Source organism: Elephas maximus, chromosome 15 (assembly GCF_024166365.1).
Source record: "Elephas maximus indicus isolate mEleMax1 chromosome 15, mEleMax1 primary haplotype, whole genome shotgun sequence".
Lineage (NCBI taxonomy): Eukaryota > Metazoa > Chordata > Mammalia > Proboscidea > Elephantidae > Elephas > Elephas maximus.
The window spans coordinates 19,459,591-19,522,885 of NC_064833.1; the positions used below are offsets into that span (position 1 = coordinate 19,459,591).

The 63,295-nt window shown below is 38.5% G+C and overlaps 1 protein-coding gene across 2 annotated transcripts; it reads left to right on the forward strand.

The window, feature by feature from the left end:
* The first annotated feature begins 3,818 nt into the window (after positions 1 to 3,818).
* On the forward strand, positions 3,819 to 55,524 carry ATAD2 (ATPase family AAA domain containing 2). Of its 2 annotated transcripts, none has more exons than XM_049853920.1 (28): positions 3,819 to 4,306; positions 13,838 to 13,986; positions 18,904 to 18,953; positions 21,451 to 21,616; positions 21,932 to 22,034; positions 22,237 to 22,324; positions 23,368 to 23,517; positions 24,135 to 24,252; positions 27,129 to 27,236; positions 29,504 to 29,612; positions 29,886 to 30,001; positions 30,510 to 30,684; positions 31,969 to 32,057; positions 37,576 to 37,735; positions 38,478 to 38,568; positions 39,388 to 39,702; positions 40,053 to 40,185; positions 40,546 to 40,732; positions 41,573 to 41,758; positions 43,322 to 43,457; positions 44,304 to 44,500; positions 45,094 to 45,253; positions 47,427 to 47,549; positions 47,680 to 47,823; positions 48,540 to 48,935; positions 50,915 to 51,048; positions 53,085 to 53,213; positions 54,275 to 55,524. In XM_049853920.1, the coding sequence occupies exons 1-28, from the start codon at positions 4,139 to 4,141 to the stop codon at positions 54,317 to 54,319; spliced, it is 4,125 nt and encodes a 1,374-aa protein (XP_049709877.1). In that variant the 5' UTR covers positions 3,819 to 4,138; the 3' UTR covers positions 54,320 to 55,524. The 2 variants fall into 2 exon arrangements, with proteins under 2 accessions (XP_049709877.1, XP_049709876.1); XM_049853919.1 differs by having other exon boundaries at positions 3,820 to 4,306; positions 23,356 to 23,517.
* The last annotated feature ends 7,771 nt before the right edge of the window (positions 55,525 to 63,295 follow it).

Below are 63,295 nucleotides of genomic sequence, written 5' to 3' on the forward strand. Positions count from 1 at the left end.
CAAAGGGCCAAAAGAACATAAAAAGTTGTTTGTCATTTGACATTGGAAAAAAAAAAAATTGCTGTCAAGTCGATTCTGACTCATAGCAACCCTCTAGGACAGAGTAGAACTGCCCCATAGGGTTTCCAAGGAGTGGCTGGTGGATTCAAACTGCCAACCTTTGGTTAGCAGCTGTCATGGATTGAATTATGTCCCCCCAAAAATGTGTATATCAACTTAGCTAGGCCATGATTCCCAGTATTGTATGGTTTTCCTCCATTTTGTGATTGTAATTTTAAGTTGAGAGGATTAGGGTGGGATTGTAACATCACCCTCACTCAGGACACTGGAGTTTCCCTGGGGTGTGGCCTGATAAAAGGAAAGTGAAGCAAGCAGAGAGTTGTGGACTTCATACCACCAAGAAAGCAGAACCGGGTGCAGAGCGTGTCCTTTGGACCAGGGGACCCTGATTCTGAGAAGGTCCTTGACCAGTGGAAGATCGAGGACAAGGACCTTCCTCCAGAGCCGACAGAGAGAGAGAGCCTTCCCCTGGAGCTGACGCCCTGAAGCTGGACTTTAAGCCTACTTTACTGTGAGGAAATAAATTTCTCTTTGTTAAAGCTATCCACTTATAGTAGTATTTCTGTTATAGCAGCACTAGATGACTAAGACAGCAGCCGAGCTGTTTACTTTTTTACCACTGCGCCACCAGAGCTCCCATTCCACACTCCAGAAAAAAAAAAACCATTGCCGTCGAGTCGATTCCGACTTATATTGACCCTATAAGACAGAGTAGGACTGCCCCATAGCGTTTCCAGGGAGTACCTGGTGGGCTCAAACTGCTGACCTTTTGGTTAGCAGCCATAGCACTCAACAACCAGGGTTTCCCATTCAGCATTAAAAAGGTGCAAATCAAAGCTATCATGAGATACCACCTCACCCTCACTAGAATAGTTATAATTTTTTAAAAAATGGAAAGTAACAAGTGTTGGCAAGAGCAACAACGTGGAGAAACTGGAACCCTCATCTATTACTGGCAGGAATGCAAAATAGCATGGCTGGTGTGGAATACTGTTTGGCAGTTCCTCAAAAATAATGTGTCTCAGTGTGGCTCTCCTTGGGTTCATCCTACTTGGAGTTCATTGAGCTTCTTAGATCCGTAGATTCATATCTTGCACAAAATGTGTGAGTTTTTCAGCCATTAATTCTTTAAATATTCTTTCTGCCCCTCTCTCTCATCTCCTTCTGGGATCAGGGCTTTGAACCAGTTCATTCTAATTTGAACCTCTGCTGAGAACTTGCATTTCCGCCCCAGATATATGGAATCCCCAGGTATACATAACAATAGGGATCCTGTTAAAATGTAGATTCTGATTCCATACATCTGGGGTGGAAATGCAAGTTCTCAACGGGGGTTCAAACTGGAAGAAACCACTTCAAAGCTCTGTCTGGAGCTTCCATAATGTGTATACTTGTCCCACAATTCCCTTAAACTCTATTCACTTTTCTTCACTCTTTTTGTTTCTCAATTGCCCTATCTTCCAGTTTGTTGATTATTTCTTCTGCCAATTCAAATTTGCTGTTGAGTTACTTTAGTGAATTTTTCATTTCTATTATTGTACGTTTTAGCTCCAGTACGTGTTTGGTTCTTTTTAAAAATTTCCATCCCTTTACTGAAATTCTCATTTGTCCCTGTATTTTTTCCTGGTTTCCCTTAGTTCTTTGCCCATGTTTTCCTTTTGCTCTTTCAGCATAGTTAGTACTGTTGTTTTAATGTCTTTGTCTAGTAAGTCTTATTCTCAGGGATAGTTTCTGTCACTTTATTTTAGTGTTTTGCATTGACCATCCCTTTCTACTTCTTCATCTGCCTTCTCATTTTTTTTTTGCTGAAACTAGCACTTTTATCTATTATACTGTGGTAACTCTGGAAATCTGCTTCTTCCCCTTCCCTAGGGTTTGCTCTTCTTTTGTTATTATTATTTTAATTATTGAAGCCTGAAGTCCACTCCAACACCAGGATATATTGCCTGGATATATTGGCTGTAGCCTCTCTAACACCAGAACTCCCTACCTGGATGCGTTGTCTGCTGTAGCAACCCCTAGATGATGACACTGAACTGGAAAGGTCCAGAACCAATCCTTTCCTGTCATTTATATGTTGCCTTTTTCTTGATTCAGTGTTTTATAATATACTGTAGTCTTTTGACTGGTTTCCAGAGTTCTGAGACCATTTATTCTATCAATTTCTGCCTTTTTGTTGTTGTTCATTTGTTTTTTTGGTTTGGTCGTGAGGGGATGGGAGCATGCCACTGCGTACACCACTCTCTCTCTCTAAGCCCATTTATTATCTTTTAACAAACATATATTTATTTTGTTTATGGTCTTTCTCCTTCCTCTACAATTTAAGTTCCATAAGGTCATTTTTGTTCTTTTTTGTTGTTGTTGTTGTTCACTGATGCATCCCGAGTGCTTAGAACAGTGCTCAGTACATAATAATAGATGCTCAATATTTAATAAGTGTTAAATTAATGAAATGCAGTTATCCAAATCAATAGTTTTTGTTTCTGTTTCACTAGAACTCTTTCTCACATTCTGATCATTCAGCATGTTTTCAGTTTCAAAGTATCAGCAACTGCTACAATGTTAGAGGAACAATTTTCATCCTGTAACAGTAGCAGAAGGAGCCCTGGTGGTAGAACTTTAAGTGCTCAGCTGCTAACTGAAAGATTGGCATTTCAAACCCACCCAGCAGCTCAGCAGGGGAAAGACCTGGCAATCTGCTTTGGTAAAGGTCACCCACTGCCATGGAGTCCATTCTGACTCATACGACCCCACAGGGTTTCCAAGGCTGTAAATCTTTATGGAGCAGACTGCCAAATTTTTTTCGGTGGAGTGGCTGGTGAGTTCGAACTGCCGACCTTTCGGTTCGCAGCTGAGCGCTTTAACCAATGTACCACCAGGGCTTCTCTCTGTAAAGATTACAGCCTAGGATAGGAAACACTATGGGGCATCTGTACTGTGTCACATTGGGTTGCTGAGTCGAAAATCAACTCAGCGGCACCTAACACCACCACAATAGTAAACCTGTTGCCACCTGACTCATAGCGACCCTATAGGACAGAGCAGAACTGCCGCATAGGGTTTCAAAGGAGCGGCTGGTGGATTTGACCGGCCCACCTTTTTGGTTAGCATCCGAAGCTTTCAACCACTGCGCCACCAGGGCTCCCAACACACAAAAAAAAAAAATTTTATTTTTTACACAACATAGTACCTACCCAAAAAGAAAAAACCCAGTGACGTTGAAAATTTACTATGTGCAGGCATTGTTCTAAGGTGTAGTCACAACAGTGGTTTAGAACTACTGTTAGGTATTATTATTAGTTATTTTCTAGATGAGGAAATTAAGTCCCAGAGAGGTGAAGTAATTTGCTCCAGGTCGTATAGGCGAGATATGGCAGAGCTGGGTACAAAGCCTGTCTCCTTAGCTGTTGCACTCTGCTGGGTAGCTTTTAGCTTGGTCCTGTTTTCTTTTTTGTAACTAACTTGTTTTGGTGAAGCCGTCAGTAAAAAGCTCTATGGCTCAAAGTCAAAACCTGTCAAAGACCCAGAGCTTTTTCGGGCCGGTCACGGACTCGGCGTTTTGCATTTGAATTCTAGTTGGCGGGAAGAGGCGGGCAGGTGTGGGGCGGGGCGGGAGGAGGCGCCGGGCCCGTGCCAGCCAATCAGAGCGGGCAGAAACTTCCCTTCCCCCGACGTCCACGCGCCAAAATTCCAAACGGACTCAGCACCGCTTCCCGCCGTCTCCCTCCGCCGAGTCCGCGAGCCGGGACTATCTAAGGAAAAGAAGTCAGCGTTCTCCCCCGACGGTCCTCTCAAGTCCTCGACCCCGTCGGCGCATGTTCCCTTCAACTTCAGCCGGGCCCTCCTCGTCCTATTTACCGGAAGAAAGGAAAAGGCGGGCGTCCCCGGCGAGACCGCGATCCGGGGCCCGGGCGGCGCGTGGGCGGGCCGGGCGGCGGAGGGATCTCGGGCGAGCGTGCCGCGGCTGCTGGCGCGGAGCTTGTGGCGCCAGAATTCGGAGCGCGGAAGAGGCCGAGCAGCTGCCGCCCGAGAGCCGCCCCGTCGCCCGTCTCGGCCGCTCGGAGGCGAGGCGGCGAAGATGGTGGTCCTCCGCAGCAGCCTGGAGCTGCACAGTCCCTCCGCCGCCTCGGCCAGAGACGCCCTGGACCTGTCCAGCGAGTTCCTCAGCCTGGAGCAGATGGGTCGCAGGCGGCTCCGCTCGGCCGGCGCGGCTGAGAAGTCGGCCGTCACCGCGGCAGCCGCGGGCGTGAGTAGCGGCCTGGGGCGGGCCCTTCGGGCAGCGCCTGTGGGGCCCGGGTAGCGGGCGGTGGCGCAGGACCCGTGACAGTTGGGGGGCGGCGGGAGGGGAGGAGTGCGTCCCCTGAAACAGTGAAATAGAAGCCTGCTTACCAGGGGAGCCCCCGGGGGTGCGGGTCAGGTCCCGGAGAGCCAGCTGGCTGCAAGAGGGCGAAGCAGCTCTTTCCCCCCTCCTTTTACGGAAGAGGAAACCGGCGCCCGCCAGAGCTGACGTGCACTCAGGGACCGATCCCTGGTTCTTTGGGCTGCTTCCTTCACCCATGCTCTCCGATTGCTCGGCCTCCCGCCCTAGGTTCGCATCAGTCAGTTGAAAACAACACACGTTGGCTGCTTGTCGTTGTTATGTGCCCTAGAGTGGACTCCCTCATAGCCACCCTATGAGACAGAGTCGAGCAGCCCCACGGGGTTTTCTAGGCTGTGACCTTTGCGGGAGCAGGTCGCCAGGTCTTTCTCCCGCAGAGCCACTGGTAGGTTTGAATCCCGACCTTTCCGTTAGCAGCCGAGCGCTTAACCATTGCGCCACCAGGGCGCCCAACTGACTGCTTACTGTATGCATTATAAACGTTTTAGGGGCTGCGGGGATAGAAAGATTGTAATTCAGGTTCCCTGACCTCCATTTACAATCCAGGCGGGTTCGGTTATCAGCTCCGTGAATAATACCCGGTTGCATAATGTGGAGGGATGGAAACCATCGTTTCCTGTACGCTCTCTTTCGTTAATCCCCGTAACAACCCTAGGAGAGCAGTTATAGTATCTGTTTTACCGAGGCAGACACGGACTCAAAGGTAACCAGTTAGAGGTAAATCTAAAATTGGAACCCAGATTCCCTGCCTCCAAAATCTTTTCCTTTCTGTCATGCGACAGTTACAAACAACGTCTGTAGGGGAAGTGTGCAGGAGGTGGAGCAGTAAGATCCTCCTGAAAGAGGTGGTCCTTTTTCTAGGTCTGAAGGACAGATAGGATTTTTGACTGGCAGAATCAAGGGTGAGGAAGAGTTTCTTTCCCCAACCCTTCCCAGCTGCTAAAAGAGGCAGAGGTGAAGGGCACAGCGTTAGCGAAAGGTTAGGGAGGTTGAGAAAGCAGCACTGTTGGAAGTTAGCACAGCAGGGAGTAGGAGTTAGGGTAGACTGGGGAGTAGGAAAAACAGGACCAGAGAGAGGGTTAGGAACTCGGAAGGCAATGAGAGGTCAACGGGAGGCATTGTGGTGGGAAAGGGTGACAAAGCACAGTCCTCTTTTTTAGTTCAGTCTTGTGTTGCTAAGGGAGTGGTCACTACATGAAATTAATAACCAGTATCTTTTGTGGATGCCTTATACTGGTTGCTTCTGTACTGAGAGGTTTGAGTTAAGAGAGACTTTGTAGTTTCTTAACTCTCTAATATTTTGATTCTGAGTTGAAAAGACATACTTTCCTGACTTTGAGGATTTGTTTCTCAATCACAAGTGCAGAAATTGGCAGAGATCTGGGAAAACCAGATACTTCTTTAACTGACCTATTAACCTGTGTTCAGAAAAGCTAATTATTTCAGCAAATATTTGTTGACTGTTTATTATGTTTAGGATAATGCTAGATCTTGTAACTACAATGATATGTTGAACACTGGTTAAGTACATAGGCTCTTAAGATAACTGAGTTTTGACTCCGAGCTTACCAGTAATCAGGACTTCTTTATGCTTGTTAAATTGCAGTAATACCCACCACATGGGTTGTCGATTCCCACTCATAGCAACCCTAAAGGACAGAGTAGAACTGCCCCATAGGAAATCTTTACAGGAGCAGATCACCAGGTGTTTTCTCTCACAGAGCTGCTGGTAGGAGAATCTGACCACCTCTCAAATCCTCCTGTCTTGCCATGCTGGTTCAAGCATTATCTCGTGCCTGGATTATTAAAATAGTCTTTTGATTGGCCTTTTTGCCCTGATATGTATGTATTTCTATCAGGAGCAGATTATCTAGTAAGTAAGATAAGCAAGGACTTGTGTTTACTAACCTGTAGTGTACAATTTCACATGGGTTTCACTTTGATGTGGTGTGGTGAAACCTACGTGAAATTGTTGACTACAGATTCAGTAAGCACAGCCCCTGCTTACCTTGCATGTTGGATAATCCGCCCCGTCTGTATATGCGTATATATCCTGTTCTAAGAGTCAGTTCTCAGTATAGCTCACAGTAATCCATTTAAAAAGTCAAAATACTTTATCACTTTTCTCTCAAAAACCCTGTAGTGGCCCCTTGAGAGTAACAATTTAAAAAATTGGGGACAGGTCTAGGCCCTCTGCCCTCCTGTCGTTTATCTCTTTGATGACATCCTTTTTTTATTCTTCCTTTTGCAAAACGTGCTCTGCTCCAGCCATACTGGCCTAGCTTTTTGAATATCAAGACCTTTACACTTGCTGTTCCCTTTGCCTGGAATACTCTCCCCCTGTAAATCTGCCTGGCTGGTTTCTTTATCTCCTTTTACTGTACTTATGTATGTATATACCAAACCCACTGCCGTCTAGTCGATTCCGACTCATAGCAACCCTACAGGACAGAGTAGAACTGCCCCATAGAGTTTCCAAGGAGCGCCTGGCGGATTCGAACTGCCAGCCTTTTGGTTAGCAGCCATAGCACTTAACCACTACGCCACCAGGGTTTCCATGTATGTATATATATATACATATATATATTTTTTTAATTACAAAAACACTCAGAGCTCCTATAGTACTTACCTTATGAGGTGTGATTATCCTTGTTTTCCAAATGAGAAAATTGAGTCACAGAGACTTAAATAACTTGCCTAAATTCACCCGTATAGTAAGTGGTAGAGCCGAGATTCAAATCAAAGAATCTGGCTCCTTCAAGTCTTTGGTAAAATTTCATCTTTTCAGTGATGCTTACCCTTAGCACCCTACTTAAAGTTAGAAACCATTCCTCTTGACGTTCTTAGTGCCCCTTACTCTGCTTTATGTTCTCCTACAACTTATCACCTTCTAACATATTCTATAATTTTGTAATTTATTATATTTTTGTTGTTGTTGGGTGCCATCAAGTCAGTTCCGACTCATAACGACCCTGTGTACAATAGAATGAAACACTGCCTGTTCCTGCACCATCCTCACAGTCATTATGCTTGAGCCCATTATTGCAGCCACTGTGTTGATCCATCTTGAGGAGGGTCTTCCTCTTTTTTACTGACCCTCTACTTTACCAAGCATGATGTCCTTCTCCAGGGACTGGTCCCTCCTGATAACATGTCCAAAGTACAGGAGACAAAGTGTCACTATCCTCACTTCTAAGGAGCATTCTGGCTGTACTTCTTCCAAGACAGATTTGTTCATTCTTCTGGATACTTCTCCAATACCGTAATTCAGAGGCATTGATTCTTCTCCGGTCTTCCTTATTCATTGTTCAGCTTTCCCATGCATATGAGGTGATTGAGAATACCATGGCTTGGGTCAGGCATCTCTTAGTCCTCAAAGTGACATATTTGCTCCTTAACACTTTAAAGAGGCATTTTGCGGAAGATTTGCCCAACGCAATACATCATCTGATTTCTTGACTGCTGCTTCCATGGGCATTGATTGTGGATTTGTAAAATGAAAATTGTATTTTTATATCTCCCCTAATCAAAACGTAACTCCATAGGAGCTTGGATTTTGTCTTTTTGTTTGGTGATGTCAAATTGCCAATGCCTAGATCAGAATGTAGCATGTAGTAGGTGCACAATAAACATTTTTTGTTGTCTTTTTGATCTAAAAGAGCTTAGTCTAGCAGAGAAGACTTAAACAGTAATATACAGAGATTATATGCAATAAACACCATACCAGTGATGTAGGGTGGCTAAGCAATGACAGCTGGAAAGGACCCCCACCCCCCACCCCAGGCCAGAATTTCCGGTAAAGAGTATATCTTTTTGAGAAGAAATGCCCTTCCCCTCTATAAATCAGAGGGCCTGTGTAGATCAAATTATAATCAGAGTTGTCTAGTGAGAGTTCTTGAGGATTGGATCAAAAGAAATGGGTAGTCCTGAGGGATAATATATTCATAGCTGACAAAAGCCCACCAATACCAAAAATGAAATATACTTTTGTGACTGGAATATTTTCTAATTTGGAGACTTTACACTCAATATATTTGATTTAGTTACAGCTTTTTACGTTAATCATGCATTTCAGAGGCTAACTCCCTGGTCACTCTGGTTGTTTTTGTGTATTTCCTAGTCTCCTCATCCACATTTATTGACAGCATTTCTCAGGGTAGGTTACTTTTACGTGTGGTTAAATTTATTCATTAACTTGCATTTTTCTTAGTTTAATCTCAGAGACTGACCTCATCTTCCGGTTCTGAAGGTACTTATAGTCATCTATTAATTAACCGCATTTTACTTTTTTTTTTTTCTTCACATTTTACTTTTATGTTTTGAATATCATCTCATTCAGCTGGGCTTAAGAATTTGTTGTCTTTTAACTGGCATTTGTTAATGGATTCCCTGATTATTTCGTTGTTGTTTAAGTTTGTTTTTTAAATTTTTTTTTTTTTTTACTTTTATTTTCATCGTACCAGCCTCATGGGTTTGGATGCCCCTTCTGTGGTTTCTTTTTCCTCTTGAGTCAGACGAGTCATTGTTTATTTCCATACTCTCACAGGCCTGAGGCTCTTTGATTCCTGTAAATTCAGGGTTGTTTCTTATGCTGGAGAGTCACTTAAGGATGGATAGCAAGATTTTTTTGTGATGGTTGGACATTACTTTTAGGTTTGTTTACCTACATTTTTATTCCTCCCATATATCGTTAGGTAAAACAAAATAAAACATGCTACAGTATGCAGAAGGTACTATTGTCATTTTTTAATTGTATGTTTATTATAAGCCTGGAAAGATATTTAGATTCAACACTGATTGTACATATATAGAAGATTTTTTAAAACTTGAAGCATAACACAACACAGGGAAAAAAAGCTCAATGAAGCATCACAAAGAATGGGTAGGGAGATTTTGACATGTGGCAATGAATGTTGCTCCCTGGAGTTGGATGACATGACAGCTCTGTGTTCTAGAGATTTGGGCTTGGTCTGGGGCAAAGATAGATGAGTAGTCCATTTTTTCTAGGCAGTTTATGTTAGCCTGTAGCATAAGACAGAAAGAGCCCTTGATTTTAGGCTTAGAAGTTGCAACTTTTCTTGGGAAACAGTGAGGAGCCAGGAACAGGGACCTGATGAGATAGGGAATAGAATGTATTACAGTCAACAAAGCTGGAGCTTGACAGTCTAGTTAAAAGATTATAATAGTAATAGCTGCCACTTAAATAGTACTTGCTATGTGCCAGGCAAGTTACCTAATACACACATACACATTACCGTATAAAGTAACTTCTTATCCTCATTACAGATAGGAAAAGTGAGGCACAGAGACTTTGCATAACTTGTCCAGGATCACACAGCCCTAAGTTACAGGGCCAAGAGTCAATCCTAGGCAATCTATCTCTAGAGTGTGGGCTCTCAGTTAGTACATTGTTATCACAGTAGTCCAAGGAGAGAAAACTGGAGTCTAAACTAAGGTGGTAGTAGTAGGAATGGAGAGGAAAATGCCAACTACCACTGCAGGAGGTCTGAGAGTTGTTCAAATACAAGAAGGGAGGACAGTGTTGGTTCCAGCAGAAGAGGAGAGCAGTAGACAGTTGGGATTATGATGCCAGAGTTTGGTGAGAGGTTACCCATTGCTGTCCAGTCCATTACGACTCATAGTGACCCTATAGGACAGAGTAGAACTGCCTCATAGAGTTTCCAAGGAGCAGCTGATGGATTCGAACTGCCAACCTTTTGGTTAGCAACCGAGCTCTTAACCACTGCACCACCAGGGCTCTTTTGGACTGCATATCTTTTGGAGTAACATATAGTATAGTGATTGTTGAATCCTAAAGGTGGTTGAAAAGCATTGCAAATCACAAAAAGACTAAGGAGAAGATCTTGAATAATGGTTACATTTTAAGGATGGGAAGAGGATGAATCATGTATGTAACCAAGGATATCATGTAGATCAAGAGATCAAAGCATTTAAAAAAGGCACTGATCAACTCCATCGATGTTAATGAGGTAGAGCAAACACCATTGGATTTAGCTGTTGGGAGATAGCTTTGAATCTGCTAAAGGAGCTAAAGAGATAGAAACTAAGTTGCTGGAGCTTGTGGAACAGGTAGATGGTGAAGAACTAACTACTCTTATGTTTAAAGACAAAGCTAAGAAGGGATATCACACCTGTACTGGGTGTAGCACATATACCATTGTGCATGCTGTTTATGCTGCTATTCAAACTTTCAGAGAGTCTTAAGTCTGGGCAAATGCATTTTATAGGTCAGTATTACAACTGTAAGGAGCCCTGATGGCGCAGTGGTTAAACGCTCAGCTGCCAACCAAAAGATTGGTGATTCGAACCCACCAGCCACTCTGGGAAAAAGATGTGGCAATCTGCTTCCATTAAAGTTACAGCCTTGGAAACCCTGTGGGGCAGCTCTACTCTGTCCTATACGGTCACTATGGGTCCGAATCAACTTTACAGCAATGGGTTTGATTTTGGTTTTTTATGCCATATGTAAAGCAGCATAGAAACTAGTAGATTTCAAATGAGTAAATTGGCAGCCTTAGGCTTAGCTTGTTAATAGACAGTATCTCAATGAAGTATATACTATCTTGTGTTTTTCATCAGCTCAATTAAATCATAAAATTGTAGCTTTGGAAAGGTCTTTTTTTCCTAGGTTATCTAAGGCAGTGACTCCTAAACTTTTTTGCTCACATACTTCCTAAATTGTTTTTAACTGTGTATTCCTTTGTATATTTTTATGTTGCCATCTAAGGTTTTTTGTCTCTCACTTTGTTTAAATAGTTACGAAGAATAATTTCTGCCATCCTTTACCGTTAACATTAAACATAATGAAACTTACATCAGAAGTATATATGTATCCACCAGGAATCTAGCAGTTACAGTTATTCAATATCTGTCCTGAACATGAAAAAGCAATACACTAACAAGCTCTTTTAGCAGGCAGATATTTTACATTGATGCTCTTTTTTTTTCCTCTCAATTTGTATTTCCAATTCACTTAACCCACAGTATGTTAATATATTTTTATGCTTGAAAGTCATTTATTAATCTTTTCTGTGACTTAAAGTGTTCAGGAGATAAATTATTCTGCATTGAATTATCATAATTACTGATAAGCAAAACAACAGTACATATACTTTTATTAAAAATGATTCAATAAAAAGTGTGATTTTATTAGGATCTAATATAGTTGTTGTAAGGAGCCCTGGTGGTACAATAGTTAAGCACTTGGATGCTAACTGAAAGGGGACAGTTTGAACCCACCAGCCGCTCCGCGGGAGAAAAGACCTGGTGTTCTTCTCCTGTAAAGATTACAGGTAGGTCACCCTATGGGGCAGCTCTTCTCTGTCCTATAGGGCCTGTATGAGTTGGAACAACATGCATGATCACAACGATATGGTTGAAGTCCGCCACTCACCCAATTAGTTTGGATGTCTGTGGATAAATCTTACTTATTGCTTAAATTACTAAAAGCCAGTTTGGCATCAATCTCTCTTTTTTTCCTTTTTTTATAAATATAAGCACTGAGAAACATTGTTCACATCAATAAGTGGATAAAATGAAAGGAGTTTTTTCGAGGAGGGCCACTCAGTTTTTCTGGCTTCTATACAGAATATCACTTGCCAGAAGTCATTTTTAAAGCTCTTAGCTTGATTAGGTTCCTCTCAATTTTGTTGAAAGTGAAGAATTGGAAACCACCTAATAAGGGAAGGGATTTGTTACCTTGCTCAGTCATTCATTTTCTTAACACCTACAGGGATGTTTTTCTTTGCTTGGCTTTATAGAGATTTAATGCCTTGAGGCAGTCCACAATAGTAAGTCCACAGAATGGGTGAGAAATAGGACTTCCTTTTTGTAAAATGGGAGAAAGGCAAATGAAAGAGGACGCCTTGTGTTAAGGAAGGCACCTTCTCAGGCAGATCAGTTTTAAGAAAAAGTACTTATGGAGGTTGAGAATCTGGAAATAGATTCCCTTAAAATTACCTTGGACAGTCTTGTTACACTACTCCTATTTAAGCTGTAGGGATTCTGTTTTCAAACATCCTTAAATACAGTTACACTGACAGGTGGTGATAAGTCATATACATTACTTAATATTTTATGAAGCACATAATTCTTACATAAATCTTTGTGGTATGAATGTTCTTATTTGTGAATCAATCAGGTAGTCAGCATAAAGTCACAGAGGTGGCAGGACAGGAATTAAAAATTTCTTTCTACCTCCTAGTTGCTGGTACCTGATAAAACTAGGTGACAGAGTAAAGGCAGACTAAAAAGGGAGGAAGAGGAACAATGTTTTGTTTTTTCTCTAAAGCATTACCTGTTTTTCTAAAATTATCAGTTTCATAGTGGTAAGGCATAGAATTTTAGAGCTGTCAGAGACTTTTGACTTCTCTCCTAATGTAGAGATTCTTTATACGATTTCAGTCAGGTTCTTAATGAACTTTTTTACTACTTCGTGACATCCTCTGTACTCTTAAAGCAGCCCACTAACTTAGCTTCTGGAGTCCCTGAGTGGTGCATACGGTAACATGCTCAGCTGCTAAGGACAGATTAGAGGTTTGAGTCCACCTAGGGGCACCTCTGGCCTGGCCATTGAAAACCTACAGTGGCACACATGGTTGCTAGGAGTTGGAATAGACTTAATGGCAACTGGTTAACTTAGTCTCTAGTTTATTTTTCTTATTATTATTGCATGTGTGTTATTCTTTTTAGTCTAGTTTGTTGAGCAAGCCTTTTGAGAAATTATTGGTGGGGGCTATTGTATGACAACATCCTGCAGAAGAAGGGCCTACTTTGTGTGCTTTTCTGTAGCATGGTAGGGTTGGCTTAAATTAAGTTACATAGAGCTCTGTGATTTTTACAACAGAGTAACATACCTAAAGAGTCTGAATTCGGTTGCATTATCTGAGTGAAACTGGTTGAAACAGATAGTTGATAAGAACTCCTTTTTCAACAAGGCCAAAATTACAATTATGATGGCCAGTTATTTTAAGGTTGCTACCAGTGGCTGGGATAGCAAACAATGTTATGTATGTGTCTTTTTTAGGTATTTCTGATTTCTGGAACCTTAAAATAAATGAGTACTTACAGTAATGAACTATTATAATTTTTTGTCAGTGGTGGAGAAGTTCACTTTCTAGACTACTTGTTATGAAATAGAACTATAAACCCTCTATACATCTTATGTTAGTCATGAAATGCTAAGTTTGCTGAATGTGTTGATCATAAAATGATTATTTATTCTAGATAATTGTAGTCTGATGTCTTGGCGAGATGCAGAATGATATTTCACAGAAAGCAGTTGTTTCAAACTTGTAATTAGAGAAAACTTTTAGGAGGAATTTAACTTAGGGGTTTTAACTAAAAAAACTTAGATGTCTTTCTTAATTTTTTTTAAAGGATGGGTCTTCGGTTAAGGAAGTGAAAACCTACCACCAGACGCGTACTTTAAAGCCTTTGAGAAAAAATGCACAGAATTCTTCAGATTCTAGTTTTGATAAGAATATGGAAATAATGGAGAAACATGCTAATGGCAGGCATTTTACAAGGTAATACAAGACGATTGACCAGTAATTCAAAATAATTTTAAAGTAGCAATTTAGGATTTGCATTTAATTTTTAAAGTGTATTCTTGACCAGTTATCAAGATTCCTGGTGTTTTAAATGTAATTTATTTGACATAAGTTTGCCACAAATGAAAGTTATTGAATTAAAAATTAATATGTACACAATCTGGTTTGTTTTTATTTTCATGTTCAGAAACAATATTTGAGCTAAGGTTGGTACTTAAGTATCCAAAGAGTCTTCTTGCAACTACCTTGCTTGTGATATGTAGCTCTACTTTAATTTTTTACAAAACCTTTGTTCAAGACAGTAATCCTATTCCCGAATGCTTGTTACCAGTTTTTCGTCAATTCTGAGTCATTTATGAACTTCTCTGTGTTGGCATGCTCCAAAGCAGTCTTCACAAAGGAGGCCGAACGTGATTTCTTTTTTCAACTAGTTTTATGTGTGTCTACTAGATGCCGCATACGTATCTTATTTTGCTTTCTCAAAAACACTGAGGTAGGTGCCATGAATCCCATTTTAACACACAAGGAATAAGTAGTTTGGCTAAATTCATGGAACTGAGATTTGGTTAAGAGCAGGATTTAAATCTAAGCTAAGTTTAATTAACTCAAAACCTTCACTTTTTTTCCTTCTTGATAGGACTTAATAGAAATGAGGGGAAAGCCCCAATTAGAGAAAATTTGTTTGATGAAATAATTGTTTTTACGTTAATTCTTTTCTAAAGAAACTATTGGTAATGATACAGAAGTTTAGACCCCTCCTGCTCTTAAATAAAATTATGATTCTTAGTTTGTATAGCAAATTTTCCAGGTAAGTGAGGGTAAGCCCTTTTTAGTTTCTGAATTTTTGTTCCTGTTATTTTTTACTAGTTAAGTAGTCTTTTATTCTATATTTTTAAAGTTACATCTCATCCATTATTTATGGAGTCCAAGATACTAGCAATTTAAGCACACATTGTTTGAAACATTAAATATGAAAAAACACAGACTGTTAAGCTGTGACATGCCATCAATGCTAAGATATATCCCAATTTCAGAGATTTTAAAATAGGGGGGAAATGTACAGCTTTTATAATCAATGCAATCAATTATAAGCTAGCCTGGTCTTTCTGAAACTTGAAGTCTTCAGGTTTATTTTTGGGGTCCATGAATTCTGTGTGACAATTTTTAAGTTATGTTTCATAATATGAGGAAAAAAATAAGCATGTTCTGGATAATCTAAATTACCAGTTTATAGAGACTTGTCATAAAATTTTAGGCCCTGCGTTTGCGCTTACAGTTGAATTGACATCAAGTAGTATTTACTTATGTCAGGTTCATGAGATAAGAACAGAATCTGACTTAATACGTGGATGGCACACGCACTGCCAGAAGAAGGCCATGTGATGTGATGTCGTGACATACTGTTGATGTGAATATTTGGAGCACTTCAAATAAAGAAAAACAGTGGGTGAATTGACTCATCATGATAGATAGTGGTATAGATGCCAAACTCAAGAGAAACTGTTAGCAAATCAGTATCATATTCACACAGCAAATAGCTATTTTGTTTCAACAAAACCTCATATTGTTAATACTTTTTGTTATTGTTGGTGGTTTTATAGTTTCATTTGTATAAAACTTGTAAATGGATTTAGATCAGTTTGGTTTGTAAATATTCATACAAAACATTAATATTGGAGGCCCTCAAAGTTTTTACCTTTGAAAGGATCTATGTTATTCAAATGAGAAGTAATAGAAAAGTATTAAGGGAGCATATTAAAATATGTACTTTTTGATCTGGATTTACAGGTGAATACCTTGGTATTTTTAAGTTGGAGTCCTTCTAAAACATATTGAATTCCTACCTTTTTCATTAATTACTTTTTATGAACTGCTTACTAGAAACCCTGGTGGCGTAGTGGTTAAGTGCTATGGCTGCTAACCAAAAGGTCAGCAGTTTGAATCTGCCAGGCGCTCCTTGGAAACTCTGTGGGGCAGTTCTACTCTGCCCTGTAGGGTCGCTATGAGTCAGAATCAGCTCGACGGCAGCAGGTTTGGTTTTGTTTTTTTTTTTAACTGCTTAACTGAGATATAATTCACATTCCATAGAATTCACGATTTTAAGTATATAATTCTGTGGTTTTTGTAGATTTACAATGTTGTGCAACTACCACCACTATCTAATTTTCAGAACATTTTCATCACCTATTAGCAATCACTTTCCATTCTACCCCCAGCCCCTGGCACCATCAGTCTGCTTTCCGTCTCTATAAATTAGCCTATTCTGGACATTTCACATAAATGGAATCATACAATTTGTGGCCTTTTGTGTCTGGCTTTTTTCACTTGGCATGTTTTCGGAGTTCATCCTTGTTATAGTATGTATCAATACTTTGCTTTATTCCTTTTGATTGCCAAATAATATTCCATCGTATGGATATACCACATTTTATTTATCCATTCATCAGTTGATGGACATTTGGGTTGTTTCTGCTTTTTGACTATTATAAATAATACTCTGTGAACATTTGTAGACAAATTTTTGTGTAGACATGTTTTCATTTCTTTAGGGTGTATACATACCTAGAAATGGAATTATTGGGTCAATTGGTCACTGTGTTTATGTTTTGAGGAACTGCCAGAGTGTTTTCTAAAGGAGCTGTACCATTTTGCCAATCCCACAACAGTGTATGAGAGTTCAGTTTCTTGACATCCTTACCACCATTTGTCCAAAAAAGTGTTTTTTTATTTGAGCCATTTTAATGTGTATGAAGTATCTCATTGTGATTTTGATTTCTCTGATGGCTAATAATGTGGAGTATCTCTTCATGTGCTTAGTGGTCACTTCTGTGGAGAAGAAATCCTGTCTTCTTAAATAAAAAATATATTACTTTGTTCAAATCGTCATTACAAATACTGTTTATTATATTACGTGGTAGAATACTGAGAACATCGGGATATATTTGTATGTCGCTTATAAAAATTAGCCTGCAGTGTTTTCGAGTTCTGCTTTATGTAGTTTTTGTTTCTTAACTGGCTGACCCCTTCACTGCTGTCATTTTGCCTAGCTGTGGTAATCTAATTACTTCCTTCCTTTCGGATTTTTTTTTTTTCCTTAGTTTTCAACCTATTTGGGGCTAAAAGTCTAGATGATCATGAATGTTAGGATAATAAACAAAGGTACACAAAATAACACAGGAGGTAACTGCCTTGATGGCAGGATCTACATTTCTTTGATCCTGGGGTTCTTAAGCTAGTGTCCTAGGATTGTGGACGATCTTCAGGTTCGTGAGCCCTTTGAAGCAGTATTTAAACGTGTGTGTGTGCGTGTGCGTGCGCATGTGTGCGTGCATGCGTCTGTGTGTGTGTGTGTGTGATTTTCTGGGAGGGCAGGGGGAAGATCTATAGCTTTCATCAGATGCACAAGGCTTGGCAAACTTCTCGCTGTCTGTTTTTGTAAATACCACTTCACTGAAACACAGCCGTGCCTACTCATTTCACCTGTGACTGCTCTCACACTATAGTGGCAGGGTTGAGTAACTGCATATGAGTCGGAATCGACTTCTCGGCAGTGGCTTTGTTTGTTTGTTTATAACTCACAAGCCTAAAATATTTACTATCTAGCCCTTTAAAAGAAAAGTTTACCAACCCTGTAAGGGTAAAGCACCCTCTTTCCCCACCTAGCAAAAAAAAAGGAAGAAAAACAATGCTTTAATCATTGTGTCTCTAGTACCTATTAGGTCCTCATTTATTTAAAGTGTAGACCAACATGATGTGGAGGGCCTCTTCATGAGAAGTCTACGAGACAGTGGACAAACTAGACCCTGACCTGTGGATGAGTTGTTCCAAGACTTCTATTTTGTTCTTGGCTCTTACCTGTCTTCCAAGACAGGTAAGGAGTTAATAATGACATATTGTTATGAGAATACACAAATCAAATCTTTGGATAAGATGGTTTTATTTTCTTTTTAAAGTGTAATAATTTGAAATTCCATATATATGCCAGCTCGCTTGCAAATAGCTTGATATATAGGTTGATTAACAGATACCACTTATCCAAGTATAGAAAATTGAGTTCCTAAAAATAAGTTAATGAGATACACTGTTTTGTTTGCCGAATGGATTTTTGAAAAAAGATGAGAGGAGGATCTTTTTTTCTTTTTTTTTAAGCCTTGGAAAGTATTCTTTCAATTCAGTAGACTCTGCCTGCCAGTTGGGTATCAGATTTACGAATGGTTTTGTTTCCATACATGAATGATAATAATGCCTGTCACATAAAGATTGTAGCCTACAGATGTTCTTAGAATGTAGTTAACATGTTGCCAAGGGGCATTAGTTCTATTTATACTTAAAAATTCCTTGAGGGTGAGAGACTGTTATATCCCTTTGGAGTAAAACACTGTCTTTTTGTTCAATGCTTAGTTGAAGTATACTTAAAATGCTTAAGTAAGCTTTTCATTTCTTGTTTCACATAAGATGCTTTGATTTGATTAATTCTATTTAGCTAAGAGTTAATGCATATATCCTTGAATTTCACCCAAGTGTTCTCAGATTTTGTTTAGTCAAAACTTACATTAAACATGGAGACCCTGGTGGTATAGTGGTTAAGTGCTGTGGCTGCTAACCAAAAGGTCAGCAGTTTGAATCCACCAGGCACTCCTTAGAAACTCTATAGGGCAGTTCTACTCCTTCCTATAGGGTTGCTATGAGTCGGAATTGACTTGACAGCAATAAGTTTTTTATATTAAATGTGTATATTCTCAAGCCATTTTTTTTTTCAGTGTATTTTAGGTATCCACAGGCATTACTCTCCAGACTGATTTAACTTTTTGTCTTAGCTTATAAGCACTATAGAATATAGCATTTAAGGTTATGTCAATTAATTTGAACTATTTAATATATTTTTTCATATAGGCAGTTGGCCAGACAGCAGGCTGATAAAAAAAAAGAAGAGTGCCAGGAAGGTAAGTAATGTTAAAGGCATTTCAAAATTTTCAAGCATGTAATTAATATTTTTTACAGTTTGTTGAGATATATCCAGTAAGTTCCTCCATGCATCTGTCAGTTTGTCGTACTGCGGGGGCTTGTGTGTTGCTGTGATGCTGGAAGCTATGCCACTGGTATTCAAATACCAGCAGGGTCACCCATGGCAGACAGGTTTCAGCTGAGCTTCCAGACTGAGATAGACTAAGAAGAAGGACCAAAGGAAGCATCAAAAGAAGATGGAAGGAATACACGGACTCATTATACCAAAAAGAATTTGTCATCGTTCCACCATTTCAGGACGTAACCTGTGATGAGGAACCAATAGTGCTGAAGGAAGAAGTCCAAGCTGCACAGAAGGCATTGGCTAAAAACAAGGCTCTGGGAATTGATGGAATACCAGTTGAGATGTTTCAGTAATCAGATGCAGCACTGGAAGTGCTCACTCATCTGTGCCAAGAAATTTGGAAGACAACCAGCTGGGAGAGATCCATATTTATGCTTATTCCGAAGAAAGGTGATCCAAGCAAATGTGGAAGTTATCAAACAATATAACTAATATCACACACAAACAAACTTTTGCTGAAGATCATTCAGAAGCAGCCGCAGCAGTGTATCAACAGGGAACTGCCAACAATTCAAACTGGGTTCGGAAGAGGATGCAGAACCAGAGATATCATTGCTGACGTTGGATGGATCCTGGTTGAAAGCAGAGAATACCAGAAAGATGTTTACCTGTGTTTAATTGCTAAGGCATTTGACTGTGTGGATCATAGCAAATTAAGGATTACGTTGCAGAGAATGGAAATTCCCTAACCCTTAATTGTGCTCATGAGGAACCTGTACATGGATCAAGAGGCAGTCATTTCAATAGAACAAGGGGATACTGCATGGTTTAAAGTCAGGAAAGGTGTGTGTCAGGGTTGTATCCTTTCACCATACCTATTCAGCCTGTATGCTGAGCAAATAATCCGAGAAGCTGGACTATATGAAGAAGAATGGGACATCAGGATTGGAGGAAGACTCATTAACAACCTGTTTTATGCAGATGACACAACCTTCCTTGCTGAATGGAAAGAGAACTTGAAGCACTTAAACTGATGAAAATCAAAGACCACAGCCTTCAGTATGGATTACACCTCAACATAAGGACAACAAAAATCCTTACAAGTGGGCCAGTAAGCAACATCAGGATAAATGGAGAGAAGATTGAAGTTGTCAAGGATTTCATTTTACTTAGATTCACAAGCAGCACCCATGGAAGCAGCAGTCAAGAAATCAAAAGACCCGTTGCATTGAGCAAATCTGCTGCAAAAGACCTCTTTAAAGTGCTGAAAAGCAAAGATGTCACCTTGTAGACTAAGGTGCACCTGCCCCAAGCCATGGTGTTTTCAGTCGCTTCATATGCATGCGAAAGCTGGAAACAGAAAGAAACGGGAAAAATTGATGCCTTTAAATTGTGGTGTTGGCGAAGAATATTGAGTATAGCATGGACTGCCAAACAAATATGTCTTGGAAGAAGTACAACCAGAATGCTTAGACGCAAAGATGGCAAGACTACATCTCACATACTTTGGACATGTTATCAGGAGGGATAGTTCAGTCACTGGAGAAGGATGTCATGCTTGGTAGAGTAGAGGGTAAGCGAAAAAGAAGAAGGCCCTCAACAAAATGGATTGACACAACGGCTGCAACAGAGGGTACAAGCATAGCAACAATTGTGAGGATGGCGCTGGACCAGGTAATGTTTTGTTCTGTGGTGCATAGGGTCGCTATGAGTCAGAATCAACAGCACCTGACAAATCCAATAAACTGTACATATTTAAAATATATAATTTGTTAGTTTTTGTCAAAAAAGTACACTGGTGGAACCATCACCACAATAAGATAGTCAGATATCCAGCACTCCCAAAAGTTTCATCATGTTCCTTTATAATCCCTCCCATTTACCATACCCCCATCCCAAGATTTTGGAGTAACCACCAATCTGCTTTCTGTCATTTTAGATTAGTTTTTATTTTCTAGAGTTTTATATAAATGGAATAATATAGTATGCGTTCTTTTTTGTCTGGTTTCTTTCATTCAGCATAATTATTTTGAGATTCATCCCTGTTTTTGCTTTTTGTTGCTAAATAGTGTTCCATTATATGGCTACACCCTGATTTGTTCATCCGTTCGTCCTTTGATGGACATTTGTGTTGTTTCCAGTTTTGGGCTGTCACAAGTAAAGCTGCTTTGAACATTTGTGTACAAGTCTTCATATTACATATTTTTCCTTTTCTTTTGAAAGTAGAATAGCTGGGTCATATGGTGGGTATATGCTATAATTTTATTTTTGTTTTGTAACATTTTTAAGAAAGACAAGTTAAAGATACTATGATTTTGTTACGAGTGGTTTTTCAACTGTTTGGTTTAGAATTGATGTAAATATTATAATTTAAAATCTTCCAATTTATTTTTATGAATTGATCTGTGAAGACAAAGTGATTCCAGTTACTCGGTCATTGAGGACTAGAAATATCATTCAAACTTCAGAACGTGTGCGTGAAGAGAATGGTGATGTTGAAGTTCGCCGAAGTTGTAGGATTAGAAGTCGTTACAGTACGGTGAACCAGTCCGTGCTATTTGACAAACTTATAACAAAGTAAGTCAGGATTCCTTAGACCAAGGTGATTTATTTGACAGAAAATTTGGAGGGGGGAGAAGTGTCATGAATTTTTACTAGTCTGAACGTTTAATGCATCAGTTTGTGTGAAGTATAAAGTAGAATGAAAAGTACTTTGTAATAATTCTATGTATTAATATTCTTAGAAGGAAATTTAAAAATATACAAGTAAATCAGTGCTTATAGAGGTATTTAAAAATCCCAGCACCCAAAGATTACAATGGATGAAAATATTTTAAGTTTTAAAAATTTACTCTTACCATTTTAGCTTATGTTTATATCAATTTTTTTAAGCACCGCTGAAGCTGTACTTCAAAAAATGGATGACATGAAGAAGATGCGTAGACAGCGAATGAGAGAACTTGAAGACTTGGGAGTGTTTAATGAAGCTGAAGAAGTAAATGTGTTCTTTCACTAAGGGGGTGATTTCACAGTCTCCAGTTAAATTTTGTTCTGTAGTATCTATCCATTTTTGGTTAAATTAGTCACATCTTTGCTTAGCGTTTATTTGATCAGTAACTGGTTACTGCTGGAAGATACTACTGAATTTTTTTAATAAATATACTACATGCTAATGGCTCTTCTTTAAATGATTTTAGGGGAATCTTAATATGTATACAAGAGGGAAACAAAAACGTATCCAAAGAACTGATGAAGAAACAACTGATAATCAAGAAGGCAGTGTGGGTTAGTCTCTTTCTGTTGTTGCTGTTCCATCTCCTGGGTTTGAGTTTCAACAATTTTTATTTAGTAGGAAATTGTCTGTCTTATTCAGAAGCTGTGACTTTTATGGTAATTGGTCAGAGATCAAGGGATTGATCATAATTAAAAATAAAAAAGTTGGGGGCAGGGAAGAACTTAAAAGGACACTACGTTTGGGAAAGTACCTGAAATCAGTAATTCTAAAGCAAATAAAATTGGTTTGTTGTATAATACATCTACATACCAAGCCAAAAAACCCATTGCCCGGTCAAGTCGATTCTGACTCATAGCTGCCCTACAGGACAGAGTAGAACTGCCCCGCAGAGTTTCCAAGGAGTGGCTGGTGGACTTGAACTGCCAACCTTTTGGTTAGCAGGTGAGCTCTTAACCACTGTGCTACTGGGGCTCCACATCTACAGATATCATATTATATATCTACCTATTTAACTTAAAAGGTGAATAAAGTTAACTTTTTTTTTTTTTTTTTTCCCAACTTAGAGCTTATTACCATAAACTATTAGAATTTTTCTTGAGTGAAACCCAGTTTTCTAAAATGTTCGGTGAGGACGTTTTACTGTTACCATAAGCGGATTGTTTGAGTTATGCTGCATGTACCTCAATGACAGCTAGAGAGGTGGATGGGATGTCAAATTTAAGTTTAACATAACATGTCAAATTTTAGCATCTCCTCACTCAGCTTTGGCCTTTTAACTTGGAGACTTTAGCCAGCTATATTAGTTAAATTAGCAGTAACTTTAATTTGGTATTTATTAACAATAACCTTTAATTCTATGCTTACTTTTTCCCCTTCAACTTGATTTTATTCTAAATTTTATTTCATTCTTTTAAATCTTCATTTAATATTACAAAAGAATTACAGGTTCTTTTTTTTCTATGAACAATCTAAAAGTAGATAAATAAAATGGCAGGGGACTATTCTCCAACCAAGCTCTCTGTTAACAGTTGTTGACATTTTGGTGAGTATCCTTTTGGAAGTAAGTGTTTCTTAATTGTAGAATCTTCTGAAGAGGGTGAAGACCAAGAAGATGAAGATGATGGTGAAGATGATGATGAAGATGAAGAAGAAGATGATGAAGAAGATGGAGAAGAAGATAATCAGAAACGATATTATCTTCGACAGAGAAAAGCTACTGTTTACTACCAGGCTCCATTGGAAAGTAAGTGCTGTATATTGTTTTGTAGGAGATGTAATTATTGTATTAGCTTTATCTTTACTGTCCCTCCTCTCTAATTCTTTGTTGTTTTTCAGTATTTTTCATGTTATGGCATTGCCAAATACTCATGGCTGTTGTCTTTTCTTAACCTATCCTAAATTTGTCATTTCTTCCAAAGTGGTAGCCTTGACCAAAGCAAACAGTTGGGCTATTTTGGAATTTTATATGTCTGCCATGAATTATTTTAGATTTCACAGCTTTCTATTTTAATCTATTTTGTCAGTTTCTGTAGATAGAACTGCTTATGATTTATGTTAACGTTGTACTTCAATACTTCTGAGCATAGACATGCAGGGCTAATAATCACTTGTTATGCACCAGTACTATCATAATGGTTGTTCATGGCCAGTGTGTTTTTTGTTTGGTTAGTGTCTGTGCTGTACATATTTTCAACAGCAACCCTGCAGACATGCAGATTTAAAATGTGAACAGTAAAACACTCTATAGTAGGCATTTACTAGTATTTTCATGGAAGGCAGCCCATTTGTAAGTGTTCAGATAAAAAGCAAATATAGCATCATATATATTTGTATGTCATGTAGATATAATTCTTTTTTTAGAACCTCGTCATCAGAGAAAGCCCAATATATTTTATAGTGGCCCAGCTTCTCCTGCAAGACCAAGATACCGATTGTCTTCTGCGGGACCAAGAAGTCCTTATTGTAAACGAATAAACAGGTTGGTTCTGAAATAGTGATTGATTTATGACAACACAAATGTGGCTACATTAGGGTAGAATTCTGGAGTTTTAAAATTGGGTGTATTAGGGTAGGATTCTCGAATCTTACATTTGGGAGAGTTTAATGCTATGCTTACAGTCGAACAGTTTTTGCTTTTGCTTCCACTAATAAGAAGTGTTAGTAACTACCTTAGTAATCCATTGTTGCAGCTGTTAATAATAGAGCTACCATCTATTCGATGTGTATTGTATTCCTAGTTCTGTGTTAAGCATTTTACATGGACTATTTCATTTAATCCTCACAGTAAGTTAGAGTGTAGCTTTAATCTTCACACACTATCACAGAGATTTTCCTACCATGTCAAGCGTTCTAAGTTACACACCTAGTCGTCCTTTTCTGGATCTATTTTAGTAGGCAACATTCATTTTCTTTGACTACTCAAATTATTCATGTGTTTTTCTACATCCCAATAGTTGTTGCTTGTCTGTCAGATTTAAGCCCAAAGAAGTAATTGCTCCTTTTACTTTAGTCTCCTGAGTAATGAAGGGTTTTCAGATGCATTAGAAATGTCAGGGTAATATAGTAGCACCATGGTAGTTTATGAATGAGAGAGCTTGTTGGTGAAGACTAGAAAGGGAGAAAAAATGACATTGATACGGGAAATGGTACTTTTTCCCTAACATTACCCAGAAGTAAGACTGAAGTATTATAAGACTTCGACTACTTGAATAGCTCTTGGTAGTCATAGAAGAAGCAGAATATCCAGTCATGTTTTGATTTGAAGTGCTGAGATTTGCCTTTTCTAGAAAAAATATGAAACACTATTTGCATCCCTAGTATAACTATACTTTGATGTTTTATTTGATTTTCAAATTGGCAAAACCACAGTGTACATTGTAGCTTTCTTGTTTCATCATCTCTGCAGAAGACCTAGAGGATGGGGGATCAAGAAGACGAACTCACCCTGTTAGGGCTGCCCAAGATAAACTGACTTGAAAGGAGGTCACATTGTCAGTATTTTTTATAGGCCCCTTAGAAAGTCACTAAGGACCAATACTTTGGTAGTGAAGTTAATGATCTTCTGAAAAGGAGAGTAAGGTGTAGTGTTCTCTGAACTCCCCATGACCACCAGTGTGATAGTGTATAAAATGTAGATTCTTGGAATAGACAGACCACTGTTGGAACAGAATAGATGTAGACAACAGACTAACCTGTTGAGCAAATCATTTAACCTATGTTCCACTCTAGCCTTGACTGTAAAATGGGCCTACTACGTAATACATACTTGTGCACCGTTTTAATTAGCATTAAATGAGATAACATGCTAAGCACCTGGAACAGGAAACAGTAAATATTAGTTCTTTGTATTAATTTTAAAGATAGTCTTACTTTAGTTACGTAAATACATAGAGATGTCAGAATCTATTGAAATGGTGATGTTAAATAAGTTAGTTTTTCCTATAAAACTGCAGACTTGTACTAGATATTTTGGATTCAAGCTAATCACAGCAATGGTCTTGGGTAGTTGGGTGGGTGGATGATTATTTTTTTTTATTTGTATGTTTCCACAACTTCTTATCCAAAATCCTTGGAACCATCTGTGTTTCAGAATTCAGGCGTTTTTCAGGATGTACAATGATAACACTGCATATATAGTAATAACATTAAATCTCCAGAGTTATACAGGGTGTGTAATCAAACACATTAATAATTCTTTAAAGCGATATATGAATAATCATGGAAACCCTGGTGGCGTGGTGGTTAAGTGCTACGGCTGCTAACCAAGAGGTTGACAGTTCGAAACTGCCAGGCGGTTCTTGGAAACTCTTATCAGGCAGTTCCACTCTGTCCCGCTATAAGTCGGGATTGACTCGACGGCAATGTTTGGTTATGAATAATCATAGTAAGGGGGATAAAAAGCGACTATAAATTGCCTCCTGCCATTTCAGACCATGTTTTGCTGCTAAGTGAGTAATGGAAACACTTTTTTTCAGAGTTTGTGAGATACAGAATTCTGGACCTACATTATGCACATGATAGGTTGTGAACCTTTTATATTTTTGGGAACACCTACTTAACAAGATTGCACTCTGACTCAGGAAAAGCTCTGGACCCTGAGCCAATAGAATGATTAAAGGTTTTCCCAGCCATGTTCTCCCCCCCACCCCTTCTGTTTTTTTTTGATACTGTCCAAAGGTAGAAATGATTTAAATTTTTTTGTGTGTAGCATTTGGCATCTTACTTAATACTACCAACCAGCCTGAGAATTTGGTAGTATTTTTATCCCTTTTCGTAAGTGAGAAAACTGAGGTCCATATAGGTTAGAGAACTCACATTTACATAGCTGCTTAAGTAACAGAGTTAGGAATTTACAGTTGATGAAACGCTATAGATTTCTCGATGTTTACGAGCATTTTTTTACCTTCCTGATCCCTTTTGGTTTACATAAAAATCCCCTGTCCTGCCTTTAAGGATATATGACATTTCAAAATAGATTATTTCCTCCCAAATATGAAATTATATATATTGAAGATACTTTTTCAAATTACAGTTTCGAGATTCTAATACGTTCTTTTTCCCACCATTCTCTTTAAGCGTAACTGATTTGTATCAAGACAAATCACTCTCCCTGGACTATTGCCTGTCTTAGTGAACATTTGATGGTCAGCCCTACTATAGCCTACTGTCTTTTTTCTTCCTCTCAATTATCCAAATCTTTTGTTCCCTTCTAAGGATTCAACCCACAAAAGCTACTTTTTTTGATTCATCAGATGTAGTAATTTTTGCATCATTGAGTTTTTCTGATGTTTGGCTCTTGTGCCCATTTTTTCCTATCTTCCCTCATCATGACTTAAAATATCCTTCTTACTGTAGACGAAGGCATGCAATCCACAGTAGTGACTCTACTTCATCTTCCTCTTCTGAAGATGAACAGCAATTTGAGAGGCGAAGGAAGAGGAGCCGTAATAGAGCTATCAGCAGGTAAGGGCCATATTGATGCCTTTTTAAACAGCTATTTTTAAGTGGGGAGAAAGTTGGATAATTTGGGAATGTGTACAATTTGGCTGAATAAAAAAATTAAACAACAGGCTAATGTAGAAATCAGAATGTCCTCTTGTTAGAAATACCTACAGTTGAAACTAGTAACAGGTTAGAGCATGGTTAAGTTTTCTTGCGAAACCATTGCATAGCTCAAAATGTTGCTTGATAAACATTGACTTGAGGAAATGTTGTTTTGTTTTCTTTTGTTTTTAATTTCAATTTTTTTTTCCTTTTAGTTATAGCAATACATTCTTACTGTAGAACTCTTGAGGAAAATTGAAGGCTTTACTAATTTCATAACTGTTTATATACTTCTTAAGGTAACCATGGTGGCACAGTGGTTAAGAGCTTGGCTGCTAACCAAAAGGTCGGCAGTTCAAATCCACTAGCCACTACTTGGAAACCCCATGGGGCAGTTCTACTCTGTCCTATAGTGTCACTATGGGTCAGAATCAGCTTGACAGCAACAGGTTTGTATACTTCTTATAGTGTTAAGTCCACATATATTAACCAACTCTGATTTTCTCAATAATTATGTGAAGTAAATAGGACAAGGATTATTCCCATTTTATAGATGTGGGTAGATGAAAAGTGCTTGGATTCTAATAATAAAATACACTTTATACTTAGAGTAGAGCACAATCCTTGATGAAGCAATTGGAAAGTAGTAGTTCAAGGGGCATGCGAACCAGTCACTTCAGTATCCTGAGCTCGATCCTTGTGGCATCTTAGAGCTGCCCTGTCCGCTACAGTAGCTCTTAGCTGGCTGCAGATGCGACTGAGCACTTAAAGTGTGGCTAGTCTGAACTGAGATATGCTGTAAGTGCGAAAAACACACACCTGGATCACAAAAACATAGTATAAAAAAAAGAATGTAAACTATCTCAACTTAAAAAATATTGATTACTTTCACCTAAAGCACAATAAAATTATTTATATATATTGATTGCATGTTGAAATCATAGTATTTTAGATATATTAGGATAAATAAAATACATTATAAAAATTTCCCTTTTTTTATTGTGGCTAATAGAAAATCTAAAATTACATTTGTGGTTTGCATCTTATTTCTAATGGACAGCAATGAGTTAGATCATCTGAAAACTGTATACTTAGATTACTTGTATTTTTCTGAGTCCTGGTGGCACAGTGGTTAAGCCCACCACCACTAACTGAAAGGTCAGTAGTTTGAGCCCACCATTTGCTCTGTGGGGGCAAGATGTGACAGCACTTCGATAAAGATTACAGCCTTGGAAACCCTAGGGGGCAGTTCTCCTCTGTCCAGTAGGGTCACTAGGAGTCAGAATTGACTCAGTGGCACCGGGTTTGGTTTTGAGGTTCAGTTATACACGTGGAGTTAATCTTACGGATTTTATATTATGCGGTTATAATTTTATTGAGAATTATTTTAAAAACAGCCATTGAAAACCCAAAATTGAAAACTAGTCCATCAAATGTTTTCACTGTATAAATTCTTAGAGTTTGGGCCTCGCAAGAATTTCAGTCGTGGTAAGCATGGTGTCTTTTACTTCTGTTCAATTGTAGCAGTCATTCTTAGGCTCTCTAGCCACTAACATAATTGGCTTTTACTTTTGATCTATAAAATGAGCAGATTCTTCTAGGTATATTCTTTGTAACCTATCATACTGATTTTGAGACTAGTTAGGAAAGTAGCGATACATTCTTGCCTGCCTGAGAGGATTGATGTGGATCCAGACGCTGGCGTGTTATGGACCGTTTTGCTGATAGATAGTATAGCAGAGTTGCCGCTTAATAGCTGTGTGACCTTGGGAAAGTTAGTTAACTTCTCTGTGCCTCGATTTTCTTAAGAATACCTACCTCTTAGGACTTGTGAGGACCTAATGGATTAATACACGTAAAGCAGCGTCTGGCAAATGGTAAACACTCTGTATATTATGCACAATCATTGTAATGTGTATTGACATTGTGAATTCTCTGCTGTGGATTACTTCATGGTACTTGTGGCATCTTGATAACTGATGTTTTCATTTGTAACACTTAAACTCTGGACCTCAGTTCCTTCACCTACAAATAAAATGAGAAACTTGAAATACATACACTCAAGATTACTCCAGTTGAAATTAAATTTTTTTTTTAATTCCTAAGAAAAATGTCCGTAATCTATTGTGGAATTTGGGAGGGAGAGAGAGTTGATGGGTGTTTTTTAAAAAGACCTTTTTCAATAGGTGCCTCCCACTTAACTTTCGGAAAGATGAGTTAAAAGGAATTTATAAAGATCGAATGAAAATTGGAGCAAGCCTTGCTGATGTTGATCCAATGCAACTAGATTCTTCCGTGAGTGCCGTATTTTGGAATGTGTGCTCGTACTATTATATTGTTCATATGTTTTCTTTAGTTAGAAAGTCAAAACAAAACCAGTTGTGGTTATTTTTGTTTGCTTTTTTAATTAGAAACTTTAACCTTTATAAGTCATTTTTTTCTTTTATCTTCAGGCCACAAGTAAGGTAGTGAGTTGACTGTATGTGGGTTAGGTATTATTTGGGGGTGGGTGACATTTTAATTTTGACTCTACATCTAAGAATGCAGATGTTTCCCTTCTGTGACCAGGTACGATTTGATAGTGTTGGTGGCCTGTCTAATCATATTGCGGCTCTGAAAGAGATGGTGGTTTTTCCATTACTTTACCCGGAAGTCTTTGAAAAGTTTAAAATTCAGCCTCCAAGGTAATTTAATTATAGTTTTCATTTTAACCAAAATCTGTGCTATACTACTATTATATAGAAAGATAATGCTTCTCCAGTGAAATTTTTCAGATCTATGATAATTTACTTTTTTCTGCGAGGTCCTGGGTACTTTGAATATTTTTATTTTCTTGCTAAGCTTTTGGTGGTATGTTTCTGACCCTGAGACCAAAGATTCTAGATGAAATCTGCTATACTTTCCCATGATACATGTCATAAAAGTAAACTATCAAATCATTTTAAGCATGAGTAGTATGCCGGGTAATATGATGAACATGAATGAATAAAAGAAAATCTATTCCAGATAAAGGAGTTTATTTACAGCTTCAGTATTCCCAGATTTTAAGGTACATTTTGGGGATTGAAATTATATTTCAGTTGTCTTATTTACTTTTCTGTTCACTAAAGGAATTTAAGAAATTGGTTCCTAATTTTATTTTAAAATTCTACTTTTTAATGTAGTGCTAAAACATTGCATATTCTTTTACAGAGGTTGTTTGTTTTATGGTCCTCCTGGAACTGGAAAAACCCTGGTTGCTAGAGCCCTTGCCAATGAGTGCAGTCAAGGGGAAAAAAGAGCAGCATTTTTCATGAGGAAAGGTGCCGACTGTCTGAGTAAATGGGTAGGGGAATCTGAAAGGCAGCTACGATTGCTATTTGACCAGGTATGATACTAAAATTTACCTATATAGATAATTTTATAACCAATGCAAATGTAATTTGAACGATTAGATAAATCTTGCACTTCATCACTTTTCATACAAGCAGATTCAAAAGAATTGGATGCAATATACAGCCTTCCTAGATTATTTTTCTTTCTATATCAAGATACCACCAGCCTACAGTAAACGGCTTTATAGTAAGAAGAAAAAGAAATAATTGGAGCTAAATTCTTTGACATCTAAAGTCTCATGCCTAGAGAGAGAGTGGAAGTCTCCTATTTAAGAGAGACATTAGTAGTGTGTTATCTCAATACACCAGTTGAAGAATAGTTCTGCTTTAGGACAGCTTTCAGTTTCACATCCCAGATTGTATTGACAGCACACTGTAAGGCAGTACTTCCTGAGGCACTGAGACAGGCTTCTCACTGTAAGGCAGTACATTCAGAGGCACTGAGACAGGCGGCTCACTGTAAGGCAGTACTTTCTGAGGCACTGAGACAGGCTGCTCACTGGAAGGCGGTACTTCCTGAGGCACTGAGACAGGCTTCTCACTGTAAGGCAGTACATTCAGAAGCACTGAGACAGGCTGCTCACTGTAAGGCAGTACTTTCTGAGGCACTGAGACAGGCTGCTCACTGGAAGGCGGTACTTTCTGAGGCACTGAGACAGGCTTCTCACTGTAAGGCGGTACTTTCTGAGGCACTGAGACAGGCTTGTCACTGTAAGGTGTTACTTTCTGGGGCACTGAGACAGGCTTCTACTGGAAGGCAGTACTTTCTGAGGCACTGAGACAGGCTTCTCACTGGAAGGCGGTACTTTCTGAGGCACTGAGACAGGCTTCTGCAAATGCTTTTACATCTCTTATTGGAACTCACGTTCTTTCTTGATTTTCACTTTATAAAAATAGATAAAACTCTGAAATCTTGCCAAGTAATGTTTTCTCGTCCTGACACGGAGGAAGGCTATGTCACATCTAGTCTTTGCCTTGTTTCATCATTAGTCGTTCATAGATATTTCTTGTGTGATCAGTAACTATAGCGGTATGAAATCTAAAGTAATAACCACCTTAGATTAACTGAATATTTCCAATTGAAAAAGCAAATAAAATGAAACTGTATGTATTATAATTTAGTCTGAATCCTTAAAACAGTTCTTGAATTTACATTTATATTTATAAATTATATCCTGGTGTGCAAGCTTGAATGAAAATGGATTAAGATGTCTTACATTAAGTTTACATATTTGAGGCCTTTTAAGGTAATATGGTCTACTGAACCTGCTTTCTAGGCCTATCAGATGCGCCCATCAATTATTTTCTTTGATGAAATCGATGGTCTGGCTCCGGTACGATCAAGCAGGCAAGATCAAATTCACAGGTAAATGTGGCTTGGTGGCACTTCTGCCTTTCTTCCTATATTCTAAGCTGTATGTGACAGTATATGAGACATAGAATGTTAAGTGGTGAAAGAAACTTTTCAAACCAGTGGTCTTCTTTTTTGGTTGTACCCATACCCATTGCTATCAAGTCGAATCTGACTCATAAGGAGCCCTGGTGGTGCAGTGTTGAGCATTTGTACTTGGCTGCTAATGGAAAAGTCAGCAGGTCAAATCTACCAGCCACTCCATGGGAGAAAGATGTGGCAGTCTGCTTCCTTAAAGATTTACAGCCTTGGAAACCCTATGGAGCAGTTTTACTCTGTCCTGTAGGGTCGCTCTGAGTTTTTGATAGTAGAACCCCAACACATAGAGTGAAACCTGTGATAGCCGGAACTCAACCGGGACTGCCTTGTTTTTCCAGGTCTCGAAAATTTTCCACCTTTGACAGAGTGCTCATTTCTGTTGCTCATTTTAGTGGAAAATATTTGCGTTTTCCTTTTTTGACAGATTTTCGTCTTACACAGGTTCCAGCATTCGCAGGCTTTACTGTAGTACAAGAAGAAAAAATTAAACCTGTTCTGGGTGGTGGGGTGTTCTAAAACACAGTTTAAAAATCTTGGTTACAGAAGATTTAACTCCTGACGCAAACTTAAATAGCCACATACCAGCCAGGTAAGGCAAATGAGTGAGGCAGGCCGGTGGTGAGAGTGGGGCTATGGTGGGGCACGTGGCTGCATGCCCTATCTTAAGAGCATGACCCGTTGATTTTAGCTCCAACCAATTATTGAGGTACAAAAGTTGACCCAGACTTGAAAAATAGATTATCTCTCTTTCTCAAATTTTATATTCAAATTGTTAAGTGTCTTTTAGCATTGCCAGCTAATTGGATGGTTTTAAGACACTGTCTGGGCCAAACAAAATATGTCTTTGGGCATGACTACTGGTTTGAGATTTTAAAACTAGCTGAACTTCCCCATTGTAAAGATGAGAAAACTGCAGCCCATCCATGATAAGGTGCTTACCCAAGGGAACACTGTTCCTTAGTGCTGCTGCCCCAAATAGAAGCTAAGCTACCTATAATTCCAATTTGTTTTCAATTTTCCAGGCCTTCTTTTCAAGTAGTCTTATGAATTATCTGTTAATTGCTTAGTTAATTCAGAATGCCTAACATTTGCACGTCTCTATATACTATTGTTGTGTTACATTCTAGACATGTAATGTGATTAACAGGCTTTGAGTTTTCCAAAACCTAATAATATTTACTGTCTTCTAGTAGCTGCCTTTAACTTTATGCTGCTCAATTTCATTTGTAGCTCTGAGTAAATTAGTGTTAACTACTGTGAAAATAGTTGTGTCTATACACAAGGCCAGGGGCCAACACTGGAACAGACCATTAATTGCTCATATGCAAGTTCAAGCTGAAACCGAAGAAAATCAGAGCAAGTCCCCAAGAGCCAAAATACAACCTTGACTATATCCCACCTGAATTTAAAAACCATCTCAAGAATAGATTTGACGCGTTGAACACTAATGACCGAAGACCAGACGAGTTGTGGAATGATATCAAGGACATCGTACATGAAGAAAGCAGAGGCCGTTGAAAAGACAGGAAAGAAAGAAAGAAAAGATCAAGATGGTTGTCAGAGGAAACCCTGAAACTTGCTCTCAAAAGTCAAGCAGCTAAAGCACAAGGGAAAAATGATGAAGTGAAAGAACTGAACAGAAGATTTCAAAAGGCAGCTCTAGAAGACAAAGTAAAATATTATAATGACACGTGCAAAGAGCTGGAGATAGAAAACCAAAGGGGAAGAACATGCTTGGTGTTTCTCAAGCTGAAAGAAGTGAAGGAAAAATTCAAGCCTCAAGTTGCAATAGCGAAGGATTCTATGGGGAAAATATTAAACGATGTAGGAAGCATCAAAAGAAGATGGAAAGAAAACACAGTCATTATACCAAAAAGAATTAGTCAACATTGAAACGTTCCAAGAGGTAGCATATGATCAGAAACCAATGGTACTGAAGGGAAAAGTCCAAGCTGCACTGCAGGCATTGGTGAAAAACAAGGCTCCAGGAATTCATGGAATATCAATTGAGATGTTTCAACAAACAGATGAAGCGCTGGGGGTGCTCACTCGTCTATGCCAAGAAATATGGAAGACAGCTACCTGGCCAAATGACTGGAAGAGATCCATATTTATGCCTATTCCCAAGGAAGATGATCCAACCGAATGTGGAAATTACAGAACAATATCATTAATATCACACCCAAGCAAAATTTTGCTGAAGATCATTCAAAAACGGCTGCAGCAGTATATCAACAGGGAACTGCCAGAAATTCAGGCCGGTTTCAGAAGAGGATGTGGAACCAGGGATATCATTGCTGATGTCAGATGGATCCTGGCTGAAAGCAGAGAATACCAGAAGGATGTTTACCTGTGTTTTATTGACTATGCAAAGGCATTCGACTGTGTGGATCATAACAAATTATGGATAACATTGTGAAGAATGGGAATTCCAGAACACTTAATTGTGCTCATGAGGAGCCTGTACACAAATTAAGAGGCAGTCGTTCGGACAGAACAAGGAGATAGTGGGTGGTTTAAAGTCAGGAAAGGTATGCGTCAGCATTGTCTCCTTTCACCATACCTATTCAGTCTGTATGCTGAGCAAATAATCTGAGAAGCTAGACTATATGAAGAAGAATGGGGCATCAAGTTTGGAGGAAGACTCATTAACAACCTGCGTTATGCAGATGACACAGCCTTGCTTGCTAAAAGTGAAGAGGACTTGAAGCACTTAACTAATGACCACAGCCTTCATTATGGATTACACCTCAACATAAAGAATACAAAAATCCCCACAACTGGACCAATAAGCCACATCATAATAAATGGAGAAAGGATTGGCGTTGTCAAGGTTTTCATTTTACCTGGATCCACAGTCAACACCCGTGGAAGCAGCAGAAGAAATCAAAAGATGCATTGCATTGGGTAAATCTGCTGCAAAGGACTTCTTTAAAGTGTTGAAGAGCAAAGATGTCACATTGAAGGCTAAGGCATGCCTGACTCAAGCCATGGTATTTTTAATCACATCATGTGCATGTGAAAGCTGGACAATGAAATAAGGAAAACCAAAGAAGAATTGATGCCTTTGAATTGTGATGTTGGTGAAGAATATTGAATATACCATGGACTGCCAAAAGAACAAACAAATCTCTCTTAGAAGAAGTACAGCCAGAATGCTCCTTAGAAGCACGGATGGCGAGACTGCATCTTACATACTTTGGACATGTTGTGAGGAGGTCTCAGTCCCTGGAGATGGATATCATGCTTAGTAAAGTACAGGTCAGTGGAAAAGAGGAAAACCCTCAACGAGGTGAATTGACACAGTGGCTGCAACAATGGGCTCAAGCATAACAATGATTGTAAGAATGGCACAGGACCAGATAGTATTTCGTTCTGTTGTGCATAGGGTCGCTTTGAGTTGGAACGGACTCGACGGCACCTAACAACAACAACCTAAAAGTCCTACCAGTAATCTCATAGACCTTTTCTGTATGATGGACAGATTTCATCACCAGCCTCACCGTCTTTATTGTGTTAAGAAGGACAAATGTATTTAACAGTACTATACACCTCTTTGCAGTCAAATAATTGAGTACCTGTTTAATGGATTTGGGGACAGTTTTAAAGACACTGGAGAACTTTTAGCAAGAAAAACTGTAGAAAAATTAGCAAAAGCATATCTCAAATATTTTTAAAGTGAAATTGAGAGTGCAACTTTTTTTTTTAACCAAAGACTTTTAGAATCTGACGGAGTAAACATCTTTATTAAATTAAGGTTTTTAGGAAGTAACATGAATATGATTCAATATATACATAATTAGCATATTTGCTTATTTTTTTGAAGAAATAATGGAAGAATAAAATACAAATATATATGTTGTTTGTGTGTGTGGAAAGAAAGAGAAAATGAGCTAGAGACCTATAGGGATGGGACAAATTGGGGAAAAAGGAACAAGGATGGAAGGTAGACCTCTGAACTTGCCTTGTTTTATAGCTTTGACTTAGGGACCATATAAACATTTTACATTATCTTAAAAATTTAATAAAGAAATTGAAACAGGTGAACCTGCCTTTCCAGTGGGCAGCATAAACATACAGAAGAATTCCCTCAAGTAACTTTGAAAGGTAACCTTTTAACATATTTGGGGATATAGCTTAAGGACAAAAAAATCAACAGGTCTTAAACTGTATTCTGTATCTTACTGTTGGTAATTTTATAGAATAATGCAAATAAGTAATTATGTGATTGTCATTGGGAGACAAGATTTTCAGCCTAAGAGAAAAAGAATACAAATATAGAAGTTAAATTAAAACCCTAAAATCTTTATTTTGAATTGGAAGTATCAATGATAGATTTATTTTAAAAAAAAAGAATTACTAGCTCCAGACACTAAAAAGGCTGACAGAGCGGTGACAGTCCAGTGGCAACTAGCACTAGTGCCCAGAATGGGAAGCAGTCAAAGACAACTGAGGTCGTATGAGTGACATAGGAGCCAATCTTGAAGGGGCTCCTGTTGTCCAAAGATGGGACAATTTGAGCATCAGAAATAATGGTGACCACAACCGATTGAAATGCATCAAATACATAAAAAATATATCCATTCGTAATGACAATTTCTGAAAAAGTCTAACTGGTCACCTAAGAGGTTGCCGAGTCACTGACTTATTACTCTGGATTTTGAAAAATAAAAGGAAAGAGCCTGTCATTTTCTCTTCCTGTCCTATACAGACTGTGATTCAGGGTAACCCACGAGTTGATAAAGTTGTTTTAAGTCTTTATTCCTTAGAAATATGTATGTGAAGTATTTACATTAATATTTGTGGATGAAGTGGTATGTGTGAGGTTTGCTTTTTTAAAAAAGCTGTTGGGTAGAGACATAAAAAAAGAATACTGAGAATTGTTGAAGCTGGGCGGCAAAGACAAGGTGATCATTTTTACTATTGTCTCTCCATAATAAAGAATTAGGATGTAATCAAAGTCCTGTTATATGTGTGTTGTGCATGTGCGTATATATATATATATATATATATATATATACATATATATTTTTTTTTTTAGTTCTTTGTTTCATAATGTATACCTAATGGAACACTTTATAGTTTTGAGATACTTTTTGTCCTCCCTGGTACCACTAGTATTTTTTTACAAGTATTTTCTTGATGTTACATGCTTGTTTGGGAAGTCTCAAGTTCCTTTGTATATTTATGCTTTATGTAGTGGCTTCCAGGGTCCGTTTGTGACACTCTAGGGACCATCTACATTTTCCATTGTTTTCAGTATCTAAATGCCATTTAGTATGTTATTTTACAGAGCTTTTAATCCATTGAAAGTAATGAGATGTCCTGAGAAAATTTTTTGATAAAATAAATCTTACTGAAAGAAGAAATACTACTGGATAATTTATTCATGGTCCATAGAATTAATCTCTTTTCTCTTGTTTTTTTAATTTAGTTCTATTGTTTCCACCCTGCTAGCTCTTATGGATGGATTGGACAGCAGAGGAGAAATTGTGGTCATTGGTGCTACCAACAGACTCGATTCTATAGATCCTGCTTTACGAAGGCCTGGTCGCTTTGACAGAGAGTTTCTTTTTAGCCTACCTGATAAAGAGGTAAGAATTTAAGTTTTGTCAAATTTTGAAAAAAATATATTGCCTTTTAGTATTAACAAGTCTTGCTATGGTGAAAGTTTGAAGATTACGAATTTTGTGTCACAATCTTATAAAGTGATATTAAAAATTAACTCAAATGGGTATATATTTTTAATTTTTTCTTTAAAAATATAGTAATGCCTCCCTAAAAGTTTTACTTAAATTCTTTAAATTGGAGCACAGCCTTTAGGATACTGTCAATCATAAATTTTTATTTTGCTCAGAACATGTTGCATAACAAGCAACCAATCCTTAGCCAATTTGTTGGCTTTGGGTTTTTTGTGGACATCACTGTATAATCCTACCCAGTTGTTTCAAAGCCACGTAATCTTTTGGGAACCAAGCGAGCAAATATGGAGAGAGCTGTCACTGCTCTGAAAAACAGCTCTTAATATGCACCAGAATAACAGTAGTTCAGAGGTTAATTTCTCTCATAAATGTTTATGATGAGTGGATTTCAGCACTATAAATACAAATCTGTTTAACAGTGAAACTAAATTTCTTAAACTATCACTGATAGATGTTTTCTCATTTTCACTGTATTTCATCTTTAAATATTTCTGCTTTTATTAAGTATTAATTTCTTTAGAGAATAGTAGACTACAATTTCAGACAATCAAAAGTAGCTTAAGTTGTAGTTATTCTAATTTGAATAGCACTTTATTTTTATAGATGTAAAACTTCAAATTGTTTTCATTTGTAGGCTCGAAAAGAAATTCTAAAAATTCATACAAGAGATTGGAATCCTAAACCACTGGACATGTTTCTAGAAGAGCTAGCAGAAAACTGTGTTGGTAAACATTGTTTTAAGCAGTTAAAAAGAATATTACATTCATTTCAAATGTAACAAATGGTATAAATTGTAGTCTTGCAAGGTTATGTTTAAAGAAATACAAGATCATATTTGTTTCTCAGTTCTCTTATTTGTGGCATGCTTTTTTCTGGATATTGAATAGATACATTTGACAAATCGGCCATCAGGGAATGTTGAGAGCAATTAAGTGCACAATAATAATACTAGTTCTTTTTTTTGCTGACCATTTACATGTTTCTAGTCATCTGGCACAGTGGTTAGGAGCTTGGCTGCTAACCAAAAGGTCGGCATTTTGAATCCACCAGCCACTCCTCGGAAACCATGTGGAGCAGTTCTACTCTGTCCTATGGAGTCACTGTGATTTGGAATCTACCCGACGGCAATGGGTGCTTTTTTTTTGGTTAGTCATCCTGTTAAGGATTCTATATCCGTTATTTAATTCTCACATCACTCCCGTGAAGTAGGTGCCCTTATGCCCACGTTACAGATGAATAAATGGGCTGGGAGAACATCCATGGTTTTCCAGAGATCACATACCTAGTAAATGATGAACCGAAATTTGAACCTTGTCTGTCTGATACTTCAACTCTTGCTCTTGGCTCCTATGCCATACTTAGCACGTGCATCTTTCACTCACAAAAATGGATTGATTTATTGGTAATTATTACTGCCGTGTGAGGTCACTGGGTAAATGAGGAGTTTTGGTTTATTACTCTTAAATATTTTACTAGTATAGTAGATTTTTAGTCTTCCTTTAACCATGGTCATGCTAATAGATTTTTTTGCTTGCTTTGAATAGGATACTGTGGTGCAGATATTAAGTCGATATGTGCTGAAGCAGCTTTATGTGCTCTCCGTCGACGCTACCCACAGATCTACACCACTAGTGAGAAACTACAGTTGAATCTCTCTTCGATTAATATCTCAGCTAAGGATTTTGAGGTAGCTATGCAGAAGATGATCCCAGCCTCCCAAAGAGCTGTAACATCACCTGGGCAGGCACTGTCCACCATTGTGAAACCACTCCTGCAAAGCACCGTTCATAAGATCTTGGAAGCCCTGCAGAGAGTCTTTCCACATGCAGAAATTGGAACACATAAAGCATTAGACTCGGGTAAACACTTAAATGATCATTTAAAGTTAGTTTTCATGATCCGCAAATACAAATGCTTATACGTCCCTGAAACGTTCCTTTGTAAAAGACTCCCTTGAAGGGAATTTAGTTGTATTTTACTTGGAATTTTTAAAGAAGGTTTACTTTGCATGGATTATCCTTAACTTAAATCTGTTTTAGGTTTGCAGTGCATTTTTATATTTACTTGTTATTCAGATCTACACAAATACTTTTGGTTCTTGAAAAAAATTTTGTTGAAGTACTTTGATTTGCTAACTGAAATATTAACGTAAAGATTTACTTTGCAATCCAGAAAGATTACTGATGAACAGTTTTGGTTTGTTTTATAGATATTTCTTACCCTCTGCTAGAAAGTGACTTGGTATATAGTGATGATGATGTCCCATCGGTATATGAAAATGGACTTTCTCAGAAATCGTTTCATAAGACAAAAGAAAATTTTAATTTTCTTCATTTGAATAGGTACATTTTCCTGGTTTATTTATTTATTTTTTTTGGTGGTGGGTGTATAGACTCCATAAAACTAGATGAGATTGTGGTTGAAAAGATAAAAGATGACAACCAAACTGTTTTTGTTAAGTTAAAATATAAGGATTTTTTTGTTTGTGTTTACACTTGTTACTATAGTAGAAATTACTGCATAAAGCATTCCTTAAAACCTGGATGTTAGTTGTTTCCAGTAACCACATGAGCCATGTTGTTAAGACTGGTCAACCATGTAGGCAAGCCATGGACTTACCAAAGTTCATAACTGATGATTTGGGAAGGAGGGGGATTAAAACATTTTTTTCTAAAACATAGCATATTAATTATTTCTTTCAGAAATGCCTGTCACCAGCCTATGTCTTTTCGTCCGAGGATATTGATAGTAGGAGAGCCAGGATTTGGGCAGGGCTCTCACTTGGCACCAGCTGTCATCCACGCTTTAGAAAAATTTACAGTGTATACATTAGACATTCCTGTTCTTTTTGGAGTCAGTGCTACATCTCCTGAAGAAACATGTGCCCAGGTAATTCATTATTGCCCAGACAAATAAGCTGTTTGGAAGATAAAGCAGTCATCCAGAGATAAAATCTAGAACTACCTAATTTTTGTATTTTTTCCCCCTGATTCTAACCTTGGGTTTATGAAATAGAATTATACGTAATTGTTTAGCCATTGAAGAGAATGGGTTCAAATCCTAGTTCTACCACTTACTATCTGGGTGACCTTGGGGAAGTGATTAGATCTCTGGTTCATTTTCCCCATTTTCAAGATGGGTATGATAATAGTGCTGTTGGGAGGGCTAAATGAGGAAAGCAGAACAGGGACTACTACTTGGTAAGTACTCATACTTCTGTTTTCGCTGCTTTTATATTTAGTGTTTTAATATAAAGGTATTTTATACCTGTATTTTTGTGTTTGACCATATTTACCACAACAGAAAAGTCTTCTAGATTTCTTGAGCTGTTTTCTAATTACCTAGTAAAAAGCAAGTCGCTGTCAAGTCAACTCCAACTCCTGGTGCCCCTGTGTGTGTCACAGTAGAACTGTGCTCCACAGGGTTTTCAGTGGCCGATTGTCCGCTTCTGGGTGGACTCAAACCTTCAACCTTTTTGTTTGCAGTCAGGCATGTTAACCGTTTGCACTAGTCAGGGACTCCGTTTACTAGTTACTTGAAGCAATATGTTTTCCTAAAAATGAATCTTTTACAAAATATCTTTAAGAGAAAGGATTGTGAGGTTTCATAGGAAGCTCTTTAGAAATTTGAGAGTTTTATATGATAATGTTGGGAAGTGACACATTGTCCCAGACTCATAGGTCTAGCATTGCCAGTGTGCCAACTGAATGTGATTTTTTCCTCTATCAGATGATTCGTGAAGCTAAGAGAACAGCACCGAGTATAGTGTATGTCCCACATGTTCACTTGTGGTGGGAAATCGTTGGACCAACAGTCAGAGCCACGTTTACCACATTGTTACAGAATATTCCTTCATTTGCTCCAGTTTTACTACTTGCAACTTCAGACAAACCCCATTCTGCTCTACCAGAAGAGGTAATTTATGGTGAAAAAAATCATTATACTTTAAAAAGAGAGTTATTAATATGAAAGTAACAGAAAACTCATTGTAAAAATTTGAGTGCTACCGAAGTGAATCAAATAATAAGAAAAGGATTTCTCCACTCATCAAAGAAAACCAGATATATGGTTGTTGGGTGGGGCAGCGTGTGTGTGTACAGTAAGCCTACAGTACAGTTTTCTCTTACAGTAATGGGATCATATGATGAATACTATTCTGCAGTTTGCTTTATTCACCTACCGATATACCTTATGTATCTGTCAGTGCATAAATACCATTCCCTTTAAGAGCTGCCTGACTTTTTCTGTTGTGTGTACCGTAATTTATTTATCCAGATCCTTGTCGGCAGATATTTGGGCTGTTCTCCAGTTTTATCTATTGGATTGCTGCAGTGAGCATCCTTGTATTGTAATTTATATGAGCATTACTGTGTGAATTTTTCTAGCATCAATTCCCAGAAGTGGAATAACTGTAGCTGAGTCAAAGAGTGTGTGAGTTTAAGATTTTTGGTAGTACTGGATTGCTCTTCTTCAAATTTGTGCCAGTGTAGACAACTACCAATGAAAAACAAAAGTTTGTGTTTCTTCTACCTGGAACACTCTTCTAGATATTTGAATGTCACTTTAAAGAGGTCTTCCCTGATCAGAGTTTCTAAATTATAACAATAGTCCCTCCCATCATTGTTTTCCCTTACCTCACTTTATTTTTATTGCTACCTGCCATTGGAAACCCTGGTGGCGTAGTGGTTAAGTGCTACAGCTGCTGACCAAGAGGTCAGCACTTTGAATCTGCCAGGCACTCCTTGGAAACTATGGGGCAGTTCTACTCTGTCCTGTAGGGTCGCTATGAGTCGGAATCAACTCGACGGCAGTGGGTTTGGTTTTGGTTTGGGTGCCTGCCATTAAGTGCTGATTTCTTTGTATCCCCTACCAGAGTATTAAGTAAATGAAGTCAAGGCCTTTTTTCCTCACCTCTGTAGCCCCAGAGCCTATATAATATGGACATTGCAAGTTTCTGTGTTGTTTTTTTTTTAATGAGTGTTTTTCCATACCTTTGATAAAATTGGTTTGCAATTTTTAGAACATTATTTAGTAGGAAGATAAGTTCAAATATTTTATTAAAGAAATATTCATTGAGTGCTTACCCTGTACCAGGCGTGGTTGTAGTTACTGGGAGTACATCAGTGAACAGTAAAAAAAGGTAGCAGACAAAAATTTATATCTACCTAGAGTTTACATTTTAGTTGAGGGGGGAGACAGACTAAAAAATAAGTGAACAAAATATATAATATTAAACAAGTATTATGGAGAAAAACTTATAGCTAGGGAGTGTCAAAAGAGTAGGTATGATCACACTATTAAATAGGCTAGGGGAAGCCTCAATAAGAAGATGGCATTTGAGCAAAGCCCTGCATAGGGTAAGGTAGTGAGCCATTTGAGTGCCTGAGAGGCCGAGGTTCCTGGCAGGTATAATAACCTCCAGTTACACACGTGGTTGGGGTCTGTGTTTGACGCATTTCTTTCTTTTTTTTTTTTAAGGTGCAAGAGTTATTTATCCATAGTTATGGAGAAATTTTTAATGTCCAATTACCTGGTGAAGAAGAACGAACAAAATTTTTTGAAGACTTAATTCTAAAACAAGCTGCTAAGCCTCCTATATCAAAGAAGAAAGCAGGTTAGTTGCTATATCAAGGTTAACATATAATAGTTATGAGAGACTGGGAATAAAATCTCAGTTGAATGGCATTTTGCCATCTGTCTAACACCCACCCCCACCTTTTTACAAAGAAATCTTTTAACTATATACAACATAATTTCTGTCCTTTTCACAGTTTCATTCATCCTTGCTTTCTGTCATTAATGTTGCTGTTCCCATTTCTAAGGAACTAAGCATCCTTCTGGTATAACTCAGATGTTTCTTTATGGTGAAAGCTTCCTTAATGTATCTAGGCAAAATTAATTGTTCCTACCTTTATGGATCCGTTGTACTTTCTTCATACTACTGATGCGGTGTTATGGCGATGTTATAATTGTGTTTCTTTCTCCCTTAATAGATTGACAGCTTATTTGCTAGCATTGTCACATGCTTCTTTTTATCCTGAGTACTCAGTGCGTATCTGTTTATGCAAAATTAAACTTTTGTGATATGTGTGACTTACCACAGGTTCTCATTAATTCAAAAATTAACTAGTAATGAAGACATTTTTAATAGTTTGAACATTCTTGTCCTGTAAATAATGCTTTTTCGTAGTCTTAATAGGCTCTTAGGTAATCTTGAAATGGAACAGAGGTAATGACTTTTAGAAAGTAGCATTCCAAGTTACAAGTTACCAGTCATTTCTGGAGGGGATATGGGGGTAGGTGTTATGGTAGCACTTGATATTTGAAATCCTTGGGTTTCTGGCAGATGTAAGGAGGATAATCCTTCAAAACCTGGCCACCATTTGCACTGAATCACTTTGTCACCCCGATGCTATAGAGGAGCATTAATTAATATCTTCTATTTTTTATTCATGTGAAGTTTTACAGGCCTTGGAGGTACTCCCAGTAGCACCACCACCTGAACCAAGGCCACTGACAGTAGAAGAATTGAAACGGCTAGAAGAACAAGAAGAAGATACATTTAGAGAACTGAGGATTTTCTTAAGAAATGTTACACATAGGCTTGCTATTGACAAGCGATTCCGAGTATTTACAAAGCCTGTTGACCCTGATGAGGTATTAATTTAATCTTTGCATTAAATGTGTTCTGAGCAATAATGGTTCAAAGTCAGAGAAGATTTGAATAGCTTATGTCATTCCCTGTCTACACTCTGAGCTTTTCTCTGTACGGAGACATATACCAAGTAGTAGCCTAATCATGTAGAGAATTCACGAGCTATGTAACACACATTTTCCTTTCCTGCAGAGAATACACAATTAACTTTGTCTGGCTAACCCAAACTCTCTAGAAGCAATTTGAGACTGTCTTAATGCCACATGACGTTACTGTGACCTGTTGGAGTGAGCTGGAATATTTGAAGAAGACTTAATGAAAGAGCCAGGACTTAAGCTGACATTGAAGGATGGGTGGCATTTGGATGAGGAAAGAGGTATAGGATATTACTGGGGATAGAGATAGCTGCCCAAGAATAGGAATAAACACAAAACAAAACTACCCTTAAGTTGAGTCAGAGTGTCATATGAATATGTTATCATTGCTTCTACGTATCTATGCGTTTTCCCCTATGTTGCCTGGCACAAAAACTTCACGGAAATGTGCCTTATGTTCAGAGTTAACTTAATCATTTAATCATTTCCTTGAATTTTAGGTTCCTGATTATGTCACTGTAATAAAGCAGCCAATGGACCTTTCCTCTGTAATCAGTAAAATTGATCTACACAAGTATCTGACTGTGAAAGACTATCTGAGCGATATTGATCTAATCTGTAGTAATGCTCTAGAATACAATCCAGACCGAGATCCTGGAGGTGAGCACTAGTGGGGGTTTCTCAGGGGGTGGCATCAGAGCAGCTAAATCCTCACAATAACCTTACCCCTATTTTACAGATGAAGAAACTGAAGTTTAGAGAACTTAAAACATTTCTCCAGGAAGTGGCAGAGGCAAAATTTGAATACAAGATTCTCTCACACCACAATCCCTGTGCTTATTAACAACTACATGGTATACCTTCTAATGAGACACAGCGTTGTATAACAACTTAGCTTGTTTCCTTTGTGCCTCAGTGCCCTTTCTCAAAACAGGAAAATAAGCACTCAGTACTAAAATAGATTTATGTTTTCTTAGTTTAAGACCATTTCATCTTTTATTACAAAAATAATACTTGCTAATAGAAATATATTTTTAAAAATAAAATTTCCCATATCCATTCTCAAAAGGTATAGATACTGTTAAGTTTTGAGATATCTTTTCAGACCTTTTTCTTTTAATTTTACATTTTTTTTTATTGTGCTTTAAGTGAAAGTTTACAGTTGAAGTCAGTTTCTCATACAAAAACTTACACACATTGTTATGTGACCCTTGTTGCTCTCCCTATAAAGTGACAGCACACTCCTTCTCTCCACCCTGTATTTCCCCTGTCCATTCAGCCAGCTTCTGTCCCCACCTGCCTTCTCATTTTGCCTCTAGGCAGGGCCTGCCCACATAGTCTCATGACTCTACTTGAGCTAAGAAGCACACTCCTCACCAGTATCATTTTCTGTCTTCTTGAGCTAAGAAGCACACTCCTCACCAGTATCATTTTCTGTCTCATAGTCCAGTCAGACCTTTTTCTATGCATATACCCTCTTCACCTTCACCTATATCTTCTATTAATAAAAATTTATAAGGGATATTTTTAATGGTGTATTTGTCCTGCAACTTGTTCATTTCCAAGATGTGTTTTTCTTACTCGGGTGTTACTTTTTCCTAGCTTCCTCTTGTTTTACAGATGCGGGTCCTTAATTCTCTCAGTAGATAAAAATATTTTTTTAGTAGTTCTAGTTCTTCTCAAGTACATTGAGGAGAAGCTAGTAAGAGCTTCTTCAGCAGTCACTGCTGTTCCCCACCCAGGTCCTCTATCCTACGTTCTCTAGGCATTGTCGGTAGTTCCCAGCCCTGGAGATAGGCAGTGGGAAAGCAAGGCGGGAGCATCTCTTCAATGCAGAAATTGTAGAAAGAAGGAAGCAAGGAAGCGGTTACCCTGGAGGCAGAGGGCTTTGTTGTAGTCATGTCACTGCCACTGCTTCTCTTACTGTCTCTTGTGGCAATCTAAAACTAGACCAGTGGTGTTCACACTTTAGTGGGCATCAAAACCACCTAAAGGACTTGGTAAAATACAGATTGTTGGGCCCCATCTCCAGGGTTTCTGATTCTGTAGATCTAGGATGGGGCCTGAGAATTCACATGTCTAAAAAGCTCCCAGGTGATGCTGCTGGTCCAGGGACTATACTTTGAGAACTACTGCTTTAGACTTGGCCTTGCCCCTTTCTTCAAGCCCAAATGCCATCTTAGACCCCCCTACAATATCCCTTCTGAGAGCTCTATCTGTCGCTATAACCTGGGAATGAATATTGCAGCCTCCTGTCCTGTGAAGGGGCCCGATCCTGCAGTTCAAGCAATCTTGCATTCACTTATCGCCTGTCTTCTGCCTGGAAGCATATTCTAGTTGTCAGGGCCTAGACTCTGAGCGTAGGATTTTTTCCCCAGTGTTTCCTGTATAGGGTTACTGTTGCACTGTGTCTGTTTAGCTTCTCTGTCAATGCAGTAACATATCTCTTCCAGAAATGCATTTACATTTCTGGTTCACTAATGACACTGATGGCCTTCCCTGTTGTCATTTTTGGTGTTTAGTCTTGCTCCTGATTGATTCCTATACATTTTTTTTTTTTTTTTTTGGCGGGCGGAGGTGGATATTTCAAAGGGATCTGGATAGGGCAGAGCAATAAAATTGTTTGGGTTTAGCCTGCCATATTACTCAGATGTCCAGAACATTAAATTAAGATCAAAAACAAAATAACCCAATTCTGTAACTTTCACTATTCATGGTTTAAGAATGAAAAGGAATCGTAATACCTGCATTCCTAGCCCAACGTTTTCAGTTTATATTCGGTAAACTCTTAGGAGTGGAATATTAAGTATTGTATTTTTTACTCATTTTTCAGATCGTCTTATTAGGCATAGAGCCTGTGCTTTAAGAGATACTGCCTATGCAATAATTAAAGAAGAACTTGATGAAGACTTTGAACGGCTTTGTGAAGAAATTCAGGAATCTAGAAAGAAGAGAGGTAGGAAAATGATTTGGCATCAAACAAAGATGTTCCAGATATAGTGTACTGAATCCTTTTAACTAATCAATTTAATGGAATTTTGAAATCTGGAAATCCTCTTTGACATCACATATATCTTACTTAAAAGGTTGTAGCTCTTCCAAATATGCCCCGTCTTACTACCATGTGATGCCAAAGCCAAACTCCACTCCCACTGGTGAGAGGAAATCAGACCCAGAGCAGAACGAAAAGCTAAAGGTGTCCGGCCCGCCTGTGTCTTGCAGCACACCTGGTAAGCGTGTGTGAAGCTGTAACCTTTGTTCTCTTCTGCTGACGTTCACTTTCCCCCTCAGTTTCCTTTGTTTATATTAATGGTCTGGATTATGTTGGTTTTTCTAATAGTAAGCCAACTTTTCATTCTTGAAATGAAGTTTCTAATGGTTTCTCTCCCCTAAGTTTTACCCCTTGTCCCCAGGACTACTATTGCAGTATGGTTATCTGCCTCTAGCCTAGGCAGCATATTTAATAACCTCTTTGTACCTTAGTTTCCTTGTCTGTAAAATGGTGATGACTATGGTAGCAAACTTCATTGGGTTAAAGTGAAATGTAAGTGAGTTAGTACATATAAATGGCTCAGAAGAGGTCCTGGTATATGCTAAACACTCGGTAAGTGTAGGCTATTATTAGTCTTGCCCTTCTCCCAGCTCATTCCTCATACTGCTGCCAAAGTAATCTTTTTAAAATATGCATCAGACATTTCACATTATTGCCTTCCTTAAAATTACTTCAGATAAAATCATTGTATGACCTGGGCCTTGCCCATTTATCTTACTTCTTCTCACAGTATCTGACTTTTGTTTCTCTGTTCCAGCCATACACAACTACTCTGGCTACTCAAACCCTCTACTTCTTTCTTAGTGCCCACACCCTCCTCCCTTATTTAGACTTTAGAAAATTGTTGAATGTTCTTTTGTTTATTTATTTATTTATTCTTTAAATTCTTTGAAGCTCAATTGAAGAGAAAAATTCGCAAAAAGTCTAAGTGGCACTCAGGTACCATAACGAAACGAAGGAAGATTTCACAAGCAAAAGATGATAGCCAAAATGCAGGGGATGACAAGATTGAGAGTGATACAGAGGAAAACCAAGATACAAGCGTAGACCCTAACGAGACTGGAAACACAGGAGATTCTTCAGTGGAAGAAAATGAGAAGCAGCAAAATGCCTCTGAAAGCAAGATGAAGTTGGGAAATACTAGCTCTAGTAATTGTAGTATTGAGAATGAACTGGAAGAATCTAGGAAGAGTATGACGTGTACAGAATTGAGAAAAGATAACACTGCTTGCAGTGGAGATACTTCTGGCTCTCAGATAATAGATAATTTGGATGAAAATGAAGCAAACGGTAAGTCTTACTCAATTAAAAAGTAACTTATTAATTTTAAAAGATTTCTCACTTGGAGTTCCTAAGTGACTAATTAGCGTCTCAATTTATTGCATTTCCCATGTCTTTCAGAGTGTAGGTATTAATTTACTTAGGGAAAAAAAGCATTATCTTAACAACTGTTGAGCTAGTAAACCACTGTTGTTAAAACCATAGACTTTGGCGTCAAACAAACCTGATTTTGAGCCTTTAGCCCTCCACTGAGTAGCTTCAGACCTTGAGCAAGTTACTTAACCTGTCAGTCTCAGTTTTCTCATCTGCAAAATTGGGGTAGATAGTTCCTGGGTGACGAGATACTTTGAGGAGTGAATAAAAGAATCCATCTAAACACTGCTGACGATGCCGCTTTAGAAAGCTGACGGGATACCCGCCTCAGTTCTGAGCAAGATAAGCAGTTTCCTGTGATTCTTGCTGAGAAGTAGAGCAGCTCTTACCCACCCCCAGCATTCCCCCATCTGTATTGTAGGTTACTGAGTCCAAGATTCTTTGTGCTTACTCAGTGATCCTACTCCAAATTTTTCATTTAGAATTGTTGTCTACCTTTGTCTTCTTGAACCTTTTTTTGGTTTTTTGAAAACCCAACATCATTTAGAGCCAAGTCAAACAAAGTAAAAAGGTAGGTAACAAAGTCAAAAATTAATTTTGGTCAAAAAACAAGTATTAACTGTAAGTTAAGGAGACTGGTTTCTTCAGTGGCTTATATGCCGATTCTGAAATGGTTTCCTTGACATGAGTTCCAGTGTGTTTAAGTAATCATAAGAAAAATTGGCTAGATTATTGCCTTTCTGGTATGGATATTTTAATTGTTAATCCTCTAGAAGTGTAATTTAGTATGTTTGTTTGGAGCCGAAGTTTGCTTTTATCCTTTTTTTTTTAAGGCATTAGGTAGTTGAGTGAGTACTTGCTTAGATGTCAAGAGATCTGGGCTCTTGTTTTGGCTCTAGTAATAATTAGGTATGTGACATTAAAAAAAAAGTATCCTCACCTCCCTTGGCTTCATTTTTCTCACCTGTGAGTGAGTAGATTATTCTAGATCAGTGATCAGGAAACTTTTTCTATAGAGGGCCAGAGGGTAAATATTTCAGACTCAGTGAGCCACATGGTCTCTGTTAAAACTACTCAACCTTGCCATGGAAGTAACCATTGACGGTATGTAAAATGGGCGACTGTGTTCCAAGAAAACTTCCGTTACAGCAGTGGGCCTGATTTGGCCCGTGGGTGGTAGTTTGCAACCTCTGTTCTAGATTACTGAGATTTCTTTCAGCTCATCAATTCTGTGAGCCTTGTGCCTAAATAGAAACCCAACCAAACCTACTGCTGTGGGGTCGGTTCCAACTCATAGCAATGCTACAGAACAGAGTAGAAGTGCCCCATAGGGCTTCCCAGGCTGTAAATCTTTATGGAAGCAGATCATCACACCTTTCTTCCATGGAGTGGCTGGTGAATTTGAACCACGAACCTTTTGGTTAGCCAAATGGTTAAACTGCCTAAATAGAAAACAGTCTAAATCTGTTGAGGATTCCCCTGAAATGCCCCATTTGAGAAATACTTCTCAGAATATCTTCAGTTTTTGAGTATTTGTAAGTAGCAGCGTCTTAATAGCAGAAAGAGTTAATAAACCAGAAATTGGAATTTGAGTCTTAGTAAATGCGCCCTGTCTTTTAATCTGCCTAATGTTTATCTTAATGAACCCCGATGGTGCGGTCAGCTGCTAACCAAAAGGTCAGCGGTTCAAACCCACCAGCCACGCCACAGGAGAAAGATGTGACAATCTGCTTCTGAAAAAATTACAGCTTTAGAAGCCCTATAGGGCAGTTCCGCTTTGTCCTATAGGGTCACTGTGAGTCAGGATGGACTTGACGGCAATGAGTTTTTTGGGTGTATTATTTATTTTCAGTGTTAAAATGTCTGTGGACCAAATAATTATTTTTTTGTTCTAGAAATGTGTGTTCTGCGAATGACTCGAGCTAGACGTTCCCAAGTAGAGCAACAGCAGCTCATCAGTGCTGAAAAGGCCTTGGCGATTCTTTCTCAGCCCACACCCTCGCTTGTTGTGGACCATGAGCGATTGAAAGTATGTATGTGGAAATCATAATGCCTTCAGTGTGCGGATTGGCAACCCTCAAACACTGGATTGTGGACTAGTGGCAGGGTGGCTGCACACGAATAAAACAGAAAGTATAAGCTTTTCTTCCTCCTAGCTTCCCTTTACTGCTTCTCCCCACCCCACTCCCCTGTCAAATACAAATCTAGATCTGAGGAGCTGTGGCGGGAACCAGAGGGGACACAGCTAAATGAGCCTGATATGCAGCCAGATTACTTTCTTTTATCCCCCCAACCCATTCAGTACCCCCCAGTTGGGCTTTCATCCTCACTATACTAAAGTAACATGAAGGACATCATCCGAGTAGCTAATAATATTTACTGCTGTTAACTGGCATGCTTTCTGCCTTATATGTAATATTTGGCATTATAAGGATAACTCTTTCCCTGCCATTTGTGTCCTTAAGCCATCCTTGTCTCTACCACTTCGTAAGCGCCTCAACGTTTTTCTGGTCTATTCTCTCGGAATAGACACCTTTGTAAGATGACTCCACATCTGGAAATCTCCATCCTGACACCCCTAAAAAAACAATCCTGTCTCCCCAAATAACAACTTGCATGTCTTGCGGTTGCCTGAACATATCTGAAATAAGACTGAGTGCCCACATTTTCCCCTCTAAAAGAAAAAAACTTGTCTCCAAATTCCAATTTATCTGTTTTACTTTGGCTGCATTCCAAGTCTAAGAACATTGAGACCTTTTTGATCTACATCATGCCAAAGAGTCAAAGTGAATTATTTGTCCAGATAAGTTTTAACATTCTTAAAGGGATGCTTGCTTTGTGTAAGCATCCCTTTAAGGTGAAGCGAGTAGCTCAGGAAAGTCATTCTCTTTTGAATGTAGCAGGGCTACTAAGAACTTGGTGTCTGTATGTATTAAAGACGGAGACGGCGATTTCCCTGAAGCAGTTTCTCTAAAAAACTTAAATTTCCCTGAAAAATATCTTTAAAAATCAGTATGAAACTCAAAAGGCCTTGTAAGTCTCGCCACCTTGATAATGGTATTCCTAATACCAAAGTAGGAACTTAGTATAGTACACCATGGTTCAATAGGATGTTGGTGGTGGAGAAGGAGTGTTGGCAATTACTGCTCTACTTAGTTTTTTTTTTTTTTTTTTTTAATTTTACCGCTTTGTTCTGCTCAGTGTACAGGTATATCATTTAAAGTCAATGATAAAGCCATTTATTGAGACTGTTTCAACTTGTAATTTTTCAAGTAGCATAGTCCATCAAAAGGGATACTGTGTAATAGTGTAGTGTATCAATAGACATGCAATAAATAATGACCTTTTATGAAAGAATAAGCTTGCAATAGAAAGACTGCCATAAAAACAGTGGTTGGTGGCGACTAATGTGCTGATAGCATTCATCATACCTGCGTAAGTCATTGGTGCCATGCGTTGTTTTTATGACTGTCACCTCTGACCATTATACGTGGTTTTCATTTAACTATAATGGTTTGTTTTCATTAACTGTGAGGTAATGATATATCCTGGTAGGGCCAGACTTGAGAAATCACAGAAATCCTGTGAGTCCACCGTCTTAGACGTGAGAAAAAACACTGAGCAGATGAAAAATCTTTTTTATGAGAAAAAGCCCTGAAGTGGTGAGGCAGTTCACCATTTATATAGGAGCTCTTTTTGTTTCACATTAATGGAAATATAATGTACTTATAGTGCTATGAAATGCCCTATAAAAATGTTGATTTTCTTCCTGTTAATATTATTTGAGATTATTTTAATCTGTCCAGAGAGGTTTATGGCTAGAATTAGCAAACTCCTCAGCGGTTGTTTTTAGAATGGGAGTTACCCAGGGCAGAAGCCAGTATTACAGGGTGATGGTAAAGTTATCTAACTTAACAGCTAAATGTCAGAACCGCTGCTGGGCCTCATCCAATGACTTGTCTGACCTCTCTCTGGCTCACAATCCCCCTCAGATCCTCACAATTCAAATACCTTGTCTAGGGGAGTTTCTCTCTAACATGTATAAACACTCATATTTTCTTTTAGAATCTTTTGAAGACTGTTGTTCAAAAAAGTCAAAAATACAATATATTTCAGTTGGAAAATTTGTATGCAGTAATCAGCCAGTGTATTTATCAGCATCGCAGGGACTATGACAAGACAATGCTTATTCAGGTACGGTTTTGATTTGTAACTTTTTTTAATGCTGTAATTGTCACATAACATATCACTGATTACGTAAAGTCCCTGAGGCTTTATTTAATCTATATGAAAAATTAACTGATTATAAGAACTTAACAAAAAAAAAATCAAACCCATTGCTGTTGAGCTGATTCCAGCTACCGTTTTTTATATGTGGGTTATGAATTAGTAGTAGTACGAATAAGTTCTGTATTTTTTTAAGCTACACTTCATTAATCCACGTCTTTAGTAAACAATGGAACTATAGTGTCAGCAGACCATGAAAAAGATGTTTTGTGTATGTGTGTATTAACAGTAAGGATATGTAGCTCCTTTAATAGACTTTTCAGATAGGGCTTCTACTTGTCTTTACTTAATATTGCAATATATATATTGCTATATAGTGGTCGCTGTGGTCTGGGATTTAGTGGACATTAAAGGCTAACTTTTCGAAATATATATTGGCTTGATGATAACTGGTACGTATGAAGTATAAAATATTAATATCTAATAAGTACACCAGTACCTTGACTATAACTTTTTGAATTTAATATAAGACAAACCAGGGCTTTGAATATGTTCATTCTGATTTGAACCCCTGCTGAGAAATTTGCATTTCTAACAAGTTCCCAGCAGAAGCTAATGATTCCACCCCTACATTTTAACAAGATCCTCAGGTTTAAAGAATCACCTGGGGATCTTGTTTAACTGTAGATTCTGATTCAGTATATCTGGGGTGGAATCATTGGTCTCAGCTGGGAACTTGCTAGAAATCCAAATTTCTCATCAGGAGTTCCAACCGGAATGGACCTGGTAGAAGCCCTGAGATGAACCTATCTCAGAATCATTTTCAACAGATTTAAATAATAAAGATCCATCAGGGATAGCAATTTACGTGACAGTCTTATAAATATTGAACTAGATTTTTTTCCTGCTAGTATGTACATGAATATTAATATCCTAAAGATAGTTTACTTAAAAAACAATAATGAATAATGTTTCTTTAGCTTTTTTACATTAAAACTTACTATTTTTCCTTCCTACCCTTTATCTAGAAAATGGAGCAAGAAGTAAAAAACTTCAGTTGTGCCAGACCATGACGTCTTCATGTTGTCTCATGTTCTCTCTGTTCATTTCCTATTTAATTCACTTTTGATGAAATCGTACATCTTTGAGGAAGAGATTAAAATAGTAAGATAAAAGTATTTAAACTGTCCTGGTATTTATGTACATGTGTAAGATAAATTGCAGAGATAACTGATAAATATTGGAAGTTTAAGCAAGGCATTGTAGTAATATCAGTGCTGTGGCAAGTCAGTAGCTGGAGTATGGCCATCTCTTAATAAAGTTGTTTTAGTAACTAATATTTTATGATAGAAAAAAAAATTTTTTTTTAAGAGTAATTTGTGCTGTTGATTTTTTTTGTTTCTTTTAAGCACTTTTAATTTTATCCTTCCTAAAAGTAGTTTATTGAATCAGACTAGAAGCTTACTTAACTGTTATCTTTGCCTTCTTTTCCATCATCTTTTGTTTTTGTTTTTTTAATGCCTTTCTCCCACATTCACTTAAGAGTCAGTGTTCAATTCATGATTTGTGGGAGGGCCCTTGAACAACTTCTGGCTACACCAAAATTCTGTACTGGAGCATCAAAATGAATCCTTTTTAGATAAACATTTTGTAATTCTAATTTGTGTTAATAAAGACTTTAAATATTTTTCTGTTTACTTTTATGACTATATCCATAACAAATGTATTAATAATAACTACCTTGTTAAACATCTTTTTAGTAGCACAAAGTTTTGATATTTGAGAACTGCTTACCTCCTTCTAAATTTGTATATAGGCTGTATCCTACAAATACCTTTTATATGCAATTGTATAAATATAAATATTATAAATTTTGTATTAATGATACCAAAAATACATTTCTTTTTTAAAGTAATAAAAGCATTCACCACTATGCTTCTTTTTAAAAAGACATTCTAATACTAGTTTCTAAAACAGCCTCTATTGGAAACCTTTTTCAAGAGGAATGGGGTTGATAATCTAAGTGAGACATTCTGGGACTCTTTAGAACAATTTTGAATCGAGCCACCTTTGTTCCTGATTTATCTGGATATTGTATTTAAAGTCTTCTAAAAGCCAATCACTTAGTATCAACTTTAGTAGATACTTCTTATGTAATGTAACACAATCATCATAAAGCATTGCCAGTCACTGAAAACACTTAAATGTGTGTGTATTTCTTGGTATAAATACTTCTATTGAAGTTTATTATAACTTATTCTTACAGATGCATCTGTTATAACTAGGATTTCATTTTGTATGTATACCTTGTATAATAAACTCTAAAGATGAAAATTCCATCTCAATTTTCTTTCTATTTAATATTTGAAAACATCCTAAAGATAATTCTGTGAGTACAAGAGTGCAAAATCTGTTCCTTCATATATTACCATGTGTAATTAAAGATGCTGACGTTGGGATGTTTATATGGTGCATAATCTTCAGCTGTAAAGACTATCTTTCTTCCTGACCTTTCAGGACACATTGTCTACAGATTCAGGAAATGCCATACCTATACACCTATGTAGACTTTCAAAACTGCTGAAACTACAGGCCCAGAATATTTTTCTTAATTTTTGCTCAAAAGTACTCTTTTCTTTTTTTCTTGGGTACTTTGTATCCCTCTATATTAGCAGGTGTCTTAGTCATCTATTGCTCCTATAACAGAAAGTACCACAAGTGGATGACTTAAACAAACGAATTTATTTTCTCACAGTCTAGTGGGCTAGAAGTCCAAATTCAGGTCATCAGCTCCAAGGAAAGGCTTTCTCTCTCTGTCAGCTTTGGAGGAAGGTCCTCATCAACCTTCCCCTGAACTAGGAGCTTCTCCGTGCAGGAACCCTGAGTCCAGAGGATATGCTCGGCTCCCAGCACTACTTTCTTGGTGGTATGAGGTCCCTCTGTTTCTCTGCTCACTTCTCTCTTTTGTATCTCAAAAGAGATTGGCCCAAGGCACAATTTAGTCTTGTAGAATGAGTCCTGCCTCATTAACCTAATTGCCACCTATCCCACCTCATGAATATCGTAGAGGTAAGATTTACAACACATAGGAAAATCACCATCAATCACAAAGTGAAGGACAACCACACAATACTGGGAATCATGGCCTAACCAAGTTGACACATATTTTGGGGGGACACAATTCAATCCATGACACCAGGTGATGAGGCATTGGTGACTCCGTGGTAGAATTCTCACCTTCCGAGCAGGAGACGCGGTTTAATTGCTCTCCGGTACACCTCATGCACAGCCACTACTTGTCTTTCAGTGGTGGATAGCACGATGCTATGATGCTGAGCAGGTTTCAGCAGAGCCTCCAGACCAAGATGGACTGGAGAGAAAAGCCTGGCAATCTCCTTCCAAAAGTCAGCCAGTGAAAACCCTATGAATCACAACAGTCCGATCCACAACACATCATGTAGGTGGTGCAGTGTTCCATCGTACATGGGGTCGCCATGAACCAATGCCTGACTTGATGGCAGCTAACAACAACACATTGCCAGGAACTGTGATAAAATTGATTAAATTATTTGTAAAATTTTTAGTACTAAGATATATACAAATCAGAGATACCTAATCAATTCCTTTAAGATATTTGTCTCTTATGCTTTACATATATATAAAACTATCCACATTAGTCTAGAATTAATTAGTAGTCATTTTTTATCATTTAAAATTATATTCATATAAGCAATCTTTGTACATTCTTAAAGTTAAAAATACTCATTAGCAATAAGTAATAATCTTACATCCTAGAGGTTCACTGTTAACACCCTGGTTTATGCCCTCCTAGACTCTTCTGCATACTATCTATGCATATGTACATGCTGATACGGTGCACTGATGAGATGATGCTGACTGTACCTAGTGAGTAAGAAGTAGCAACTACACTAGATTTACTGGTAAGACATTTGTGTGTCAGAGGGTGGAAAATAAATCTAACAAAAATTTAGGGGTCCAGTGGTGTAGGGCATGCCGAGGTAAAGGATAAGTTATTGCATCTAGTTCCTCCTGCAGCCAAAACAGGTGCAATGCCTAGTGGTTTTGTCGGATTTTGGAGGCAAATTATTCCTCCAGCCCATTTTCCTGCAAGTGCCAGCACACATGGGAGCCAGATCGAGGACTCAGGGTCTGCTCCTGGCCGCCAGAGGCTGTGTTGGCCCGCAGGTTTGGGGCTGAGGAAGAGCTAGAGTGCGTTGGGCAAGGGAGGAAGAAAAAGAGGCACACGACCAAGAAGGCCTCTAGTGGGCAAGCGAGGTGGAAAGGGTTGGATTGGCAGAGGCTGCAGGGCAAGTGGTGTGCTGGGCAAGCAAGCGTCGGCAAAAAGAAGCTGGCATGATAAAATGGTGACTGTATGTAAAATGATACCTTACTGTGACCTTGATGCCATTTGCCCAATCACTGATGATTTTGAAAATTTCTACGTTTATGGGTCACATGTAATTCCTCTGGGAAACGCTTTATGTCTAAATCATACCACTGTCATATAGCATTTTAACAAGAATTTGAAAGTTTCTCTTCTCTAGGGATCTGTAAGCTCATAAGGATAAGGAATGTGTCCTTGTATCCCTAGGCATTCAATAAATATTTGTTGGATACTTTAATGAATTCTAGATACAAATGCTAGAACCGAAGTTACAATCAGCAAAAGACTGGAGGAGTTACCATTGGAAGTAATGCTGGTGAGAAAGAACCACCCACTTTAAGTCCCTCCTTTTGAGATGGGTCTTCTTCAGAAGACGAGAGTGTCATCTGAATGTAAAATGAAGGAGTTGAAAGAGGTTCTGAATCGATTTAATATGAAGGGGGAGTTTCTCACCTTTTTGGAGTACTACAAGTTTCAAAGCAAAAGGAAGGAGAATATCTTTTGCTTTTTGGAGATTTTGGTCAGGGAAAAGAAGACCATGAATGCACTAAGGCGTAGCAGGCTGCAAAGCACTTCTCCAGACTACTATTGAGGGAACCAGTGTGGATTACACCTCAACATAAAACAAAAATCCTCACAACTGGACCAAAAAGCAACATCATGATAAACGGAGAAGAGACTTAAGTTGTCAAGGGTTTTATTTTACTTGGATCCACAGTCAACACCCATGGAAGCAGCAGTCAAGAAATCAAAAGGCACATTGCATTGGGCAAATCTGCTGCAAAAGACCTCTTCAAAGTGTTAAAAAGCAAAGAGGTCACCTTGAAAACTAAGGTGCACCTGACCCAAGCCATGGTGTTTTCCATCACCTAATAAGCATGTGAAAGCTGGACGATGAATAAGGAAGAAGGAAGAAGAATTGATGCCTTTGAATTGTATTGGCGAAGAATATTGAATATACCACAGGCTGCCAAAAGAACGAACAAATCTGTCTTGGAAGAAGTACAACCAGAATGCTCCTTAGAAGCAAGAAACGCGAGACTGCATCTTAAATACTTTGAACATGCTATCAGGAGGGATCAGTCGCTGGAGGACATCATGCTTGGTAAAGAAGAGGGTCAGTGAATAAGAGGAAGACCCTCAAGGAGATGGATTGATACAGTGGCTGCAACAATGGGCTCCAGCATAACAATGATTGTGAAGATGGCAAAAGAACAGGCAGTGTTTCATTCTATTGTACATAGCGTCACGATGAGTCAGAACCAACTGGACAGCACCTAACAACAGCAACAATTACCATGTTGGTGAATCAGATGTGCACTTCTTGGTCATTTTCATACACTACCATCAGCATCATTCCATGTAATAAGGCACTCCTAGAAGCTTCCCCCCCCCCCCCCCCCCGCCTGCTGTGAGACTACACATTGGATTTTCCCTCAAGATTTTGGGGCTGCATTTTTTTTTCTCGCCTTTCTGTTGGCCTCCCTTCTCTACTCTTAGTCTTCACGTTAAAATTCCCCAGAGCTTGATCCTGGGTCCAGGTGGAGTGTTTTGTTTTTTACAGGTTCTGGGAACAAGCACAAAATACCAGAAAGCACCATATTTATACATAAACAGTGGCAGAAGAGGAGAACAGCCATCGGTTAAATTGTTCAGTTGAGAGCGGATGGGTTGTATTGGTTAAGGTTTTTTGGTTGCAAGCAAGAGGAATTCTTGCCAACTTTAGCAAAAGGGGTCATTCTTGAAAGAATGTAAGGTACCTCAGAAGGCTGAAGCAACCAAAAGTCAATGAACCAATGTTCGTTGCAGCACTATTCACAATAGACAAAAGGTGGAAACAACCTAAATGTCTATCAACAGCTGAGTGGATAAATAAAATGCGATACATACATACAATGGAATACTATTTATCCACAAAGAGAAATGAAGTCCTGATATATGCTCCAACATGGATGAATCTTGAAAACATACTGATTAAGTCAGTCACAAAAGGACAAATATTATGTGATCCCTCCTGTATGAAATGTCTAGAATAGGAAAAGGTATAAAGACCAGAATCTATCAGTGGTTACCAGGGATGAGAGGAAAGGGACAAGAGGTAGTTATTGCTTGGGGGGCACTGAGCTGCCGTTATGGGTGATGGAAAAATGGAAATTAACAGTGGCGTGGTTGCACAACGTGGTGAAAGCAATGTCATTGAACTGTACGTGTAGAAAATGTTGAAATGGTGCATTTTTTATTATGTATGTACTCACCACACATACAAAAAAGAAATGTTTTAAGTCGATGGAAGGGCAGTTCCAAGTCCTTGGCAGAAGTTCTTAAAGAGTCACCATTAACGTGACTCAGCAAAGAGAGATACCCAGGCTCAGTAATTCTCTGTTCTAGATTTTGAAGTCCCCCGCAAAAAAGATTTGAATTGGTCCTGGTGTCCACCCTAGATGGCCAGAGACCGGGCTCACGTGATTTAGACATCACTACCAGAAACCCACATTATAAGAAGGGTGAGCCAGGCAGCCACCCCAGGAGTTGTCTGTCATAAAGACAAGGATGCAATTTATTGACACAGTCTCTACTATGCATTTGAGCCAGTTCTTTGATGCATATGGTTAACTCTCCTTGTGTGCAGTTTACACACAGCATTTCATTTAATCCTTATCATTTTATCCCTAGGAGGTAGGTTCTAGCATTATTTCATTTTACAAATAAAGAAACTGAGGCTCAGATTAAGCAGTTTACTCAACGTCACACAGAAATGGTAGAAGCAGGCCTCAAACCAGATCTGCGTGACTCAAAACCCATGTTGTTAACTGACAGTCATTACCACCTCTCCTGAGCAGACACCGTTGGTCTCCGCTCATATCCCCCTGGCATTCAGCATTCCAGTGTGTGCCAATGACAACCTCTTGCAAGCACCTGCAACCCTCCACCTGCAGGTTTTTTCAGGAGGCCTGGCGGCATAGTGGTTAAGAGCTCAGCTGCTAACCAGAAGGTTGGCAGTTCAAATACACCAGCTGCTCCTTGGAAACCCTATGCAGTTCTACTCTATCCTATAGGCTCGTTATGAGTCAGAATTGACTCAGCAGCACAGGTTTGGGTTATGTCGAAGGTAGCCTGGAAGTGATGGGGGAGTTAATTGCCAGCCAGAGGTGGATGGGGGCTGGCAGATAATACCCCAACACCCTCGCCCCTTGGATGGGATAACTCTGAGGCATGTTCTACACTTTGCCTCTTGGCTCTCCATTGGGATTGAGCCATAGGTTCTAGAGCAATAATCTGCTTGCAAGTGCATCCTGGAGTTTCAGGGTGGCGTACATGGTGAATGTGCTCAGCTGCTAACCAAAAGATTGGAGGTTCAAGTCTGCCCAGAGGTGCTTCAGAAGACTAACGTGGCGATACACTTCCAAAACAGCAGCCATTCAGAACCCTGTGGAGTACGAGTCTTCTCTGACACGCTTGGGGTCTCCATGAGTCAGAATCGGCTCTACCGCAACTGGAGTGGCCTTCCCGTCTCACTTCCCGCTCTCCGTCCAGGACTTCCTGGCATCAACTCCCAACGAAACCACTTGTTCTCAGGTCCTTCACTCGGTCTGCGTTAGGGCCAACCCGACCTAAGACATTGCCTTTACAAAGTACAAGTAGAAAAATATGAAGTGCCCCATACAACTCTAAAGTTTTGTTTGTTTGTTTTAGGTTCCTCACGTATTATTGAATCCCACAAACTGGTATAAATTTCCTCAATAGTTTACTGTGACATCCTAACGATCTTATTTTCGAATTTCTGGCCATTTTAAAGACTGTTTTAATTATTCTGCAACAACGTTAGATTATGTTTTCATACCGCTTTTGAGAGGAGCAACCTGGAAGCTTCGTGTTTCTGCTGTGTAATTTTAGTGTGCAAAGGGTGGAAATGAAATCACTACGTTTGAGCAGTGGCCCTGCCAACATCGAGCTCTGGCTGGGAGTCAGAGAACAGCACTTAACATGCAGTGAGAAGGCTCTTGGAATACTTCTACCTTCAGAGCACACACCAAATCAAAAGGAATTGAATGTCCAAAAGATACGGGGCTCAAATACGGGGCTCAAACATTTAATGGATTAAAGAGTGCCAGAATGAGTGCCCTGGACATGCAGACATTGTGAGCGACAAGTAGTGGTTTAAAGGACCATTGTGAAACTTCAGCTGGCTTGAAGATTGACTTGGGGAAAAAAAGGGAAGTGGGGGCTCATTGCAACAGCTAATGTATTCATGAAATAATTTGGAAACTGATTACGTGTGATGAATCCTAATTACAGCTATTTACTGTGGTGAATATTTAGGAAAATCAGGGTCTTAAAAATAAGCACAAGCTTTTGCTTTAATTATTAAGGAAGAAGAGTAAGTTACCCCCACTTTTATGTTCTATAATTTTCATGTTTTATATTTAGGACTGCAACATATGTTTCTTTTCTGTTTCTTCCTTAAATTCTTCTTAAGTCTTTTTCCTCATCCCACTAGGGAGGAAATGTAAATAACCACCATCACTCAAACTAATTCCCTGGTTTCTTCTGAACCTTCACCTCGCAGCTGTTTCATGAAACGTAATCACTAAAATACTAGCTAGATGAAGATGATTGTCCAAAAAGTCAGTTTGCTAATATTCTTACACAAAACAACCTAGCAGGGAAAGAAACAGACAACTAACCGTATTTTCTTTCATCTAAAAATAAGCAATCTGGAACTATACCAAAATGCTAATGGTGGTTAGGGAGAATCAGGGATGGAATTCTTTATTTTTTTTAAGTTTCTGCAAAGTGATTTCATTTCTCTGGTAATAAAAATATCTTTGTAAAAATTTAAAAGTTACTCTTAAGCTGTACTTCCTATTTTAATTATGAAATCTGAAATACCTAAAGGAAGGCCAGAAAAAAAAAAAGATTAGGAAAAGAATTCTTATGTTTCTAAACTGAAAAAGCACGTATTTCTTACGTTTTTACATTGTCCCTCAACTGTCTGGGAGCAAAGATTTTTCAAGAATTCTTAAAAGTCTGGATCAGCAAGAAGGTGTTTAACCTTAGAAAAAACCAAACCCATGGCCATTGACTCGATCCAACTCGTAACGGCCCTATAGGACAGAGTAGAACTGCCCCATAGGGTTTCCGAGGACCACCTGGTGCATTTGAACTGCCAGCCTTTTGGTTAGCAGCCAAACTCTTAACCACTACACCACCAGGGTTTCCACTTTAACCTTAAGGGTACATGCTTAACATAAGCAGAGTATTATATCACTTCTCTGGCTGTAAACTGCATGCCTCTCATTCAATTTGAAGCAGTAGAGAAACGTGTGAGGAGATAGACTACAAATCAAGAAATTAATGAGAAGTTCAAGCTAACTGATCTATATTTTCAATTTATAACATTTATAATTAAAATGAGTTGGTGGTACCCGAAAAACCAAACCTGTTACTGTCGAGTTGATTCTGACTCATAGTGAACCTATAGGACAAAGTAGGGTTTTCAAGTCTTGATGGAAACAGACTGCTACATCTGGTAGGTTCAGACACCAACCTTTCAATTAGCAGCCGAGCTCTTAACCATTGTACCACCAGGGCTCCTTGAGTTAATGGTAGCAAAACCATATTGCAAAGGACAAAATCCAACATG

Excerpts from the sequence above, each read along its gene's own strand:
- ATAD2 (XM_049853919.1), top strand. The coding sequence starts at position 4,139 with ATGGTGGTCCTCCGCAGCAGCCTGGAGCTGCACAGTCCCTCCGCCGCC. Across the intron at positions 4,307-13,837 it reads TCACCGCGGCAGCCGCGGGC|GATGGGTCTTCGGTTAAGGA; the intron begins GTGAGTAGCGGC and ends TTTTTTTTAAAG. Across the intron at positions 30,685-31,968 it reads TACGATTGCTATTTGACCAG|GCCTATCAGATGCGCCCATC; the intron begins GTATGATACTAA and ends CCTGCTTTCTAG.